General features: G+C 38.9%; 1 protein-coding gene across 1 annotated transcript; it reads left to right on the top strand.

The window, feature by feature from the left end:
* Positions 1-28234: 28234 nt before the first annotated feature.
* Positions 28235-64568, top strand: LOC138171697 (zinc finger protein 569-like). Its single transcript, XM_069101341.1, has 6 exons — positions 28235-28380; positions 48911-49029; positions 49457-49603; positions 53564-53690; positions 54766-54861; positions 60322-64568. The coding sequence occupies exons 3-6, from the start codon at positions 49571-49573 to the stop codon at positions 61824-61826; spliced, it is 1761 nt and encodes a 586-aa protein (XP_068957442.1). The 5' UTR covers positions 28235-28380; positions 48911-49029; positions 49457-49570; the 3' UTR covers positions 61827-64568.
* The last annotated feature ends 7521 nt before the right edge of the window (positions 64569-72089 follow it).

The raw sequence follows: 72089 nt of genomic DNA, 5'->3' as shown, positions 1-72089 counted from the left end.
TTTTTTCTTCAGTGTCAATTCTCTAATGTTCTTCAAGACTGGCCTTTTGTGTGAAAATCTTTCCACACTGGTTACATTCTTAAGGTTTCTCTTCCTTGTGCATTCACTGATGTACAGTAAGGAATGAGTGTTCTCTAAAAATTTTACCACATTCATGACATTTCTTGCCAGTATGAATTTTCTGATGGTAAATAAGGGATAACTGTCATTTAAAGGCTTTACTGCATTCATTACATCCATAAAGTTTCCTTCCAGTATGACTTTTCTGATAGTCAATGAATTTTGAGTTCTGGCTTAAGACATTCCCACCTTTGTTTCATATATAAAGCATCTCTACAGCATGACTTTTCTGATGTCTGATAACATCGGGACATAAGCTGAAGGCCATCTCCCATTGATGTTGGTTACATTGACATATTTACACTGCAGGAGAAGTGTTCATGGCACTAACAAATGGTTCAGTAAAATATTTACCTGTTTAGTGAAGCATTCCATATATTCCCCCTCAACTGAGAAGAGTCATTCCCTGGGGTCATTTTCTTACAGTTAATTAGGACTGAATATTGTCTAAAACTCTTTCCACCTTCATCAATTCATTAATTACAATTCATAGTGACTCTTTATTTTTATCTACCTTGATATCAGTCACAGATCTCTCTAAAATAGAAGTCACAGAGATAATTCATTATGCCCGAATATCTGTTGGTGAGATTTTTCTACCAAAATGTTCAGCTTTGCAGTAGTCACTAAGCCTACTCTCCCCTTCTGAAGGAAACAAACAAGGAAAAATACACATACATGCATTTAAATATATCCTCTTTCCTCCAGGGGCAGAAAGTAAACTGATTTACATTTTATCTCCCTAGTGAAAAAGAAGAGCCTTCAAACTTAAGTGGGTCGAATCAACAATTTGAAAATGACTTTAGCTCACATCTGCAGGATGATTTAATTTACAAAGAGCTTCACAAACAATAACTTTGGATGTTCACAATAACCCTGTGAGGCAGACAGGGAGGGATTCTCATTACACTTTATAAGTCAAACCATGAACTCCTAATAGCTATGTCACATGACCAAAATCACTTCACTTGCAACTAAAGTGGAAAGGCTCTGATTGAGCATGATCTTTCTTCAGCACTAGATAGCCTTTCTCTATTTCACTTTCTATCCTTCATCCAAATGCCTTTTGTTGATTATTCTTTTTATTCAGTTGGCTTAGGTGATCTTCCTGCATTTCTATATTGACCAGTTTTTAATATACTGTGAAAGGATCATTCTTTGTAAATTTCACATGCTAAGCTGGGAAATCTTTACTCTTTTCAGTTGTTCTGTAGCAATTTTTGGTGTTATTTCCAAATTTTCCTATATTTTATTCAGATCCATAGATATGATACCATTTGCTGCAGTATGCTAAATATTCATGTTATTTAATGATCTATTATATCTTTAAGCATAATGTAACTTTCCTAGTAACTCCTTTTAATCTTGTGGGTTTGTTTTTTTGCTGCCATGTTTGAGATCACATCATGACTGCCAACCCTGTTTTTTGCATTCACTCGAGGCATTATAGATTGTTATGTTTCATTATTTTTTAGGATACCCATATCTATTTTTTAAATTTAAATTTATTTTTTGTTACATTTTGAGTTATGAGTTGTCTCTTCTCCTTCCCGCCCAACCCCAAATTAGATTAGGCCAACATTTAATATAGATCCTTTATCTGTTTAAATTTCTTTTTTTTTACTTTGTATGGATCAACTCCATAAATTAAAAAAAGGAAAATCAAATCCTTATAATAAACACATAAATGCAAATTCATGCATTTCTTGTGTCCAGAAATATATGCTTCATACTTGATACCATTCTCATTCTGTCAGGAAATGAACAGGAATATTCACTATTAGTCCTTTAGCAGCACTTTCCTCTAGTGGTTCATGAACCCCTTTGAGTTTTACAATGGTCTAAGGGGTTGGAGCTAAAAATTTAAAGAAACCTTAAGTAGTAAATAACTGCCCTACTTGTTACAAATCTAATAGCATAATAGATTTTTTTTCCCTACAGTGATTCAAAACTGTCATGGCATACATACATACAGTGATTATATCAAATTTTGAGCACTTCTAAATGCAATATATTCTTTCAGCTTCTCAACTTGTTATCAAATTGTTTGCAAACTTCCAGAAAGGTCATCACGTGCAAACTAATTCCCAATGAATTGTCATAGGCTCTCTCTATACATACATACATATATATTATATATATACAAATTATATATATATATGTGTGTGTGTACATATATACATATAATTTGTTTTCTCTACATTTCACTAGCATAGCTTCCTCATTTGTGACACCTTGTAATAGCAACTCATCAGTGAAGTAATCACAAGATCAAGATATAAATGTATGCATTGTTGTAGCACAGATGGCAGGTTCTATGATTGCTATTCTAATTGCTAATCTATTCTAGATTCTATTACATGATTGCTAGATATGCATATTATAAGTCACCTGGAAATTGTAACTGACCATCGCAATCATTTTACAAAAACATATCCTATATTGTCTCCTTTTGATATTTTTAGTGTTAAGGCTATGTTCCAATTTTAACTTTTCAAAAACATATGTTCATACTATTAATATATGTATGCACATCTATGTATGTATGCATGCATGCATGCATGTATGTATGTATGTGTGTGTAATCTGAAGGTTTACAGCAATTGGCCAGTGTTGTTTTTCTAGGGGTTGAGTGAGCTATCACATATTCACTGTGTGAGATTCTAGAATGTAATTCTTTTCTTAATTTCTAGTGATATATTTTATAGTAGGATGAATTGATGCTCTATGGGAAGAAAAAAGAAAGAAAAGGATATTGAGTAAATTTTTCAAGGCCTGGCAAACTTTGTTATTGTGATAAGGCTAATTTAATTGGGTATACTTTTTGCATTGGTTCACTTAGAAAAACTGAATCTCCTCCCCATTGCAAACACCTTTTATGGAAAATTTCTTTAATCATGTTGGGTGATCAATATAAACACAATATTAGATCTTTATCTTTTAGGTTAATGCTGAAGTACATTTGAGTTACTATAATAAGATGCAGGTATAAGATTTGAGCTATTTGGCCTAGAATTTTAGTTCTTCCTATATTCTAAACAACTAAGTAAATAGATATTTAGCCTTTTCATCTGGCGGTTACTGGTATACATATACCCACATATATATATATATATATGTACATATAGGTACATATACACACATGCATGTATTATAGATTAAGGTCCTTTAATTTCTCACAATGATAAGGGGATAATTAGGCAAATGATGCAAAAATCTATGGAACCTAGATATAATTGTTATTTAGTGAGGTTAATACCATAACTGTCTCAATTATATGTTAATAAAAAGAATATCAGCACAATTAATTATCTCAAATGAAGAACTGCTTGTGGTATATCTTGTAAATGCCTTAAAGAGACATCTACTAAAAGAGCACCCACTTTTACTAGGTATTATGCATTTGTACATGGCTAGAAGTTGAAAAATTTCATTATAAACAACTTATTTGATATACTGTTTTGAAATTGGTTATTCAATGTATTTATACATCCCATCTCAACATCTTTTGTTATAATTTTAGTTCATATGGCATCATTTATGGGAATTCATTCAGTCCATTTTCTTATAAAAAGTGTTCTGTTGTTAACTGCTTAGCAGAATCTCATCCTTCTAATGGGTAAATGAACAACACCAAGTATAAAAATTGGGTCCTAATTTTTGGTTTGTATTTGAGCTTTTTGGATATATTGATATGACAACTAACCTAAAAATGTAAATTCCTAGTCTAAAAGGTTCCAAATTTGATTTTTCAACAGTAGAGACATAAAGTTTGAGCTAACTCTCACTGTTTCACCTGGTTGCTGGCAAAGTAAATTTAAAATTGTGGTAAGACCGATTTTGTAAGAGATTTTTTGGCAGAGAAGGGATATATACAGGTGACCTGAATAAGAGAAACCAGTCAGCTGGAAACTGCTCTTAGAGGACATGGAAACCAGAGGGCTACATCAGATATTTCCAGAGAAGCAGCACCTTTATGATAAGACACATCTATGAAATAGATTTTTTTTACAGTTTACTTTTTTCCTTTGCACCTTTTATTTATAAGATCTACTTATTAAAGGAGAATCCCCCTTTGTTTTTGTCAGTGTGCTGATCAATCTTTCTCTCTTCACACTGTTTCCTTTCATAAACCCCATAGTTAGAAACCCTTGATGAAGTGTTTGTCTTATCAGTTAATGATTCATTAAAGAGACTACATTTCTCAATACAATCAAACGGAGGAATGAGAGAAATGATTATTAAATAACCAAATATTGGGGAGATCCAGGATTTTTTCCCCTTCCTCATTTGGAGATTAGGTCAAAGTTTAGTTCTCTGAAGGTCAGGGTTGATGGAGAGATGAAATGTTAGAGCTGTTACCGTACACAACTAGAGAACCTTACAAAGAATTTAATCTTGGGTGAATTCTGGCACATTTCCACTCAGTAGGTCTGAGTAGAAGTGGACACCCTTTTGTCTAGATTGTCCTAACTGGGGATAGCCTGGTTAAGAGATAAGTCTCTTTGTCTAAGACTGAGTAAATAGTTACTTACCCTAGTCCATCATTAGAATAAACCCACCTCTCATTATAATATTTATTCTTCTCATTAATTATTAACCAGAGTTGATTGCTATCCCCAGGAATATCCACTTTTCTAAGGGCATATAAACATTGAGTGGGTTCCATGAGGGGTCTTTGGTATTCAAGAGTACCACTGATACCTTTTATTAATTATTGCTAGTATGATTAATTACCCAGAAACTATGTATTTCAAACTTTTTATATGTCACAGCAGGAGTGAGCACATGCTTGCTACTATGGGAGAACAGAGGCAGATAGTACATTTTTGGGACTTTTCTCAGTGACAGTGTTTGCTGTGGCAGCATTGTGAGGGTGTGCAAGGGGTTGGTCCTAGCTAAGGAGTACCCGAGCTCACTCATAAAGGCACAAGCTGGAGGGGCAGCAACCACTTGGATCACAGCATGATGGAAGAACCAAAAAGCCAAAGACCCCCAGGTAGAGCTCTGAGAATAACAACATGAAAAACCTGTATCCTGAGACACTGTTCCTCACAACTTGGGAAGAGAGCCCAATCCAAATATAGGGTAAAAAAAACAAGAAATAGGCCATTTTTTAAAATGAGTTGACAACAGAAATGAAACCTGATCACAGATAAGTTACTATGGCATTCAAGAACCTCAGTGAACACACTCAGGAGACAATGAAGTCAAAAAAGCTACTTTCAAAGCTTCAAAGAAAAATGTAAAATGGTCACAAGTCCCCAGAAATTATTAGAAGAGCTTAAAAAGGACTTTAAAAATCACATAAGAGAGGTATAGGAAAAATTGGGAAAATAAAGAGTAAGGCAAGAAAATTATGAACAACTGTTCATAAAAAGGTCCAAAATTCTCAAAAAGAGGTCCAAAAACTTATTAAAGAAAATAACTCCTTAAAAATTACAATTAGGCAAGGGGAATCTAATGACTTCATAAGGCTCAAGAAATAAAACTAAAAGAACAAAAAATAAAAGAGAACATGAAATATCTCACTGAAAACAACTGACATGAAAAACAGACTGATAAGAGATAACACAAAAATTGTTAGAATATCTGAAAGTTAGGATTAAAAATAAGTCTAGACAATGTACTATAAGAAATTATTAAGGAAAACTGCCCTGACATTTTAGAACTAGAGAGTAAAATAGAAATGGAAAACAATCCACCAATCACTTCCTAAAATGAAAACTCATGGCAACATTTTAGTTAAGTTTCAAAGCTCCTTGTTCAAAGAGAAAATACTAACAAGCAACTGAAAAGAATCAATTCAAATATTGTGAGCTACAGTCAGGATAACACAAGATTTAGTGGCTTCTACATTAAAAGACCAAATGCTATAGAATATGATATTCCAAAAGGCAAAGGATTGGGGTTTGCAACCAAAAATGACCTATGCTGCAAAGTTAAAGGTAATTCTGCATGGCAAAAATGGATAATTAATGAATTAAAAGACTTTTAGACATTCTTTAGGAAAAGACCAAAACTGAACAGAAAATTTGACTTTCAATACAAGAATCAGAAGAACCATAAGAAGGTAAGCATGAAAGACTAATCACAAGGGATTTAATAAAGTTAATCTATTTACTATCTTATATGAGAAAATGATATCTGTAACTCTTTTTATGTATTCTTATGCCCATATAACCTCATATATAGACATATATATATATATTTATATTTATATTTCCTTCAACTACTGAGAAAATAAGTTACAATTATTGTTTTTCCATGTAGGAATGCTAATAGTTCAACTTTGATAAGTTCCTTATGATTTCTTTTCCCTGTTTACCTTCTCATGCTTCTCTTGCTTCTTGTATCTGAATGTCAAGTTTTCTATTCAACTCTGTTTTTTTCAGCAAGAATGTTTGAAAGTCCTCTCTTCCACTGAATGACCATATTTTCCCCTGAAATATGATACTCAGTTTTGCTGGGTAGGTGACTCTTGGTTTTAATCCCAGCTCCTTTGCCCTCCAGAATATCATATTCCAAGCCCTTCGATCCCTCAGTGTAGAAGGTGCCAGATCCTGGGTTATCCTGATTGTGTTTCCACAATATTCAAATTGTTTCTTCCTGGCTTCTTGTAATATTTTCTCCTTAATCTGGGAATTCCGGAACCTGGCTATAATATTACTCAGAGTTTTCTTTTTGGGATCTTTTTCAGGAGGTGATCGGTGGATTCTTTCAACCTCTATTTTGCCCTCTGGTTCTAAAACATCAGGGCAGTTTTCTTTGAGAACTTCCTGCAGGATGATTTCTAGGTTCTTACTTCGATCATGGCTTTCAGATAGTCCAATAATTTTTTAAATTATCTGTCCTGGATCTATTTTCCAGGTCAGTGGTTTTTCCCATGAGATATTTCACATTGCCTTCTATTCTTTCATTTGTTTGGATCTGTTTGACAGCATCTTGATTTCTCATAAAATCATTAGCTTCCATTTGCTCCAATCTAATTCTGAAGCAATGATTCTCCTCATTGAGCTTTTGAGATTCTTTTTCCATCTGGCAAATTTGGCTTTTTAAGGCATTCTTCTTCTCATTGCCTTTTTGAGCCTCTTTTGCCATTTGAGTTAGTCTATTTTATAAGGTATGATTTTCCTCAGTCAGGCTGTTGACTCTCATTTCATAATTTTCTTGCATTGTTCTCATTTCTCTTCCCAATTTTTCCTCCACTTCTCTTATCTGCTTCTTAAGGTCCTCTATGGCCTGTAACCAGCTTGTATTTTCCTTTGAAGCTTTTGGTGCAGGAGTTCTGACTTCACTGTCTTCCTCCTGTTCCATGTTTTGCTCCTTTTTGTGTCCAAAATAGGAGTCTAATGTTGGAATCTTCTGTCTGCTTTGTTTCCTTTCCCTGGTCATGTCGCCCCTCAGTCACTTGACCCCTGGGCTTTTTGCCACAGTAGGACTCTGCCACCAGACAGGGGAGCTTTCATCCCAAATGCTGGGATTTTCTCAACTGCTGGAGGTATTAGATGGATGCCCTCTCTGAGGTTTCCACACACTCTGGCAAGCTGGACACACACCCCAGGACCTCCACCCTAGACTGCAATCCAGATCCAAGAAGGTTAAATTAAGAGCGATTACCCCTCAGACTGGTGCTTAGTCCCCCTACAGTCTGCAGGCCAGGAGCTGAAGCTGCAATGTGGCACTGGCTGGCTGTGCCAGTGTCTCAGCAGCTTCTCGCCCCAGGGGCAGAAGCCACACACTCCCATTTACTGGGTTCCAAAGTCCAGACTGCACTGACCTCTCACTTTGTCCTTTGCATCTACGTGTTGATAAATCTGGAAACGGCCATGGCTGCTGATGATCTGGAGTCCCTCCAGCTGGGAGCTGGCCAGGCCCACCCTGGGGGTGGGGCTAAAGCCTCGGTGTGGGGCTGGGCTCGGTTCCCAGAGCCCTGCTGCGCTGGCTGATTCCTGCCGGCCTGCCGGGCTGTTCTCAGCAGGAGGTTAGCTTCTCTGTGTCATTTTGTGGGTTCTGCAGCTCCAAAGTTTGTTTAGAGTCCCCTTTTTACATGGATTGGGGGAGGTGGAAGCTGGAGCAGCGGGAGGTCCTGCTTCTACTCTGCCATTTGGACTCCACCCCATTCCCCATATATTTGTTTATTACTATTTTTTAATATTTGTGACTCTAAAGGATATTATTATTAGGATAATCAGAAAGAGGATACATAGAGAGCTTGGGTTTGAGTTGCTTGTTATGGGATCATCCTAAAAAATCTCAGTAGGCAAGGAGAGGTAAAATGGAGTAAATTCTCTCATGCAAAAGAGGTTTGAATGGAAAACCTTTTACAGTGGAGGGAAGGGCAGAATGGAGGGCGGATAGTGCAGGAAATTTAGTCTCATCAGAACTGCACAAAAGAGGGAATAACATAAATATTGGGCATAAAAGTCTACTTGCAGAACGAGGAAGGCACGGAGATAGGAGAGGAGAGGAAGTCTTAAGAGGGTGTGCAGCTTAGGGAAAGACTTCTAAGGAGGGACAAGGTAAAAAGAGAGAGAGATAAACAGTGGGGGGAAATCGAATGGAGGGACATGGACAATTAGATACTATAACTTTAAATGTGAATGAGATGAACTTACTCATAAAACAGAAATGGATAGGAGAAGAGGTCAAAAACCAGAACCTGACAATATGGTGCATAAAAGAAACATACTTAAAAATGAGACACATATAGAATAAAAATAAAGGGCTAGAATAGAATTTTTATGCTTTAACTGATGTAAAAAAAAGCAGAGGTAGCAATCATGATATCAGAGAAAGTTAAAGCTAAAATAGATGTAATTAAAAGAGATAAGCAGGGAAATTCCATTATGTTAAAAGGTACCATAGAAAATGAAATAATATCACTACTGAACATATATTCACCTAATGCTATAGCATCCAAGTTTATAAAGATGAAAGTAAATGAATTGCAGGTAGAAATAGATAGAAAACCATAATAGTGGGAGGACTTCCACTTTCCCTTCTCAGAACTAGATAAATCTAATAAAAAAACAACTAAGTCAAGGAAATGAATAGAATTTTAGATAAAATAGACATCTGGAGAGAACTGAATGCGAATAGAAAGAAATACCTTTTCCTTTGCAGTACATGGCACCTCTACAAAAACTGACCATATATACAGAGCATAAAAACCTTATAGTCAAAAGCAGAAAAATAAAATGCATCATTTTTAGATCACAATGCAATAAAAATTACATTTAATAAACGACCATGGAAACATTAAAAAATTAACTAGAAACTAAATAACCTAATCTTAGAGAATGAGTGGGTAAAACAACAAATCATAGAAACAATAAATCATGTTATTAAGGAGAATAACTAGACAAAATATGAAAACTTATGGGATGCAACAAAAGTGGTAATCAGAAGAAAATTTATGTCTTTAAATGCTTACATTAATAGAGAACGAGTAGATTAATGACTTATGTTAGAAAAAAGAACACACTAAAAATTCTCAATTAAACACCAAATTGGAAATCCTGATAATTAAGGTGAGATAAATAATGTAAGTACACCACTGAATTAAAGAAGAGATAGGGTCTTATTGGATATAAAATGGATAATTTTTATTACATTAAATTAAATTATTACAATGTAGCCAAGATGAGAAGGAAAGCAGAAAACAAGGGAAAAAAGTTTTTAGCCAGTTTCTCAGATAAAAAGCCTCATATTTCAAATATATAGAGAGCTGACAAATTTTTAAGACTAGGGGTCATTCCCCAACTGATAAATGGTAAAAAGGAATTGAACAGTTCTGGGAAGAAAGTAAAGTCATATATAGTCATACAAATTTGTCATCATTGATTAGAGAAATGCAAATAAAAATAACTCTGAGGTACTATCTCATGCTTATCAGATTGGCTAAAATAATAGAAAAGGAAAATGATAAATGCTGGAGAAGATGTAGAAAAATTGAGACACTAATGCTGTTGGTGAAATTCTGAACGGATACAACCATTTTCAAGAACAATTTGGAATTATGTCCCCAAAATTATAAACGTGTATACCCTATGAAGCAACAATACTGTTTCCCAAGGTGATCGGGGAAAACGGAAATGAACTTTTATGTTCTAAAATGATTTATAGCCACTGTCTTTGTGGTGGCAAAGAATTGGAAATTGAGAGTATGCCTATCAATTAGGAATGACTGAATAAGTTGTGGTATTTGATTGTGATGGAATATTATTGTTATAAGAAATTATGAGCAGATTGGATTCAGAAAAACGTGAAAGACATATTAAATAATACAGGGAAATGAAAATGCCAGGGCAGCATAGAAACTGAAATTCAGACACTGGAGTCAAAAGAAATATAAAAAGGAAATACAGAACGAAAATTATTGACTAAACAAGGAGGAACTTCTTACATTTTAATATGGGAAGATGAGGCATATATCCCCTCCGAACACTATCATTAGGGATAATAAGAATAATTATACAAAAGGTCTTGTGATTGCCTTCAAAATAGGTGAAAATAACAAAAGAGAAACCATTAATACTTGATTGTTTTTTGTCTTTATTAATTTGTTTACTTTTAGTTTACAAGATTCAATTCCACAATTCCTTGAGTTTCAAATTTTCTCTCCCTCCCCCTGTCATGATGGTATACAATCAAGTATAGGATCTGCAAATACTTTCACATTAGACATTAGTCAGGTTATAAGGACAGATTGTATCAGATGGAATGAAAAATGATAAAGAGGAAACAAAACCAAACAAGAAAAAGAAAAAAGATCAGGTTGCTTGCTTCAATCTGGATTCATACTCAGTTCTTTCTAGTTCTTTCTCAGAATGTAGACATCTCTCTCCATCATGAGTCTTTTGGGATTGTCTTATATCACTGCATTGTTGAGAAGAGTCCAGTCTATCAAAGTTGGTCATCACGCATACGTTGTGTCTGTAATTGTGTACAAATTTCTCCTGGCTCTACTCTTCTCATTCAGCATCAGTTTGTATAAGCCTCTCCAGGTAAATATGAAGTCCATCTGCTCCTCGTTTCTTATAGCACAATAGTATTCCATTACATGCATATACCACAACTTGTTCAGCCATTCCCCAATTGATGGGCCTCCCCCTTAATTTCCAATTCTTAGCCACCACAAAAAGAGCTGCTATAAATATTTTTGTACATATGCATCTTCCTTCCACTTCTATGATTTTTTTGGGATATAACGCTAGAAGTGGTATTGCTGGGTCAAAGGGCATGAAATTATTTATAACCCTTTGGGCATTATTCCAGATTGCTCTCCAGAAAGGTTGGTTCAGTTCACAACTCTACCAGCAATACATCAGTGTTCCAATTTTCCCATATCCTCTCCAGCATGTGTCATTTTCCTGTTTTGTCATCTTAGCCAATCTGACTGGTGAGATGTGGTACCTCAGAACTGTTTTGATTTGCCTTTCTCTAATCAATAGTGATTTAGAGCATTTCTTCATATGCTTATAGATATCTTTAATTTCTTCCTCTGAAAACTGCCTGTTCATATCCTTTGACCACATCAATTGGGAAATGACTTGTATTCTTATAGATTTGCCTCAATTCTCTGTATATTTTAGAAATGAGTCCTTTATCAGAGACATAGGTTGTAAAAATTCTTTCCCAATTTCCCACTTCCCTCTTAATCTTGGTTACATTGGCTTTGTTTGTACAGAATCTCTTCAATTTAATGTAATCAACATTATCCGTTTTGCATTTTATAATGCTCTCTAATTCTTGTTTGATCATAAAGTCTTCCCCTCTCCACAAATCTGACAGGTAAACTATTCCTTGCTTTCCGAGGTTGCTTACAGTATCCACCTTTATACCTAGATCATGCACCCATTTAGACTTGATTTTGGGATATGGTGTTAGATAATGGTCTATGCCCAGTTTCTGCCATACTATATTCCAGTTTTCCCAGCAGTTTTTGTCAAATAGTGAGTTCTTATGCCAAAAACTGGGGTCTAGATTACTATAGTCATTGACTGCTGAATTTGATTGTTTTTAATTTTGAAATTCACAAACATGAAATAGAATAAGATTTTTATATATCTGTAATGGGAATGGGAATGTGAAGATCTTCCCTGCTCCTTAATAGACCTATGGGGAGTTCGAAGACCTCCCTTGTTTTTAAAGTAAACTCTGCCCCCTAAAATTTAGATGCAATCACATGGAGCCTGTGATGGAGGGCATTTGCTAAAGGGTGGAGCAGAACCCACAGGAAGCTTCTCTGCTGTGAAGATAAACTCTGCCCCCTATTAGGCTGAGTGTGTCACATGGAGCCTGAGAGCTTCATGAAGGGAAGCAGAGCCCAGAGGAAGCTGGTAGTCAACAGTCAGAGAGATGGTGGAAAAGAGAGGTGCTCAGATGAGAGAGGTTTGTGAGTAAATAGTGATCTTGTATTTGTGTGAAGGCTGAAGGATGCTGTGCCTTTCAGTATTATTATGGCTTCTGAATATCTTTGGTACTATAATGGAATTGGCTTACTGGTTTTGGGATTTGGTTTTCTGGTGTCTAAATAAATGTTTCAGTTCTGTCCTCTACCTGGAGAATCTGGTACATTTTGCAATCAACCATCATGTGGTATTTATAGTCACTGTCTTTATTATGATCGTAGGCATTGTAAATATTGCATTGGTGCTACACGGATCTTATTCAGAAAGCCTTTCCACATGATTACATCCATAAGTTTTCTCACCACCGTGGATTTTCTAATATTTAGCAAGACTACAGCTGGATATGAAAGCCTTTTGACATTAATTATATTCACCTCCAGTGTGAATTCTTTGATGCACATAAAGACTGGATCTCATTCTAAATCTCTTCCCATATTGATTACTTTCATATGGTTTCTGTTTATTGTGGATCATCTGATGTTAAGTAAGAATGATGTTCTGTGTGGAAGCCTTTCTATATTGATCACATGCATAAGATTTCTCTCCAGTGTGGATTCTTTTATGTACAGTAAAAGTGCACTTTTCTGTAAAAGACTTTCCATATTTATTACATTCATAAGGCTCCTCATCAGTGTGGTTTCTCCGTTGTGCCAAAAGTTTGATGTTCTGTATGAAAGCCTTTCCATATTGATTACACTTATAAGGATTCTCTCCCCTGTGGATTCTCTGATGTATAGCAAGACTAGGTTTTGTGAAAGTCATTCCACACTGATTACATTCAATAGTTTTCTTTGCAGTGTGGATTCTCTGATGTTTAGAAAGAATGGGAATCTGTCTGAAAGTCTTTCCACAATGACTACATTTATTAAGTTTCTCCCCAGTGTGAATTCTTTGATGTTTGTGAAAAATCAATAACCTTCTGAAAATCTTTCCACATCGATTACATTCGTAAGATTTTTCTCCAGCATGAATTCTCTGATGCATCAAAATTTGGGAATTCTGTGTGGAAAAATCTTTCCCACATTGATTACATTTGTAAAGTTTCTCTCCAGTATGAATTCTCTGATGTGTCAAAAGTTTGGTGTTCTATGTCAAAACCTTTCTATAACGCTTATAAGGTTTCTCTCCACTGTGCATTCTCTGATATATAGTAAGACTGGACCTTTTCATGAAAGTCATTCCACATTGATTACATTCATAAGATTTCTGTACAGTGTGGATTTTCTGATAAGTAGAGAGACTGAAGCTCTGTCTGAAAGTCTTTCCACATTGATTACATTCATAAGGTTTCTCTTCCGTGTGGATTCTCAGATGGTTATCAAGATTGGCCCTTTCTGGGGAAAGCTTCTCCACAATGATTACAGTCATAAATTTTCTTTCCAGTGTGGACTATGATGTATAGTAAGAGTGGACCTTTTTGTGAAAGCCTTTCCACATTGATGACATTCATAAAGTTTTTCAGCAGTGTAAATTTTATGAGGGTCGACATACTTTGACTTCTGGCTGAAGGCCTTCCCACCTTCATTTGTTATATAAACTATTTCTTCAGTAAAACTTTTCTGATGTCCAATGGTGTCTGAACTCAAACTGATGTCCATTTTCCATTGAATACCTTCATATGAGGAGACTTCTCATAAGACTGAATAAAGCCAATCTTTTCGTTAATATATTCCCTATCTTCACTATACTGAAAAGTCATTCTTTGAGGTAATTTTCTTAAATAGAATTAGAAAAGAATATTGTCTGAAACACTTTGCATCTTTATCAAATTCAGTGACTAATTTGTCTATCTTGATATCTGAGTCACAGATTTTCATCATCCACCATAGTTCTGACCATTATGTGATTTTCCTTTTAATTCTTTTTAGTTGTTTTTTTTTTCCAATTGCCAGATCTGATATTGTATCTTAATTGCTAAATCTTTTTTTTTCTCTTTAATTCATCAGAGGCATAAAACTCTGCTATGGCCCATGACTACTAATTTTTTTTAAGGATAGCTATTATTAATTCATTTTAAAAAATCATCCTTGAATGCTTATGTTCCCTAAATTAAAAAGAAAACCTGGAGTCCTTGTAATAAGCACAATAAAAAAATCCATGCATTTTCCACATTCAGAAATACTATTTCTCTTTCTATATCTTCCCATCTTCCTTCTTTCAGGAAGTGAACAACATGCACTTTCCATTTAGTGGTTCATGAACACACTGAGGATTCATGAGTATGGTCTAAGGGATTTGAGCTAACAAAACAAAACACCTAATGGCACAAAAAGTAGTAAATAATTGCCCAATTCTGTTACAATATATTTTTCCTCTGGGACAATAAGCATGTACATGTTTGAAACATAATAGGTTTCTTTACTGAGTGATTCCAAATAGTCATGATCAGATATAAATGATTTTCATATTCATGCAGTGATCACATCAACCTCTGACCTCTTTAAACATAATCTGTTTCTCAATCCATCAGCAAATTTTTTTCCAAACTTCCAGAAAGGTCTGACATTTGTGTGGAAGTCAGTTTCCAGTGAGTGTACAAAGGTATGCACAGACCCTCATTTGCTTTGTGTAGTATACTGCTCCAGAGAAGTTCCCTCATACCAGGGTTACCTTGGAGCTGCATCTCATCAGTACTGTAATCATCAGATCAAAATGGCACTAACGTTTGTGTTCCTACAGTGCAGATGGCAGCTCTTTGAAAAATATGCTCACTAGGTATGGGCACTTGAAACTATCAGGGACCATCACAACCATTCTACAAAGAAACACCTTATATTGCCACTTAGTGCAGAGTCCAGGTTGTTTTTTTTAAATTTGAACTTATCTTCTGCTTATGTTATTATTCTTCTATCAAGCAGATTTTCAAAGGATCTGCTTGGTAACATAGGTCATTATTCTGCAGAGTTTCTGTGAAGGTGAAAACAGTGTGCCAGTGGTAGAAAGAAGAAACATATATTTGAAGATTTCTTTCCTTTAAAATGTTTTATATAAAAACACTTAAAAATTAAAATAATCACTTAATATAGTACTTGTCATTAGCAAACAGTAAAATGAATCTTTTATATATTAACTAATGATTTATTTCGATGAGTGGGTTTGTGGACTAAAAAGAAAAAAAGTGAACTTTTATCCCTCAGAAAGAGAGGTTATAAAATTCTCCTACATTTTCCACCTCATCCATGTGTGAGTGAGCATTTTTATTGTATTCTCATTATAAATTAAAAAAAAAAAACATTGGAGACAGAGCTGGATCAGGAATCAGGAAGATAGGAGTTCAAATCCCACCTCAGATTCTTATTAATACTGTGACCCTGAACAAGTCACCTAAACTTTCTAGACTCAGTTTCCTCAACTGTACGATAGGGGCAATAACAGTATCTACCTCACAGCATTGTGAGGATCAAATGAGATAATGTCTATAAAGCACATTGCAGGCACTATATAAATGCTATTTATTATCATTTTTGTTGGTTTTCTTATTATTAAATTAACTGGATGCAGAACTGCATTGAAGACTGAGTTTAGTGGCTCTTGGACCAAGTATTTCAAACCTTCATTCAAGGGGAAAAAAACTAATTTTTAAATGAATTACATATATTACATTATGTTTAATACCTTCCAAGTAATAACTTTTTGATGAAAAAATGCTATTCATATTCATCAAAATCTATAAAGAAATTTAAATTGAAGTCTTACAGATAATAAGCAAGAAGTCCTACTATATTTTTATTTAATATTTTATTTTTCCCAGTTACATTTAAAAACAATTTTCAACATTCATTTTTAAAAATCTTGAGTTGCAAATTCTCTTCCTTCCCCCCTCTTCACCCCCAACCTCATCATTGAGAAGGCAAGCAATTCAATATAGGTTATACATGTGTAGTCATGAGAAACATTTCCATTTCAATTATAGTCATGTTATGGGGTGAAAAACAGATTTAAAAAACCCTCAATAAAAATAAAGTTAAAAGAAATTATGTTTCAATCTGTATTCAGACACTATCAGTTTTTTCTCTGGGGATGGATATAGCACTTTGCATCATAAGTCTGTCAGAGTGATCTTGGGTCGTTGTATTACTTAAAATAGCTAAGTTGTTCACAGCTGATCGTCTTACAATAACTTTGTACACAGTACATTTCACTTCGCATCAGCTCACGTAAATCTTTCCAGATTTTTCTGAGAGCATCCTGCTCATCATTTCTTATAGCACAACAGTATTCCATCACAATCATATGCCACAATTTGTTCAGCCATTCCCCAATTGATGGGTATCCCCTCAATTTGTAATTCTTTACCATCAGAAAACAGCTGCTATAAATATTTCTGTACATATAGGTCCTTTTACTTTTTTGTTTTTTTATCTCTTTTCGAATAGTAACCTAGTCTAGTATTGCTAGGGTATACATGGTTTTATAATAAGCTCTTTGCGCAGAGTTCCAAATTGTTCTACAGAATGGATGATTAGGTTTACAAGTTCACCAACAGTACAGTAATATCTCATTTTCCCCACATCTCCTCCAACATTTGTCATTTTCCTTTTCTGTCCTATTAGAAAATCTAATGAGTATGAGTTAGTACCTCAATTAAATTTTTTTTTTTTGCTTTTTTTTGGGGGGAGGGCAGTTGGGGTTAAGTGACTTGCCCAAGTGTAATGCGAATGTAAATTTTAAAGATCTTCCCTGCCCCTAGGCTAAAGTGCATCAGAAGCCTGGGGAGGGAGGCTTGTTTTTCAGTAGATACTTCTTGATTGGCCAGTGAGTCAATAAGGTTGTTACATTCTCTGAGCCAGGAGAAGGCTATATAAGCCCTGATGTGTGGCTTTGTTTTTGGGACTCACTTTGAGAAGTGTTCTGTGATTTGATCTGAATTCTGGGAAGCCGTTGTTGAGAGTCCCCCGGCTTTGAAAAACCCAGAATGTGGAAACCCAGATGTTGACTGGGTATGGATGTAATGGATGTAATGGTTGGACAGTTTGGAAATCTGTCTACTTGATGTTTCTGTCTTGATAATTATGCCTGTATACTTTGAGGTTCAGGGTGCTGACCTTTTCTCCTGAACAAGGTAAACGATATATGTCTGACTGATTAAAGTAAACTTGTTAATCCATTTTGAGTTGCTTTCCTTTAACAAAGCAGATCCAAGTACCTGTGGTAGCTGCAAACCCTGAGGACGCTTGGGGTGCTTGCTGCTACACCAAGGTCACACGGCTAGTTTTTGTGTTAAATGTCTGGGGCCACATTTGAACTCAGGTCCTCCTGATTCCAGGGCCAATGCTCTCTTCACTGTGCCAACTAGTTGCCCCTACCTCAATTCTTTTAATTTGCATTCCTCCAATCAACAGTGATGTAGAGCAGTTTTTCATAAGGCTTTGATAGATAGCTTTGATTACTTCATTTGAAAACTTCATAGCTTTTGATCATTTATCAATTTGGGAATGGCTCTTATTTTTATAAAACGGACTTCGTTCTGTAAAAGTTTGAGAAATGAGGCCTTGATCAGAGAAACATGTTTCAAAATTGTTTCCAGTTATTATTGCTAACTATATTTCCCTCCACTGTATTTCCCCCCCAATTTGGTCTATTATTTTTCTCCTTTCACCCTGTCCTTCCTCAAAAGTGTTTTGCTTCTGACTACCCACACCCTCAATCTTCCCTCCCTTTTATCACTCCCCATTCTCTTACTCCTTTCCCCTCCAACTTTCCTGTAGGGTAAGATAGATTTCTATACCCAATTGAGTATGTTATTCCCTCTTTGCGTCAATTCTGATGAGAGTAAGTAAATTCACTCCCTCATCCCTCACCTCCCCACTCTTCCCCTCCACTGTAAAAGCCTTTTCTTCCCCCTTTTATGTGAGATAATTTGCCACTTTCTACCTCTTACTTTCCCTTTCTCTCAGTACATTTCTATCTCACCCCTTAATTTTATTTTTTTAGATATCTTCCCTTAATATTCAACTCATACCTGTACCCTCTGTCTACATATACTTCTAATTGCCCTAATGATGAAAAAGTTCTTAGGAGTTACAAGTATCATCTTCCCATGTAGGAACGTAAATAGTTTAACCTTATTAAGTCCCTTATGATTTTTCCCTTTCCTGTTTACTTTTTCATACTTCTTTTGAGTCTTTTATTTGAAAGTCAAATTTTCTATTCAGTTCTGGTCTTTTCATAAAAAATGCTTGAAAGTCCTCTATTTCACTGAATATTCATTTCTGCCCCTGAAGGAGTATGCTCAATTTTGCTAGACAGGTGATTCTTGGTTGTAATCCTAGGGTCCTTTACTCTCCAGAGTTTTCTATATTCCATGCCCTCTTATCCTTTAGAGTAGAAGCTGTTAAATCTTGTGTTATCCAGACTGTGGTTCTAGGATACTTGAATTGTTTCTTTCTGGTTACTTGAAATATTTTCTCCCATTGGAGCTCTGGTATTTGGCTATAACATTCTTGGGAGTTTTAATTTTAGGATCTCTTTCAGGAGGTGATTGGTGGATTCTTTTAATTTCTATTTTACCTTTTGGTTAATAGAATATCAGGGTATTTTTCCTGGATAATTTCTTGAAAGATGATATCTAGGCTGTTTTTCTGGTCATGGATTTCAGGCAGTACAATAATTTTTTAATTCTCTCTCCTGGATCTATTTTCCAGATTAGTTGTTTTTCCAAAGAGATATTTCACATTGCCTTCTATTTTTTTCATTCTTTTGGTTTTATTTTATTGTTTCTTCATTTTCTTATAAAGTCATTACCTTCCATTTGCTTAATTCTAATTTTCAAGGAATTATTTTCTTCACTGAGCTTGTGTACCTTCTCTTTCACTTGGCCAGTTCTGATTTTTAAGGTATTTTTCTCCTCATTGGCTTTTTGTACTTTGTTTACCATTTGGCCTACTCTGTTTTCTAAGGTGTTATTTTCTTCAGTATTTTTTTTTTTTTGTGTCTCCTTTACCAAGCCTTGACTTGTTTTTCATGATTTTCTTCCCATTTTTTCCTCTACCTCTCTTACCTGATTTTCAAAATCTCTTTTGAGCTCTTCCTTGGCCTAAGACCAATTCATATTTTTCTTGGAGGCTTTGGATGCAGGAGCTCTAACTTTATCTTCTTCAGAGTGTGTCTTTTGATCTTCCTTGTCACCATAGCAACTTTCTACAGTCAGAATTTTTTTCTATCATTTGCTTATTGCCCCAGTCTATTACTTGACTTTTAACTCTATTAAAGAAGAGTTCTGCTTCCAGGGCAGACAGTGCACTATCCGAAGCTTCAAGGGTTTTAAACAACTGTTTTCAGAGATATTTCTAGGGACCTATAAGTTTTCAGTTCTTCCAAGGTGGTATGAACTAAGGAAGAAGTGTTTGCTACTCTCCTGGCCTGTGCTCTGGTCTCTGAGTTACCACAAGCACTCTTTTCCACCTTAGAACCATGATTAGGGTTCATGCTCCACTGTGGCCACAATCTCTGGTGTACTAGTGCCCCTCCTCACCCTGGGACTGCCACCCAGGACTGGGACCCGGATCCAAGTATGGGCAAAGCAACAAATTCCTGGCTCAGTGCTAGCAGACACCCCATTATAGGGTGACCACTTGTTTGACCCCCTTACCATCTGTGAGCTGAGAGCTCTGGAAGCAGCTGCTCCCACTGCTGATTCAATGCCTCCTAAAGTTTGCTTCTGGTTTCCTGGGTCTGGGAATATGTTGGAACAGCCTGAGCTCCACTCTCCCCTTGGTACAACAGACCTTTCCTGCTGACCTTCTAGGTTGTCTTTGCGTCTGTGGGCTGAGAAGTCTGGAAACGGCCACTGCTGTCACTGATTCCATCATCCTGAGGCCTGCTCCTAGTTTTCTGGCGTCTGGTCTGCAGACACTGCTAAATACCTAGACATGGCCATCTACAATTGGTGTCTCCCCAACTCCTTTCATTTCACTCTCTTTGAAACTCTCTGCAGTTTGGCTTCCAACTTCCTCATTCCACTAAAACAGTTCTCTGTTTTATGAAGCTATGAATCATCTCCAAATGGTGAAATCCAATGGCGTTTTCTCAATCCTCATCTTTCTTGGCCTCTCTGTTACCTCTGATTAATCACCCCCTTTTCATGGATGCTCTCTTCTCTAGGTTATAAGGATCTCTCATGTCCAAAGTGGAACTCCTTATCCTTTGACCATCCTCCTATCTTCTTATTTGACTACAGCTGTCCAGGGCACCACCCTGCCAATCATCCAGGCCCTTAACCTACGTAATCGTCCCTCCTCATCCATATCACATACTCACAATACATAGCTCAACTTTTTGGAGAGTCCTGCTGACACTGCTTTTGTAACTTTTCTCCCATATGCCCCATCTCTCCCAGCATGCCACTTTCTTGGGTCAGGCCTATATAACTCACGCCTGCGGTATTGTAAGAGCTTGCTGCTTGGTCTCACTGCCTCAGTTCTCTCTCCACTCCAGTCGCTCCTCCACAGAGCTATCAAGTCCATCTTCCTAAACAAAGCACCCTTCTGACCAAGGCACTACCTCCTGAACAAGCTCCCCTGGCTCCCTATCACCGGGATCAAATACAAAATGCTCTGGCTGCTGACATCCTTCATCATCTCCCCCTCCTCCTTTCCAGTCTCCTTTCACCTTACTGCCCCTCCACATGTGATGATCCAGTGGTACAGGCCTCCCTTCTTTTCCTTAACCAGGATCCTCCATCTCCTGACTCCAGATGTTCTTCTTGGCTGCTCCTCATGACTAGAATGCTCAGCCAGACTTTGCTGAAGTCTCACCTAAAACCCCACCTTCTACAATGAGCCTTCTGCAGTGTTGCTTGCCCTTTGTGCCTTTCCTCTCTTGATTAGCTCTAACTGATCCTGGACACAGCAGGTCTCCATATAACAGTCTGCATGCTGTCCTCCCCACTAGTCTGTGACCTCTCTGAAAACAGGGGTTGTCCCTTGCCTTTCTTTGTCTCTATGGCACTTAGCACAGTGTCTGGCACACAGTAGGTGCTGAATACATGGTTTTTTGACTTGAAGAACATCTAGGAGAGAGCTCTTACAGGACAGCCTCAGCCCTTCTGGGATGTTTTCAGGAAATTTCCATGTCCTAAAGTTCTAAACAATGACTTCTGAAAGGATCACAGATTTATCAGTAGAAGGAAGAAGGCCATGATGTCCAAACTCCTAACTTCACAGATGGAAAAACTGAAGTTCAGAGGTTTAGTGATTTCCCCAAGATCATACAGCTCAAAAGCATCTAAAAAAGAATTCCAAGTCAGGTCTTCCTGCCCCCAAGCCTAGCATTCTCTTCACTACAACACAGATGCTTCTTGTGATAAAAGTCCTCATATACCTACTTTCATCTCACTCACCTGGACAGGAGTTCCTCAGGTCAGTTTGAACCAGGATCCATGATGCTTCCCTCTCTTCAAAATGGAAGATGCTATCTTTCCTGAGAACTGAAATCCTTTGGCATGGGGGAGGGAATAAGGAAGAAAAATGATGATGGAGATCAAATTATACCCTATTCCTCTTTAGGGAAGGGGGATGTGCAAGCAAGGATGACAGAATGGTTCCTAGGACTCCTCCAGAATAGCTGAAATGGTATTTGTTGTTTTGAGCTTGGGTGTAGGTAGATCACACAGCCAATTTAGAAACAGAAAATTCTGTCTTTTTCTCCTTCCTAGAAAGATGATCACATTCCATGGCTTCTATCATCTATCATTCTATCATTGAGTGCTAAGAGCCTTGGGTCTGGAGTCATGAAGAAGTGAGTTAAAATCATCCTTAGACAGTAACTAGTTGTGTCACTTAACCCCTGTTTGCCTTAGTTTCTTCAACTCTCAAATGCACATAATAATAGCACCAAACTCACAGAGTTTTATCAGACTCAGATGAGATAATTCTACCAAAGTACTTACTTAGCACAGTGCCTGGGACATAGCAGGCCTATATAAATGCTTATTCTTTCTGACCATCTGTGCTGGAACTTGGGAGAAGAAAGAAGGAAGAACAGAGACAGACTTGCTATGCAAGGCAAGACTAAGATTGATGAGCTACAACTTTACAACCCACAGAGGAAGGGTGTTCCCTTCACTGTCCATCTTCAAGATAAATCTGCATGAACAGTTTTCAGAAATTTTGCAGATAAAATTCACATCTAGGCAGGGGCTAGGCTAGATAATCTTTGAGATTAGGTGAAAGTCTGAAATTCTATAAACTTTGTTAGTTTTTGAACCTGAAGCTACTTAAAATGGGATAAAGACAGTTTTAGGTGCTGTCACAAAATGCAAAGTCCTATTATCAGGAAAATCAGGGAACAGGAGGACTCTATTGAGAGAGTACCACTTTTGTAGATTCGGAATTACCAGGGAAGTTGTGCATACCCATAGAATTCGGGTTCTGGGAATTTTCCCACATGACTACCTTGTATAGCTCTTTCTGAGAATGGTCAAAGAGGCACCAGTCCTCCTGGGTGAAGTCCCCAGTCATGTCCTTGACCATCAGTACTCCTAACCATCAAAAATTCGTAAGACTTAGAGCTGAGACTTCAGAATTCATACACTAGAACCCTCATAAATGTACAGTAGGAAACTGAAGCACAGAGAAGAGATTTCCTAAAGGTTATCTCATTTATGAAGTGTTGGTACCAATATTTAAAACTGTAATTATTAAAAATCAAATGGAATTAGAAGAGCATTTTATATTTGCCGTTGGAATTAAGTTGAATAATATCTTATCATGAAATGTTTCTCCCTATGGAATCAAGACAATATATGTTCTGTCAGCAAGGTATGAGAATCTGTAGAGGAGAAACAGAGGTGATATGAAATGTTTCCTCATCAGAACTCTCCTAGTGATAATGTTAAGAAAATTCTAGGAAGAGTTTGTGAAAAACTGTTAAGTTCTGTGTCTTCTAGGAGTAAAGACATTATCTTTGATCACTGAAAAGACAACAAAGAAAAAGAAATAATCTAGTTAGTTTTCTAAAATCTAAAATAAAGTCTTATCTACAAGAAAATATGAAGAGATTCATGAGAGAGTAATAACAATCTGGACTGTACTTAGTAGTATGGGATTTTAATGAGTCAAGTGAAGAGTTATTTATGGTTATATTGAGGGCTTGAGGTGACCAGAGATAAGACTTATCAGAGGGGCAAAATATCTCACGTCTTTGCTTTATGATGGCTTTCATTTGTTAATGGTATATATTCATTAATTTTCATATTTCATAACCTGGAAACTCTTATATGAACTGATGCAAAGTGAAGTGAGCATACCAGGAAAACATTGTACATAGTCAACAGCAACATTGTGCAAGGATCAGCCATGAATAAGTGAGCTTTTCTCAGCAATACAATGATCCAAGACAATTCCAAAGGACTCAAGATGGAAAAACCTATCCATATCCAGAGAAAGAATAGGTATAGTCTGAATGCAGACCGAAGCATGCTATTTTTACTTTCTTTTTTTTCCTTTTGGTCTGTTTCTTCTTTCACAACATGACTAATATGGAAATATGTTTTATGTGATTGGACATATATAACCTATATAAAGTTGCTTACCTTTTTAGGGAGGGGGAAGGTAAGGGTAGGAGGGAGAAAATTTGGTACTTAAAATTAAAAAAAAATAATTGTTAAAAATTGTCTATGTAGGGGTGGCCAGGTAGCACAGCGAGTAAGAGCACCAGCCCCAGTGTCGGGATGACCTGGGGGATTGAATCTGGGCTCAGACACTTAGCATCCATCCAGAAACACCTGGCCGTGTAACCATGAGCAAGTTACTTAACCCCAATTGCTTAGGGGCGACCAGGTGGTTCAGCAAGTAAGAGCACCGGCCCCAGTGTTGGGATGACTTGGGGATCAAATCCGGGCTCAGATACTTAGCACCACACTCAGAAATAACTGACCGTGTAACCGTGAGCAAGTTACTTAACCCCGATTGCTTTTAAAAAAAATTGTCTGTGTAATTGACAAAAATAAAATATTAAAAAATAAAAATAAACTATTAATAAAAATCTATTTTTAAAACTTTTCATATTTCATTATATAGAAATAAGAGTAACTATGATGGGAAAAGGAGGGTTCCTTTATTTATTAAAAATGTAATATTTCATTACTTGGGGTTGGAGACTGAGCTAATTTATGAAAAAAGATAGTGCCAGTTTATAAGAATTAAGTTATCTAAAAATATCCCCAAAACTCTAAGACATTGGAGGTAGTCAGGATAATGAGTTAAAAGGTAGACTGACAGAAGAACTACAAGAGATTGGACAGATACGGAAATGCCTTGATACTTGAGAGGGGGTTATCTATTTTTCCAAACCTCCTAGATGAAGAACATGTGTTTGGCCAATGCCTTCTTATTTAATGTTCTCTCATTTCATTATCTGTCATTTCCATTAGTGTTACAATTCACTTTTTCAGACATTCTATTACTTAGGAACAATTCTCAATAATGTGGATAATACTGTCTTTTCACTTTCATTATTCTTATTTCTACTTTAACACATCTGATTTTTTGAAATCCATATTTCTCCTTTAACTTCCTTTTATTTCTTAGTTATTTAACTTCTGAGCAATTAAGGCATTTATTAATCTTTTCCCACTTTTGAGATTCTGAAGAATTTACAAACCTTTCCTTTCCACTAGGATCTCTTGAATCACAAGTCTTCATTGCATGGTATCTAGCCATAGTATGGACTCTTACTAGAGGAAGGCAGTACCTTTGCTGATTGATAATTCTTGTCCAATTGATTCTCTATCTTGCAAAAGAAGCTACTGCAGACCTTTTCAAACTTCCCACATGCATCCTTTACCACCATGGAATGAGACCATGAACTCCAAACTCCATTTAAAGAGAAAGCTTAACTCACATACCTTAATTCTCATTCTGAATGCCATCTGCACTATTCCCTAGGAAGCTATTGTTGGGACATCTTTCCATAACATCTTACTACCTTTAGTAGTCTACCTCATCACTACCTTTGGCCTCTCTGATTAGAGGGTGGGGAATGAACTGCAAACCTATATTTAAGGAGAATGTTGAGATATTTCATTTCTCACCTGGCTGTACTACTTTAGGACTTCTAACTTCTCTACCATGGCCCAGTGTTCTCCCCTATTTCCCTGTGGGCTTCTTTTCATATGTTATCTTCCCCTTTGAAATTCTAAGTTCCATCAGGTAAGGGACTGTCTTTTTTGGTATTTGAATCCTCAGAATATTGTAAACAATAAATATTTATTGACTATTGACCAACAGTCTCATCTGAATATCTTGCCTCTTATTTTCCTTTAAAAACTGAGGCAACTCAACATTGGTCACCTTTGATCACTGCTTTCTTACAGACATCTCTAACTGCATGTCCAGTAGATACCTTAAAATCAATGGGCCCATAATGGAACACATTATCTTGCCCCCCCTAAAGGTTCCCTCTCCCAACTACCTTCCCTATTACTGTTAAGGGTAACAATAACCTTCAAGTTCCTGGAGTTCAAAACTTAAGTGTCACCCTCGACTCCTATCTCTTATCCCCCTTAGCCAGTGTCTTGCCAATATCTCTTCATTTTACTTTTGCAACATTTCCCAAATAAAGTACCTTCTCTGATGCTGCAATCACCTTGATACAGAACCTCATCCTTGGACACTAGCAATAGCTTCCTGGTGGATTGGCCTTCCTTAAGATGACCCCCACTCCAACACATCCTCTTTTAAGCCAGCAAAGTGATTTTCCTACGCCAAAGGTCCAACCATATCATTTCCCTACTCAATAAATTACAGTGTAACTGTCTGGCTATAACCTGTGCTGACTCATCTGACTATGGCTAGCAAGCATCCTGAAAATTCTTATAACAGAATCAAATATGGTATTATTTATAATGCACTTGGAATACAGAAGGCGCCACATAACTAGGTCCAAGTAAATTTGCACTCTGCTTACATCTTACTCCCTGCTCCAAGTTCTACTCTGACTCACTGCCACTGCCCTCCCGGCTGATACTTGGTTAAGACCCTCCATGCCCTGAGTCTGTGCCTCTCTCTACAGACTGGCTCTCATGCTTGGAATGCTCTCCCTCCTCACCTCCAGGCTTCCTTCAAGTCTCAGCTCAAATCTCACCTTCTAAAAAGAGTTTTCCTGGCCCTGGGAAATCTAGATCCTTCCTCTTCCACCTAGATTGTCTAGCGCTTTTACGGACACAGGTGCTTCAGCGGAGTCTCCTACATTAGATTACGAGCTCCTTAAAGGCAGGGACCTATTCCTCCTTCCTTTGTATCCACACAAGGTTTGAACAGTGCCTGGCACAGAGGAGCCACTTTCTAAATGCTTTTTGACTTGAACTAAGAAATGGCAAATTAGAGGGATTCATTCAGACACCTAGTAGATTTGTATGAAGTAATACAGGGTAGATGGATCAGGGGGACGATTTCTACTCTGACTACAACCTGGCAAAGGAAAACAGCTGGGGAGACGTCAGGGCTCCTTTCAGTTGTTATAAGAGAGAACTTTGGAAAAAGAGATAGAGGACGGGGAAGAAGAGGTGTGTGCACGCAAGGAATGCAAGAAGAGAGCAAAGAAATGATGTCTGTTGGGGCGGCTAGGTGGCGCAGTGAATAGAACCCCGGCCCTGGAGGCAGGAGGACCTGAGTTCAAAATCCGACCTCAGACACTTAACACTTACTAGCCGTGTGACCTTGGGCAAGTCACTTAAGTCCAATTGCCCTGCCTTCCCCCTTCAAAAAAACAAAAAGAAAAATAAATAAATTTAAAGAAATGATGTCTGTGTAAGAGACTAATGAATTAAGTCAGCTGTCACCACAAACAGGAGCAAGTTGGGGGGGGGGGGGGTTGTGGCCGGACATGAAAAGGAGCTGATCCAACAGATCCAGGTACACAGGGCGGAGCGCTGCAGTTACCGCCGCATCCCGCACTCACCTGCCAGGGCCGCCTCCGAGCTCCAGGGGCCATCCCTCTCCTCTTCGGGCGGAGCAGCGGAGGAGGACGCGCCTCTGCGCTAGCCCCGAGGCAGGGTGAGACCCCTCGGGCTCACGAAGCCCCCGGCGCCGCCCTCGGGACAAGGTCCGGCCTGAGGAGGAGGCGGTGCGGGCCGAGGCTGGGATAGGACCCTACGGGACCGCTCCTGGGAGGGGGCGGGGCTCAGCCCCAAGAGCTCAGCTCAGGGCTGGTCTCTGGGCGGCCCCTCCCAGCCCTAGAGCCCCGCCCCACCGGGGAGCCCTGCAAGCCTCCAATGGCGCTCAGGGCCATAACCGGAAGCCCCGGCCCGCCTCCGGGCCAGAGGCCCCGCCCCCATCCCTGGCCTACCCTCAGGTATCCAAGCTCCGCCCCATCAGGCGGCTCTCCTGGGAGAGAGGAGGGATATGAGCCCTCTGATTGGTGAAGGATAGCGTGTCCTCTGATTGGTGAAGGGTAGCGTGCCCTCTGATTGGTGGCAGCTATCACACCCTCTGATAGGCGGGAGGGTAACATTTTTCTGATGACGAGAAGGTACCGTGCCTTCTGATTGGCGGTCAAGCGATCTCCGTGAGCTTCTGCTCCGCCCTTCCTGGCCAAGTGCTAGGAAAGAGTTAAGCCGTTCCCGGTCCAGATCGCCTTTGCCCCGGTTTACCATCTTGTTTACAATCGGGAATTTCTGGGGCAGCCACATTCTCTCTAACCTGTTACAAATTGGGTCATAAAGTGAAGGGGGCGGGGATTTAAAGCGACTTTGTGAGAATTCTGGGAAACGTAGGTCTGGGCGCATGCGTCGTCGCTCGGCCTGGGGGGAGGGGTGCGCCCGAGTCTTCGGAGCTGGAAGAGGTTCCTGAGCCGTTGAGTTCGTGCGTGTTCGTGCGGTGCCGCCCACGCCCCGCGTGATCAGGTCCGGGGGAGCAGCCCCTGCTAGCGTAGGAGGGCAGATAGGGAGGGACGGGGGGGGGGGGGCGTGGAAGCAGGAGGGGCCGAGGGGCTGCTGCCGTCTAGGGGGAAGGGGCCCCGAGGGGAAGGGTGTGACCACTGTGTGGTGGGGGAGAAGCCTTTTAAAAAATATTCACAATTACATGTAAACATTTAACAATTATTTTAAAAAATAAATTTGATTTCGAAATGTAAATTTTCCCAGATTTTTCTCAGCCCATCCTTCTTGTCATTTCTTACAGCACAATAGTATGTAATCACAATCACATACCACAGCTTGTTCAGCCATTCCCCAATTGATGGTCATCACCTCAGTTTCCAGTTCTTTGCCACAACAAAGAGCTGCTATAAATAATTTTAAACAAATAAGTCTGTCTGGGGGCAGCAGGGCCTTGGAGTCAGCGGGACCTGAGTTCAAATTAGGCCTCACACACTTAGCACTTACTAGCTTTGTGACCTTGGGCAAGTCACTTAACTCCAATTGCTCTGCCTTCCCCCCTCCAAAAAACACAAACAACAACAAATAGGTCTGTCACTTCCACCCCCACCTCCATTTTAAAAATGTCCTTGGGTTTAAGACAGTAGTAGTATTGCTGGGTCAAAGGATATATGAACTTTTATAGGTTGGGGGCCATAGTTTCAAATGATTCTTCAGCATGATTGGATTAGTTTACAATTGCACCAACAATGCATTAGAGTTCCAATTTTTCCACATCCCTTCCAGCATTTCTCATTTTCTTTTTCTGTCATGTTAACCAGTTGGTAACTCAGTTACATTAATTTGTTTTTCTCTAATCAGCAGTGATTTAGGGCAGTTTTTCATGTGATTATTGATAGTTTTGAATTGCTCTGAAAACAACCTGTTCACATCCATTGCTCATTTATCAGTTGAGGGCTGTTATTTTTATACATTTGGATCAGTTGTGTAGATGAGACCTTTATCAGAAAAACTTATTGTAAAATCCCCCTTCCTCCAGTTTCCTGTTTTCCTTCTAATTTTGACTGCATTGTTTTTGTTTCTGCAAAAGCCTTTTAATTTCATGTAATCAAAATCCATTTTACTACTTCTAATCCTCTCTATCTTTAGTTTGATCAGACTCTTCCCTCATCCAGAGATACATTTTTCCATATTCCCCTAATTTACTTATCTCACCACCTTCTATGTGTACATCATTTATCCAATTTGACTGTACTTGGTATATGGTGTGAGATGTTGGTCTGTGTTTAGTTTCTGCCAAACTGCTTACAATTTTACCAGCAATTTTGTTAAATGTTGAGTTTTTACTCGAAAAGCTTGGGTTTTGATTTATCAAATGCTATATAACTATGGTTATTTACTACTGTATATTGGTTACCTAATCTATTCCACTTATCCTTAATGTTATTTCTTAGCCAGTACCAGATTGTCCTGACGATTATTGCTCTGTAATATAGTTTGAAATCTGGAAATCCTAGGCTGCCATACTTCAAATTTTTTTCTTATTCTCTTGATATTTTTAACCTTTTGTTTTTCCAGATGAATGCTGTTGCTATTTTTCTAGCTCTATAGAATAATTTTTTTGATAATTTGATTGGTATGGCACTGAATAAAAAAATTCACTTAGGTAGAAATGTCATTATTATTATTATACCAGCTTGGCCTACTCATGGGCAATTGATATTTTTCCGATTGCTTAAATCTGTCTTAATTTGTGTGAAAAGTGTTTTGTAGTTGTGTTCATATGACCATGGGTTTCTCTTGGCAGAAAGACTCCCAAATAGTTTATATTGTCTACAGTTATTTTAAGTGGAGCTTCTCTATCTCCTGCTGCTGGATTTTGTTGATAGTATATAGAAATGCCAGTGATCTGTATGGGTTTATTTTATATACTGTAACTTTGTGGAAGTTGTTTCACATAGTTTTTTAGTTGATTCTCTAGGGTTCTCTAAGTATACCATCATATCATTTGCAAAGAGTGATAGTTTTGATTCCTCATTTGCCCTTTTTTCTCTTCAGTTTCTTTTTCTTGTCTTTCACTATGGCTAGCATTTCTAATATAATATTGAATAATACTGGTGATAAGTGCTTCAGTACTAATCTTATTGGGAAGGCATCAAATTTATCCCCATTACAGGTAATGCGCTAGGTTTAAGATAGACACTACTTATCATTTCAAGAAAGGTTCCATTGATTCCTATGCTTTTTAGTGTTCTGATAGGAATAGGTGGTATGTGTTGTCAAACCCTTTTTTTGCATCTATTGATATAATTATATCGTTTTTGTTATTGATATGGTCGGTTAGGCTAATAGCTTTCTTAATACTGAAGTAACTCCGTGTTCCTGTTATAAATCCCACCTGGTGTTAGTGTTGCAAATGGAATTTAACAAAGGACAGAGCAGTTCTCTGAGCAAGATATCCTTTATTAGCAGTTGAATGCAGCCTAGTAACAAAGCCAAACTCCATTTGTGCCAAAGACTTGGAGGGAGGGCCCACAGCACCTTTTAAACCTAGGTGTGGCTACCTTCTGATTGGTGAGTATTTTAATAAGGAGGTGGGTTCACTGTTTTCAACTCCTCCCTAGTACTTCCTTGTTAGGGGGCAAGACTAATCCTCAGAATTGATCTCTTCCTATGGAAAGTGAGCTGGCCTTCAGATGTGATTGATAATGCCCCTAAAACTCAAGGAATGCTAGATGCCCCTTTGACCCAGTTACCTCTAGTAATCTTGGCTAGAAAAACCTAAGCCATCCCTATCAGTTTTTCACTGACTTAGTGTCTCTGTTGCAGAACAGGTCATCCTAACCATTGATTAGAATGACGGGAATCATCCCCTGGAGGTGGGCCTTAGTTCAAACTGGCTTTTGGGTATGGGGTTAACAGATGCAAGGGTCGCTGCCCAGGTAGTAATTACCTTATTCACTTAAGCCCTTCTGAAACTGCCTGACTTTCAGAAGCTGGGTTTGAGGAAATGGATGGATTCACAGATGGTTATTAAATAATATAATCACATATTGATTTTCCTTAATAGTGCATATGATTTTTGTGATATATTGCTACAATCTCCTTAATAGTATTTTATTAAAATTTTTTGCATTAGTAATTATTAAGTTATTAAGTTTTATTTTTCCATTTTAGCTCTCAATGGTATCCAAATTTTATTTGTGTCAGGAAAGAATTTGGCAGAACTCCTCTTAACCTAGTTTTTCAAATTGTTTATATAGGTATTGATATTAATTGTTCCTTAAATATTTGGTAGAATTCACTTTGTGAATCTATCTGGTCCTGGGGATTTTTTGGGGGGTAGCTCATTGATGACTTGTTCCATTTCCTTTTCTAAGGTTATTTAAATATTCTGTTTCCTTTCCTATTAATCTGAGTAGTTTATATTTTTTGTAAATTTTCATGCATTTCACTTAGATCGTCAGTTTTACTGGTATATAATTGGGCAAAATAACTCCTAATAATTGCTTTAATTTCATCTTCATTTTTTCATTTTACTAATTTATTTATTTTTTTTAATTTAAAATTTTCCTTAATTAGATTCTGTGCAATAGAATCTCAGGACAGGAAATGCTTTACAATTCTAGAGCATGCTCTTTATAGCATGAAGGAAAGGCAACAGCTAATCCAAGCTTCACTGTGGATGACCTGCCTGCTAAGAGTCTTGTGTGTTACTTGAAGTAAACTCATAATTTTGTTGCAGTGATTTGGAACTTTGTTTTAGAGATATCAAAGGAACTAATAAAGTTCAGCTGCCCACAGTATAAGTCTACTGCTCTGTATTGTTTCCCTTAACAACAAAGCTTTTCTCCTTTATTTAAATCAAATTAACCAATGGTTTATATATTTTATTGGGTTTTTTTTTTTGGTGTGGTTTTATTTATTAGTTCAGTGGATTTTTTTTTCTTTCAGTTTTATTACTCTCCTTTAATTTTCAGGATTTCTATTGTTGGTGTTTAATTGGGAATTTTTAATTTGTTCTTTTTCTAGTTTTTTTAGTGGCATGCCAAATTCTTTTATCTGTTCTTTCTCTCTTTTATTGATGTAGACATGTAGGGATATAAATTTTCCCCTGAGTATTTCTTTGGCTTCATCCTGAAGTTTTGGAATATTGTCTCATTGTTATTATTCTTTTTAGTGAAATTATCGATTGTTTCTATCATTTGTTCTTTAACTCACTCATTTTTTAGGATTAGATTATTTATTTTCCAGTGAACTTTTAACCATACTTCCATGGCCCTTTATTAAACTGAATTTTTATTGCATTATGTTCTGAAAGGATATATTTAACATTTCTACTTTTTTGCCTTTGGTTGTGAGGTTTCTGTGCCCTAATGGTCATTTTTTTCTGAAGTACCATGTACAGCTGTGAAAAAGGTAAACTCCTTTTTATTCCCATTCACTTTTCTTAACGGTCTCTTAATATTTAGCTTTTCTAAGATTCTATTCATCTCCTTGACTTTTTTTCTTATTTATTTTATGGTAAGATTTATCTACCTCTGAGAGGAGAAGTTTGAGGTCCCTCATTAGCATAGTTATATTCTCTATTTTCTCTTATAATTCATTTAACATTTCTTTTAAGAATTTGGGTGCTATGCCATTTGGTACAGTATGTTTTGTGGTGATGTTACTTCATTGTCTATGGTGCCTTTTAACAAGATGTAATTTCCCTCTTTATCCCCTTTTTTTTTTTTTTTTAAAGCAATCGGGGTTAAGTAACTTGCTCAAGGTTACATGGCCAGTTATGTCTGGGTGTGGTGCTGAGTACCTGAGGCCGGATTTGATCCAGGTCATGCCGACACTGGAGCCGGTGCTCTTACTCGCTGAGCCACCTGGCCGCCCCTAAGCAATTGGGGTCAAGTAACTTGCTCAAGGTTACACGGCCAGGTGTTTCTGGGTGGGTGCTAAGTGTCTGAGCCCGGGATTTGATCTCCAGGTCTTCTCAACACTGAAGCCGGTGCTCTTACTCGCTGTGCTACCTGGCCGCCCCTCTTTATCCCTTTTAATTAGATCTATTTTTACTTTTGCTTTATTGGAAGTTGTGATTGCTAACTTTTTTTTTAACCTTCAGCTGAAGCATAATAGATTCTGCTTTAGTCCCTTATTTTAACTCTGTGTGTGTGTGTGTGTGTGTGTGTGTGTGTGTGTGTGTTCCTGTTGCAGGTGTGTTTCTTGTAAAGAATGTGTTGTTGGATTCCGGTTTTTAATTCATTCTGCTGTTTGCTTCCATTTTATGGGTGAATTCATCCATTCATTTTCACAGTTATGATCACTAACTATGCATTTCCCTCCATCTTATTTTCTTCTGTTTATTTCTCTCCCTCTCTCTCTATCCTCTTTTATCTTGTCCCTCCTGTAAAGTCTGCTTTGCTTCTAACCACTGCCTTCTTTTATTCCCCTTCCTTTTTGTGATCCCCACCTCATTTTTCTCTTGTTCCTTTTCCTTCTTCTTCCCTGTTGGATAATATAGACTTCTATTACCAATTAAGTTTGTGTATATTTTTTTCTCTCTTTGAACCAATTTAGATGTGAATGAGGGTCAAGTCGCCCTCCCCTCCAAAGCTTTTCTTTGTGTCACTCTTTTATGTAAGACAATTTTCCCATTCTTTCTCTTCTTTCCCCTTCTCTCCTGCCTATTCTTTTTTTCTTTACATTATCCCAATATAATCATCTCATTCCCACATTCTCTTTCTATGTAAAATATTGCTAACTTTTGTAATAATGATAAAGGTCTTAGATGATACATGTATCATCTTCCCTACAGAAAGGAAATGACTTACCTTTATTGAGTTCCTTTTGATTGCTCTTTCACATTTACCTTTTTGTGCTTCTCTTTATTTTTGTCTTTCTAAGTCAGATTTTCTATTCAATTCTGGTCTTTTTATCGTGAATGCTTGCAAGTCCTCTATTTCATTTAATTTAAATTTTTCCCCTTTATGGATTATTCTCAGTTTTCCTGGGTAGGTTATTCTTGGTTGTAATCCCAATTCTTATTCCTTCCAAAATATCATATTTCAGGACCGCTACTTCTTTAATGTTGTAGCTGCCAAATCTTATGTGACCTTGACTATGCTTCCACAGTATTTAAATGATGTATTTTTTCCTGCTTTTATTATTTTCTTTTTGATCTGGGATCTCTGGAATTTGACTATAATATTCCTTGGAGTTTTCATTTTGGGATCTCTTTCAAGAGATAATTTATGGATTCTTTCCGTTTCTAGTTTATCTTTTTGGTTCTAGGATATCAGGGCAATTTTCCTTGATAATTTCTTAATATGTTCTTTAGTCTCTCTTTTGGTCATGACTTTCAGGTACTCCATTAATTCTTATATTAGATCTCTTTATTTTCCAGGTCAGTTCTTCTGGTGAGATATTTCATGTTTTCTTCATTTTTTTTTCATTCTTCTGACTTTCTTTCATTGTTTTTTGATTCTCATGGAGTCATTAGCTTCTGTTTGCTGATTCTTATTTTTAATGAATGTTTTTTAGTGAGTTTTTGTACTGCTTTATCCATTTAGCCAATTTTTTAAAGGAATTCTCTTTCTTCAGTGAATTTTTTGTGTTTGTTTTTAACCATTTGACCTATTCTGGTTTTTAAGTTGTTATTTTCTTTAGTATTTTTGAACATCTTTTACCAAGTTGTTAATTGTCTTTTCGTAATTTTCTTCCTTTGCTTTCATTTCTTTACCTCATTTTTTTTACTACCACTGATTTTGAAAATCATTTTTTAGTTCTTCTAAGAGTTCTTTTTTAAACTCCTGTCCAATTCACAGTTTTCTTTGAAGCTTTGCTTATAGGAATTTTGACTTCATTGTCTTCTTCTGAGTATGTATCATGTTCTTCCCTGTAGCTTTTTGTGACCAGGTTCTTTTTTGGTTTTTGCTCATTTTTCCATCCTGTTTCTTGATTTGGAACTTTATGTTAATGTCATGATCTATTCCTGGGTGTGGAGTTGGGGATGGAGAAACACTGTCTCAAGCTTCAGGGTTTTTTGTAGCACCATTTTCAGAGATAATTCTGGGGGATTCTAAATTTTTGGTGTTTCCAAGGTGGTATGATCTGGGGAGAGGTGTGGTTACTGCTTTCTTTGTCTGTACTCTGGTCCTTAACCAGTAAGAACAGTACTATTCTTCCCTGATCCTTTGGGGGTTGGGAGGGATATTGCCTTTCAGGTCTCCCACTCCCTCTTTACTGTAAGTGCTCCTCTTCATCCTTGAACTATGATCCAGAAACAAGTATAGGCAATGGAGTTGCCAGAAAGCATCTGGATCTGCATCTAGTGCTAGCACCACAGTCTCCTTTAATCTCTTTTTGAGTAGTTGTAAATACCAGTGTACCTTTAGACCGGGGAATCACAGCCCATGTTCCAAGGGAAAAAGGAACACATGTGGTCACATAGACTTATTAATGGACAGGAAAGATCTTATATTCCATTAACCCTACAAGGGGCACACTCTGTACTGTAGGTATCTCACAGGGTTCTTCTGTCCTAGGCTCTCTTTTCTTCTCACTCTACATTACTTCATGTAGTCATGTCATCAGCTCCCATGGACTTAATTACTACCTCTATGGTGATTTTCAAATATACCTATCTTGCCCTGACCTCCAATCTGACATCTCCAGCTGCCTTTTAGACATCTTTAGTTGGATGTCCAGTAGATGTCTTAAACTTAGCATGTCCAAAACTAAATAAATGACAATAGGGGCAATTGAACAAGGGTGGGGGGGAGAGGAGCAGGGCAGGGAGCCAGTGGGAATAAGATCACCTTAAAGAAAGATTATAGTAAAGTAACTGGATGTGACTTCTAAAAGTAAAACTGTTCAGGAGCAGCTAAAAAGAGTAATTATCTTATACAAATGAGGTTTGAGAGTAAGAACCTGACACAGAGGAATTAGATGGGGGAGGAAGGCTGATAGGTCTGGAAACCTACTTTCATTGGGAATAGGTTCAAGAGAGAACAATACTTATACATATAGAAGAGTACAAAAGTCTTCTAAATATAGAAAGAAATAAAAGACTAAGGGAATAGGGAAGGGGGAGAGGATGAGAGAGGGATCTTTAGAGGGGAGGGTGAGGGAATAGGTTAAAGGGGGGATATAGAGAGGGACTTAGATTAATGGGAAGATAAGGGAGGGATCTTTGGAGGGGGGTAGGTTAACTAATAGGAGGGCCAGGGAACTGGTAGAAGTAAAGTAGAGGAGATAGGAAATAAGAGGTATGTACAAACATAAAAACAAAGATTAGGAGTAGAATCTGTTAGGGAAAGCATATGTTTATATATGTATTATGTGTATATATACTATATATATTATGTGTATATCTATACATAAATATATCCAGACTTAATTGTAGCTTTCTGGTGGGGTAGGGAGAAGTAAGGAGAAAGAGAATAAAGTAAAAAGTGTACAACAGGGAACAAAAGAAAGCTTAGAGGGAAGCAAAGAAAAGATGGGCAGCTCTCTCAACATAATACATAGTATTTATTATATAGGCTTTCTTGAAATAGAAATTTATTGCTATATATTTTGAATCCTTGCATTCTGCTGTGCACATGATGTGTTTTTTTTTTCTTTTCTTATTTTATATTTAAGTTTATAGTATGTTGTTTTTTTCTTATTATGTATTTAAGTTTTAACATTTAGGTCTAAAAAAGATAAAAGAAATAAATGAAGCAGCATTAATACCCTGTTTTACAAATGCTGTTTTTATAACAGAAGAGGGAAAACAATCATAACTGGAAAAAATTTCAGAGACAGATGGGAGCAAATATAACCCCAGCTTATATCTTTAAATATGAATAGATAGGCGAATAACTAAGCAAATTGTGGTGTACGAATACTAATGTGCTGTAAGAAATTATATGTGTGACGATACAGAAGCATGGAATAATCTCTGTGAACTGATGGAGAGTGAAATAAGCACAAGCCAAGAAGACAAGATATGCAAGAACTGCAACAATATTTAATGGAAAAAAATGATCTACCAAGAAATAAAAATTAAATGTAATAAAATAATAAAGATAGTGCAATTCTAATGAACAGAAATGAGAATTCATTCCCCAACCTACCTCTTCTTCAAGAGGGAAGGTCAACAAGTATTATATATTTCATATTTTTGGACTTTTTCAATGTATTGATTTGGTATTCTCACATTTTTTTCCTCTACAAAAATGCAGGGCGGCCGGGTGGCACAGTGAATAGAACACCTGTCCTGGAGTCAGGATGGACCTGAGTTCAATTCTGGCCTCAGACACTTGACACACTTTCTAGCCATTTGACTTTGGGCAAGTCACTTAACCCCAATTGCCCTCCAAAAAAAAAATGCTATTTGTGATATGAGATGGTTCTTGGGAAAAGGAATAGGGAAGAATACATGGGATACTGTGGTGATGTAAGGAACAGAAAATATCAATAAAAACTTACTAAAAATTTAAAAATGCGAATGGATTACACAAGCCAATAAAATGAAAAAGTGACAGGTTGAATAAGAAAACAAAACCCTGCAATCTGTTGCTTAAAAGAAACAATATGTGAAAAAAAAAGACATTCACAAAATAAAACTGAGAAAATGGGAGAAAATTTTATTATGCATCAAGTGAATTAAAAGAAACAGCAGTTGCCATCATGGTATCTGACAAAGCAAAAATAAATATTCAAAAAATAAAAAAGGATAAACCAGCTAGGTGGCAAAGTGGACAAAGCATGGTTTAAAATCAGGAAGACATTTTGATGAGTTCAAATATGGCCTCAGTAACTTATTAGCCATGTGACCTTGGGCAAGTCACTTAACCCTGTTTGCCTCAGTTGCTTATCTGTAAAATGAGCTGGATAAGGAAACAGCAAACCACTCCAGTATCTTTGCAAAGAAGATGCCAAATGAGATCATAAAGAGACAGATCTGAGTGAAACAACTGCACAGGAGCAAAAACAAGGACATAATAGTATGCTGAATGGTACCAGACAACAAAGTCAGTGTCAGTAATAAGTATATACTCCAAATGCCTTCATATCCAGATTTGTAAAGGAAACACCTGATCATCAGGGAAACAGATATCGGTACAATATTGACAGGAGTCTTCAGTATTCCTCTGTCAGTTTTAGATAAATCTAACAGAAAGATAGATTCTAGAGAAAATAGAATTTAAAATCTTATGGCATCTTCTAAGTGGGACAGCAAAGAATAAATTTATTTCTTTGCACCGCATAGGACTGTTACAGAACTGCCTATGTTCTAGAGCAGAGATATTGCAAATAAAGGCAAAAAGGCTTAAGAAATTAATGTATCGGGGTGGCTAGGTGGCACAGTGAGGAAAGTGCTGGCCCCGGAGTCAGAAGGAACCAAATTCGGTTCCAGCCTCAGACACACAAAAAACTAGCCGTGTGACCTTGGGCAAGTCACTTAACCCCAATTGCCCTCCAAAAGGCAAAAAAAAAGAAAGAAATTACTATATCAGGCTTGGCTAGGTGGCGCAGTGAATAGAGCACTGGCCCTGGAGTCAGGAGGACCTGAGTTTAAATCTGGCCTCAGACACTTAACACAAAAACTAGCTGTATGACCTTGGGCAAGTCACTTAACCCCAATTGCCCTCCAAAAAAAAAGAAATTAATATATCCCTTACAGACCATAATGTAATACATATAAATTAGTTCAGGAACCACAATTAAAAGATACAGAACCAAATTAATACTAAATCATGAAATCTTATAATGAATGAGTCAAGGAAGAGACCCTAAATATAATAATTATGTAAAAATAAAATCATTATTAAACAACAAACCAGAATTTCAGAAATGCAACTAAAGCAGGACTCAGAGGGAAAATCATACAAACATGCATTAGCAAAATTATAAAAGAATGAATTAATAAACCAAATTTACAACTTTAAAAATTAGAAAATGAACAAATTAACAAGCCTAAGTTAAGCACAAAAGAGGAAATATTAAAATTAAATGGGAAGTAGACAAATTAAAAATGAAAAACCTTAGAAATGATTAATAAAACTAAAAGCTGGTTCTTTGAAAAGACTAATAAAATTGGTAATTTTACCTATTCTGATAAAAAAAAAAAAGAAGAGAGCAGAAAGTCAGATCAAGAAAAAGCAAATGAGTGAAGGGGGTGAATTCATGGAAGTATTCCAAGTGTTCTGAGTTTTCTTCTCTAATAGGGAGAAGGAGGTACTGAAGGAGGCATTGAGTACCTATAAAAGAGGTACTAGGTTTAAGACGAAGTATAATAATAGGAAAAGTGGAGTCAGTTATTTTTCCCAGACATCCACTTTTGACAGTCCTTATGACAATCCTATGAGGTGGATGCTTTTTATTTAACAGCTGAAGACACTGAGGTAGACAGTGGTTAAGTGACTTGCTCAGGGTCACACAACTAGTAAGTGTCTCAAGCCAGATTAGAACTCAGATCTTTGAGACTCCAGGCTAAAGATTCTAACTATCGAGTCACTAGCTTCCTCTAATTAAGGGTAATTCTGCCCCAATGTTTATACTTCTACCAATCCTCATACACACACACACACACACACACACACACACACAAATAAAAAGGAAAAAGTCATTGAAGTATTTTCTCCACACATCCAGAAGGGAAAAGAAGGACTTTCAGAAAGATACATAGACCAGCTGAACAGTTTTAAAAAGAAATGTTGAAATAATCATATGGTTTTAAGAAACTATTAAGCAGCTGGGGTATAGGGCTCACCTAACTTACCTGTGGCTCCAAGAAGCTGTACCATGTGTAGCAGCCACACCCTGGTAAACCGTTTTAGTAGACAGGCTGAACCAGATTGAGGGTAACAGGGATCTCACCCATTGGTGAGTTAGGGGGGTGTCTACCCCAAGCATGTGAAGATATCTCCTGCTGGAATGGGCAGAGGAGAACAGTGGAGCACTTAGGGCTGGTTAGACATTGAAGATGCCAGGATCATCCTCTGCATCTCAAGCCATCACTAGTCATTTTGACTGTCCTGCCACTGGACCATGACTGAAGGAGAGAGTGACACCTGTGACTTTGTGCAACTCTGCCGCACTTAAATCCAGTTTGTGCATAAATCAAAAGACATCACCCATACTATTGTACCATTTTTACCTATCTCAAAGTACTGTGGTGACAGGAAATTGACGAAGCAGCAGGTGCAGATACACTGGGAGCTGTAGTCACAACTGTGAATGCAGGCAGCCTGGGCCATAGGGATGTCATCTTGCTGGAAGAAGCAGTGGGGTTTGGCAGCCCCACGGATGTCTAAGAAGTCTTTTAAGGATCATACTGCTTACCCAACCCTGGCCTGATTAGCATGTCAGGCAGGGATCCCACCCTGCATTTGAAATTTTTAAAATGTACAAACACTTTAAAGCTAATTCCACTCACCATTGGTACATGGAACGTGTGCATATGTATAGACAATACAAAATCCAAGTAGACCTGAAAGACAAACAGCTCTTGTTGTAAGAGAACTCAGCAGGTAGCCACATCCCGATAACAGCCCTGAGTGAAACAAGACTGGCAAATGAAGACCAGCTTACTGAAACTGGAACAGAATATATGTCCTGGAGTGGCTGCAGTGAAGGGGAGTGCTGTGAAACTGGTGTGGGTTTTGCAATCAAAACTAATCTAGTCAGCAAGCTTGTATGCCTACCAAAAGAAGTGAACAACAGGCTCTTGACAGCTGATCGGCACTTGCAGGAAAATGCCACACCACCATCATCAGTGCCTATGTTCCCAACATGACAAACCCTGATGAGGGCAAAGTAAAATTTTATGAAGATCTAGAGACCCTAATCATCAATGTACCAAAAGAGGATAAGTTTATAATTCTCAGAGACTTTAATGCTAGAGTAGACTCATTACCAGACATGGTAGGGAGTCCTCAGGAGCAGTGGAGTTCGAACCAGCAACAGCAATAGTCACTTGCCACTGAGGACTTGTGCATCTCATGATCTCATCACCAACACTGTTTTCCATTTACCTTAATGCAATAAAACTTCATGGATGTACCCTTGCTTCAAGTATTGGCCTTTAATAGACTATGTGATTATAAAGAGAAGAGATGGGCAGAATGCGAGAGTTATAAAGGCAGTGTTGGCACAGAGTGCTGTATTGATCATAGACTTATCCTCTTCAGGCTAAATGTTCCAATTCAATGAAAGTGGTGGCCCCCAAGGCAAAATGACTATCAGAATAATTAATGTTGACAAATTAGAGTGCTTCTCTGGAAATGAACAGTCTGTTGCTAACTTGGAGGGAAAGCTGAGCCAAAACACAGTTGGCAACAGTGGAGCAGAAAAGGAATGGGCAGTTTTCAGAGATTTGTTGTGCAGCATTGCATTTGCTCATCTTGTCAAAACACTTGGAAACATCAACACTGGTTTGACAGAAATGATGGGGAAACTCAAAAACCGCTAAATGAAAATGAGAATTCCATCGGGTTTGCCAGCAGGATAATTCATCCATCTCTAACAAGGCAGCGTTTAACTCCCGTCAAAAGTAAAGTACAGGAGTAGAAGCACGACCTTCCCGCAGCTCCAGCTTCCACCCTCCCCAATCCATGTAAAAAGGGGACTCTAAACAAACTTTGGAGCTGCAGAACCCACAAAATGACACAGAGAAGTTAACGTCCGGCTGAGGACAGCCTGGCAGGCTGGCAGGAATCCAGCACAGCGCTCTGGGAGCTGAGCCCAGACCCACGCCCCCAGGGCAGGCCTGACTAGCCGTGCCAGAGGGACTACAGATCAGCAGCAGCTGTGGCCATTTCCAGATTTATCAACACATAGACCAAAGGACAAAGTGAGCGGTCAGTACAGTCTGGACTTTGGGACCAGTAAGTGGGAGTGCGTGGCTTTTACCTCCAGGGCGAAAAGCCGCTGAGACGCCGGCACAACCAGCCAGTGCCACGTGGTGGCTTCAGCTCTTGGCCTGCAGAGTGTAGGGGGACCAAGCACCAGTCTGAGGGGTAATCGCTCTTGCTTTAACCTGCTTGGATCTGGATTGCAGTCTAGGGTGGAGGTTCTGGGGTATGTGTCCAGCTTGCCAGAGCGTGTGGAGACCTCAGAGAGGGCACCCATCTAATACCTGCGGTAGCTGAGAAAACCTCAGCGTTTGGGACGAAAGCTCCCCTATCTGGTGGCAGAGTCCTACTGTGGCAAAAAGCCCATAAGTCAAGTAATTGAGTGGCAAAATGAGCAGGCAAAGGAAACAAAGCAAACAGAAGATTCCAACAACACTCCTATTTTGGGGACAAAAAGGAGCAAAGCATGGAACAGGAGGAAAGCAGTGAAGTCAGAACTCCTGCACCAAAAGCTTCAAAGGAAAATACAAGCTGGTTACAGGCCATAGAGGACCTTAAGAAAGATTTTGAAAACCAAATAAGAGAAGTGGAGGAAAAATTGGGAAGAGAAATGAGAACAATGCAAGAAAATTATGAAGTGAGAGTCAACAGCCTGACTGAGGAAAATAATACCTTAAAAAACAGACTGACTCAAATGGCAAAGGAGGCCCAAAAACGCAATGAGGAGAAGAATGCCTTAAAAAGCCGAATTTGCCTGATGGAAAAAGAATCTCAAAAACTCAATGAGGAAAATCATTGCTTCAGAATTATATTGGAGCAAATGGAAGCTAATGACTTTATGAGAAATCAAGATGCTGTTAAACAGATCCAAACAAATGAAAGAATAGAAGGCAATGTGAAATATCTCATGGGAAAAACCACTGACCTGGAAAATAGATCCAGGAGAGATAATTTAAAAATTATTGGACTGCCTGAAAGCCATGACCAAAGTAAGAACCTAGAAATCATCCTCCAGGAAGTTCTCAAAGAAAACTGCCCTGATGTTTTAGTACCAGAGGGCAAAATAGAGGTTGAAAGAATCCACCGATCACCTCCTGAAAAAGATCCCAAAAAGAAAACTCTTAAGAATATTATAGCCAGGTTCTGGAATTCCCAGATTAAGGAGAGAATATTACAAGCAGCCAGGAAGAAACAATTTGAATATTGTGGAAACACAATCAGGATAACCCAGGATCTGGCAGCTTCTACACTGAGGGATCGAAGGGCTTGGAATATAATATTCCAGAGGGCAAAGGAGCTGGGATTAAAACCAAGAGTCACCTACCCAGAAAAACTGAGTATCATGTTTCAGGGGAAAATATGGTCATTCAGTGGAATACAGGACTTTCAAGCATTCTTGCTGAAAAAACCAGAGTTGAATAGAAAATTTGACATTCAGATACAAGAAGCAAGAGAAGCATGAGAAGGTAAACAGGGAAAAGGAATCATAAGGAACTTATCAAAGTTGAACTATTAACATTCCTACATGGAAAAACAATAATTGTAACTAATGAAACTTTTCTCAGTAGTTGAAGGGATTAGAAATATATATATTTGTCCATATATGAGGGTATATGGGCATATGAATACATATGTCAATGTGTATATATATATATATATATATATGTTTACAGGTATACATAGATAGAGGGCACAGGAACAATTTAACAGGAAGGAATGATACTTAAAAGGTGAAATTAAGAGGTGAGAGGAATATAATGAGAGGAGATGGGGAGAGACAGATTGGGGTAAACTATCTCATACAGAAGAGGCAAGGGAAAATGGTTACAATGGAGGGGAAGAATAGGAAGGCAAAAGGGAATGGGTCAACCTTATTCCCATTGAATTTGGCTTGAGGAGGGAGTGAAATACACACTAAATAGGGTATCTCACCCTCCAAGAGAATAGGGGGAGGAGGGGATAAGAGGGGGGATGAAAGAAGGGAAGGTAGGCTGGGGGGGAAGGAGGTTGGAAGCACTCACTTTTGAAAATAGATGGGATCAAAGTGGAGAGTAGAGTGGGATGGGAGGGAGGGAAGTGTAATCAGTCTTTTACAATGTATCTACTATGTTATTGTTTTACATTAGCCACACATGTGCAACCTATACTGAACTGCGTATCTTCCCAGTAGGGGTGGGTGACGGGGAAGGAGGGGAATGAATCTGGAATTGAAAGTTTTGAAATCAAATATTCAAATATGTGTATATATATATATATATGTATACGTGTGTGTATATATATGTATACTATTATTAATACCATCTTACATGTAATTGGGAAATGGGATGTGCAGGCACTGAGGCATAGAGATCCACTGGAAAAGTGGAAAGGGGTATGGGGGAAAATGTGGGAGAGAGCAGATTGGAGGAGGGGATATCCTGTGGGACTGCTATTTTGGGGTGGTGGGTGGGGGAGAAATGGGGAGAAAATTTGTAACTCAAAATCTGGTGGAAACGGATGATGTAAATCAGAAGTTAATAAAGCATTAAAAAAAAGTACAGGCAAAGCTTAGAGAAATGCAGGATTCTTGGCTCAGTAAGAAGGTAGTTAAAATTCAGTTTTATGCCAATAATAATCCAAAGTGCTTTTATGATGCCCTGAGCCTATTTATGGACCAAAAACTTGTGGTACATCTCAACTACTCAGTGTTGATGGAGCCACATTGATTAGTGATAAGGATGTGATCTTGGAGATGTGAGCTGAACACTTACAAAGTGTTCTCAACAGACTATCATCAATGCTGAAGCAATTGACTATTTACTTCAGGTTGAAATCAATCCCTCTCTAGATCAATTTCCAACTGAAGAAGAGGTGTTGAATACCATTAGGCTCCTCATGTGTTAAAGTGCCTGCTGCTATTTCTGTTCCAGCTGAGATGTGCACCAGGCAGAGAATTCACTGCTCATACAAAAGCTGACTAATATTTTCTGGGTTATATGGCAAGAGAAGGGTTATCCCCCAGGAGTTCAAGTACGCCTTCATTGTCCATTTCTGTAAAGCTAAAGGAGTGTCCTGTGATAGTGTGGGGGGAAGGCAAGGGTTGTCTCTCTCTTAGTCATTACCCAGCATGATTCTTGCTAAAGTCCTTCTTAATAGACTGACCCTTCACCTGGAAGGTGGTCATCTACCCGAGAGCCAGTGTGGCTTCAGAAAGGGCCAAGGAACAGTCAATGTGGTGTTTGCTGCTCAAGAACTCCAGGAGAAATGCCAGGAGCAGAACAGAGGTCTGTACACAGCATATGCAGATCTGACCAAGGCTTTTGATACTATCAGTTGTGAAGGCTTATGTAAAATTATGTTAAAATTTGGTTGCCCAGGGAAATTCATCAGTATCGTGTATCAATTTCATGATGGCAGGCTTGCCTGGTTTCTGGATAATGCACTATATTCTCATGCTTTCTCAGTCACCAATGGGAAACAATGCTTTGTGCCTACTCCCATGCTTTTTAGCATGATGTTTTCAGCCACATTGTCAAACACAGCAACAAGGTCAGCTCCTCTAATGGTAAAGTTCTTCAGCTGGAAAAGGCTACAAGCCAAGACCAAAGTGGAGGTATGTTGGTGCATGGTTTTCTGTTTGCAGATGCTTGTGTACTCGGTGCAGCCTCTGCAGCTGAGATGCAAAGTATGGATCAGTTCTCTGCTGCTTGTACTAACGTCAGCCTAACAGTTAACACCGAGAAAACACAGGTATTCCATCAGCCACCACCACACCATCCATATGTGGAACCATCAGTTACAGAAAATGCAGAAGTTTTGAATACTTTGAATACGTTTGCTTACCTTGGCAGTATACTTTGTAGGATGTACACGTTGACACATGCATTGCCAGAGCTAGCCCAGTGTTTGGGAGTCTCTGAAGGAAAGAATGGGAGAGAACAGCTGTTTGACTGCCCAACTGATGGTCTACAGAGCCCTGTGCTGACCTCATCGTTGTATGCCTGTGAAACCTGGACAGTCTGCCAGTGCCATGCCAGGAAACTTCGTTGCTTCCGTTTGAATTGTCTTAGGAAGATTCTAAAAATCACCTGGCAGGATAAGATACCAGACACTGAGGTTGTTGTTCAACTGCATAATGTACACTTGCCAAAAGGCTATTCTATGGAGTATTCACACAGGGCAAGTGCTCACATGGCGGTCAGAAAAAGGGATACGAGAACACTCTCAAGATCTCTCTTAAGGACTTTGGAATTGATTGTGTGACATGGGAAACACTGGCCTGGGACCACTCAGCATGGAGTGTCCACGTCACAGAAGATTCTGTGCTGTGTGAGCAAAGCAGAATTGAAACAACTCAAAGGAAATGCAAGATGCTCAGATTTAGAGAATCCACCTCAAATTGTTCATGTGGATTATTTCTGCCTGACCTGTGGTGCAGCATTCTGAGCCCACATTGGTCTGATCAGTCACAGGAGGACACATCGTAATTGACTCTAACTTAATGAAATCCTTTTGGTGCTTTTCAAGAATGAAGGACAACCCTATAATAGCAACTGATATTCACCTATGATCAGTCCTGGTTCTCTTCTGCTATGTTTATGGAAATGTTTTTTCTTTTGGTGGCATTCATTAAATTCATCATAAATTTTAAAAATAAAAATTCTTGACTTCTTTCAAGATTCAGCTCAAAAGACACCTTTTTCAGGGACCTTTTCTGACCCCTTAGCTGCTAGTGTAAGATTGTTGTTGTTGAATCGGTTCAATCCTTTCCAACTCTTTATGACTTCATTTGGGGTTTTCTTGGCAAAGATACTGGAATGGTTTGCCATTCCCTTCTCCAGCTCATTTTGCAGATGAGGGACTGAGGCATACAGGGTTAAGTGACTTGCCCAGGGTTACACAGTCAGATTTGAACTCAGGAAGATGAATCTTTTTTACTTCAGGCCTGGCCCTCTATCCACCGTGCCAACTGGCTAACTGTCCTCTCTGGGATTACCTTCTGTCTACTCTTTAGGTCTCTTTATGGTAGCCCTGTGGATAGAGAGCTGGATCTACAGTAATGAACATCTGAGTTCAAATGCTACCTCAGACCCTTACTATGTGTATAGCTCTGGGCAAGTCATTTAACCTCTTTCCCAGTTTCCTTATCTCTAAGAATGGGGATGATGATAGTAGGTTGTTTTGAGGATGTCAGTCAATAAAAGGGCAGTTAGGTGGTGCAGTGGATAGAATGGGGAGCCTCGAATCAGGAAGGCTTAAGTTAAATGTGACATCAGACACTTACTAGCTGTGTTATTCAGGCAAATAACTTAACCCTGTTTGTCTCAGTTTCCTCATGTGTAAAATGAGCTGGAGAAGGAAATGATAAAACATTCTACTATCGTTGCCAAGAAAATCCTATAAGTTGAACTTGATTGAAATGACTCAACTACAACAATAAACATTTACTAAGGGCAGAGTACTGGGCACTGTGCTAAGCCCTGGGGATAAAAAAAAAAAAAAGCAAAAGACAACTCTTGCCCTCAGGGAACTTAACAGTCTAACAGGGTTGACAGCATGTAAACAAATTTATACAAATTTAAGTTTAAAAATACAAGGTTAAGGAAAAATGCTCCAAAATGCTAACAATTAGGTAAATTAGGTGTCTTGCCAGTCTTGGTATATCCTGAGCAAATGCTGAAGTTGCTAGGGGAAACTTGACTGCCTCTGAAACCAGTGTTCTGTGAGCTGCATGGCCTGAGGTGCTTTGCTAGGAGGGTGTGGGCAGTCTCCCTGGGAAGTGTTTGATTAGGACAGGTTCTGCTCCCAGGACTGCTGAATCTCTTAAAAGGGGCTGGAGACAAGGGCACATGGAGCTGACTATGCAGGAGTGCTGCAGGGCTGAGCGATTCAAGTGCCAGCAACCTCTCCCTTGGTTTTCAGAGGGTGGGCAAGGTAGAGAACTTTACAGCTGTGTAGTATACAGGACAGCATTCTCATGCTGCAAAATCTGACACAGTGGAAGGTAAAATTCCCATTAAAAAATGTTTGCTTTAAGAATTTTATTTGCTTTACCGTATTTATGATAAGTGAATACTGTCTGAATTTTTTTTAATTGAGATGTTAGCACAAAAGTTACACAATTCTAAGGAATTACTAGGAAGAGAAAATGTTTTGCGTGTTACCAGTTTTATTTTGGGTACTGAATTTTATGGGTTATTTCATGGTTACTGGGTTAGGAAAAGTGTAGATTATCATAATTAATATTTTGTTATCAAGAATTCTCTGCAGAAAAGTATATATATATATTTTAAAGCAATCGGGGTTAACACGACCAGTTATTATATAACATGGCCAGTTATTATTTAACAGTTACATAATAACAGCCAGTTATTTCTGGGTGTGGTGCTGAGTATCTGAGCCTGGATTTGATCCAGGTCATCCAGACACTGGAGCCAGTGCTCTTACTTGCTGAGCCACCTGGCTGCCCCTAAGCAATTGGGGTTAAGTAACTTGCTCAAGGTTACATGGCCAGGTGTTTCTGGGTGGGTGCTAGGTGTCTGAGCCCGGGATTCGATCTCCAGGTCTTCTCAACACTCGAGCCAGTGCTCTTACTCGCTGTGCTACCTGACTGCCCCAGAAATGTGTATTTTCAGCAATCTCTAGTGAAAGATCCTGGTTTTGGGTGGCTGCAGGAGCCTAACCTGTTTCCAGTAAGGTCACTGTATCAGCATTCTTGTTTTTTACTTTCATGCTGTTTGTAGGAATGTTACCCTATCAGAGTTGAGGATTGACTGTAGGTCTGAGTCAGGACCCCAACTGGTACCCTGCTTCTGTTGGATGCCCCTTCTCTTTGGCCTCATCCTTGCCTTCTGACCTCTTGGTGAGTATCTTATGGGGATACCAGGATCATAATTCCCTCCCAGGCCTGGCTCCTGGGCTGGTTTCCAGCCCATTCTTCTTATTCAGGCTTCCCAATCACATCCCAAATGTACTGGGGCACCATCTCCTGCTTTACCAATGGGTCACATAGCCTGACCTTCAGACCTAGTCCAGACCATCAGTGGGAGGAAGAGCTCTGATTCAGGAACCATTGAGACTGATTGCTTTCCACCATCTGGGACATGAAGCCCCTTCCTGCCTCTTGAGTCTCTATGGGACAATGAAGGAGGGGAGGGGGACAGAAGAGAAGGAATAAGAGAGGGTGTCCATCCTGCTGCTGCCCTCTTCTTCTCATTGGACTTTCTCCCCTGAGGGCAATGCCAGGGGCTTTGTAACTCCTGAGTCTCACCTTCTGTAAATCTTTGTAGGCCAACCCCCTGCCTTAGGAGTGAAGGGAAAGACATCTCCCCTCTGGGATCCTTCTCTCTCCCCTGCTCAGCCTGAAGAGGACCCAAACCTGGCCCAAGCAGGGAGCCCAAGGGATGGCCCCTGGACCCCAAAGACCCCCCTGGCAGGTGAGTATAGTGCCACCATAGGTTGACCAACATCAGCAGATGTGGGCATTTCCATAGATACAGAAAATATGAAATAGAGTACAGTGGTAACAACATTGCCCTGCCCTCTTATATGTTTTGAAGTGTTTCATTAGCTCTTTTTCATCTCTAGCCATAACTGTCCCCCCCCCCAACTTGCTGCCTTCATGGTTTTGATTTTTAAGTTCTGCCTCATTACAACTGACTGTCAAAACCACTTCATTTATTGATCTGTATTACATATGACTCATTTCTTTGCTCTCTTTTTGCATTCCTAACACACACACACACTCACACACTTCCCTTTCCTCTGTGTTTCTTTTCTCAAAGCTCTCTTGTACTAATTGAAGGTCAAGGAAGAGCCCTTCCTGCCCACCTCCTGTCTGCACAGAGCAGAGCCCTGATGTCTCACCAGCTGTTTCCTTTGCAATATTGGAGTCAGAGCAGAGACTGTCTCCCTGGTCCATTTACTCTGCCTAGTTCACATAGGTCTTCTCAGGGGTCTCTGGATCCCTCCCGTTTGCCATTTCTTAGGTCAGGTCACTAAGCCTTTAGAAAGTGGCTCCTCTGTGCCCGCCCTGTGCAGACCTCCTGTGGATACAAAGGAAGGAGGAATCAGCCCCTGCCATCCAGGAGCTCACAGTCTAATGGGGAGACGTGAGCAGCTGTATCTGTGAAAGCTCTAGCCAGTGTAGGTGGGAAGGGAAGGAGCCGGCAGTTTCAGGACCAGGTGTGGTGATCAAAAAGTTCTGGGTAATTTAATCATTTTAGGCCAGCACATTTATTACTGAGAGGATGGTCATTTGGCTGTCCCTCTTAGACCAAAGACAGTCACGGCACTGAGCTTAGGGCTGTGGCTACCAGAAATGGCAAACAAAAACTTCTCTCCTCAAGGAGCTTACCGTCTGATGGGGGAGCCAACAAGCAGACAGGCATGTGTAGGCCGCCGTAGGCAGGATAAATAAGATATAACTAAAAGAAGGGTAGCACTAGAGTTAAGAGGGGCTGGGAAGGATTCCTGTAGAAGGTAGGGGGTGGTGGCTGTTCCTCCTTTGTTCTCCAAGAGGGCCAATGACATCAGCAGGGTCACGTGTTGACTTGCAAGTGAATTGGATTTAAGTGAGGCGGAGCTGTGTTGTCATCAGCCTCATGCTCTCCCTCCAGTGGCAAGACCCAGGTCTAGATGACTGGTGATGGCACCGGATGCAGTGGGAGACCTTGGTCTTTTTAACCCAAGGCCTTTCCCAGGTCTCAGCTTGTCTGAAGCAGTGCCCATTCACTAGTTAAAGGTAGGTGGGACTGTAGTTGGAACCTGAAAGAAGCCAGGAGGCTGAAATGAAAAGGTAGAGAATTCTAGCCATTTAGGGCAGCCTAAGAAAATGTGTGGAGCCTAGAGATGGAGCGTCTTCTTTATGAAATACCAAGGAGACCAGTATCATTGGGTCACTGAGTAGGTGATGGAGAATAAAGAACAGGAAGACAGTAGAGGCAGGTGGTTTTTAAGTCATAAAGGGCTTTGAATGCAAGGAGATCACATTGGTATTTGATCCTGGAGGTAATAGGGAGCCACTGGAGTTTATTGATTAGGGGATGACACGGTTCTACCTGCAGGGTAAGAATATCACTTAATTGGACAAATGTCAGAGGTATTGGAGTGGGGAGAGTCTTGAGGCAGGCCAGCCCAGCAGCTAGCTATTGTGGTACTCCAAGGATGAAGTGATAACATCTGAGGAGAGAAGGTGGTTTATTTGGGAAATATTACAAAAGAGAAATGAATAGGTATTGGCAACAGACGGGAAATGAGGCAATGAAAGATGGGGATTGGGAGGTTGCTGTTGCCCTTCACAGTAATAGGGAAGGTAGGAGGCTGGGGGAACCTTAAGGGAACAAGATAATTCCATTTTGATTATGTTGACTTTAAGATATCTGTGGATATCTAGATTGAGAAGTAGGAAAGGAAGTTGTGATTGGAGGTGACTCACATTGAATGGCCTTGATTTTTAAGTTAAAATAAGAGGCATGATATTCAAATGAGATTGTTGGGGTGGTCAGTAGTCAATAAACATTTATTGTGTTTATGACATGCCAGTCATTGGGCTGAAGACTGAGGATTCAGATACCAAAAAAGAAAAGCAGTCCCTGACCTCATGGAGTTTACAATCTCAAAGGGAAAGACAACACACAAAAAGAAGCCCCCAAGGGGACAAGGGTCAGCACAGCAGACACTGGGGCATGGTGGAGAAGTCAGTGAGAAGTCCCAAAGTAGTGCAGCCAGGTGAGAAAAGAAACATATGAGCTCAGCCCTCTCGTCCAATGGAAGTTTGGTGTTCATGGCCCCACCTCTAATCAGAGGGGCCAAAGGCAGTGATGAGGGGGAGTACTGAAGCTGCTAAGATGTCACAGGATGCATGTTATCCCAGCAATAAGCTTCCTGAAGAGTGGTGGAGATGGCCTTCAGAGAAGTCCAAAGGGAGTGGCATCAGGTGAGGATTGAGGAATTGTCGGAGCTGAGCTCCCTCCTTAAAAGGAAGCTTGGAGTTCATGGCCTCACCCCATGGTGGTGAAGGATGTATGAGGGAGGTTGGAGAAGGGAGAGGTTTGCAGTAGCTTCTGTCGTGAGTGAGAGAATCAACTGGACATGAATTGTCAATCAATAAAAGTACTGCCTTCCTCTGTCGAGATCCCATATGATAAATAAATACCATACAATGAAGAATTGTGATTCAAGAAACCCTTGTGAAAAGGAAAGGTTTGTAAATTCTGGGGAAAGACCCACAAATGCCTTAATTCCTCAGAAATTAAATAATTTAGAAATAAAGGAAGTTAGCAGAGAAATGGATTTCAAAAATTATAAATCAGATGTGTTAAGGAAGCAGTCAAGATGATGAAAGATGGAATGATGAAAAGACAATTTTATCCACATGATTGAGAATTGTTCCTAAGTAATTTGTTGTTCATTTGTTTTAGTCATGTCTGATTCTTCACGACCCCATTTGGGATTCTCTTGACAGAGCTACTGGGGTGGTTTGCCATTTCCTTTTCTAGTTCATTTTACAGATGAGGAAACTGAGGTAAACGGGGTTGAGTAACTTGATTCAGATCACACAGCTAGTCAGTGATGGAGACCAGATTTGAACTGAGGTCTTCATGACTCCATGCTCAGTACTCTGTCCACTGGGCCACCTTGATAACCAATAAATAGTAGAACCTCTAAATAAATCCATCATAACACTAATGGAAATGGCAGATGAATGAAATGAGAGAGCATCAAATAAGAAGGCACTGGCCAAATGTGTTCCACATGTAGCAGGTTGGAAACATAGATGACCCTTCTCAAGTATCAAGGCATTCTCACATTTGGCCACTCTCTTGCATCTTATCCATCAGCCTGCCTCTTAACCCATTATCCTGACTCCTGCTGTCCAGTGCTCGAGAGTTTTAGGGGTGTATTTACATAACCTATTTCTCAAAAGCTGGTAATATCTTTCTCAAGAATTAGCTCAACCTCCAACCCCAAGTAATGAAATATTATATTTAGAATAAATGAAGAAAACCTCCTTTCCCCATCATAATTACTCTCATTCTATATAATTTGAGAATATTAATGAATATATGCCATTAACAAGTGAAAACAATCATAAAGCAAAAGCCTAAGATATTTTACAAAGCACATATCTTCTCCATGATTCCATAGGAAGAAACGTTTCATAGTAAGATATTTGTCAACTTTTTTCCAACTGCAAATATAAAATCCTTTTTTCTCAGTATTCCATTGGGCTCTTAATGTCTATGGTTTTAAGTGTTGTTGACAATCATAAATCATAGGATGTTTAGGAAATCCCTTCTCTGTACTCCAGTTCACTCCTGTACATTGATGAGGGTTGGACTGGATGGATTCTTCAGTCCCTTTCAGCTCTAAGCCTTATGAATTTTCTTGGTTAGGAGGCACTGACATTCAAGGATGTGGCTGTGTACTTCACCCAGGAGGAGTGGTGCCTCTTGGACCATTCTTGGAAGGAGCTGTATAAGGAGGTGATGCTGGAAAACTCCCAGAACCTGCTGTCCCTGGGTAAGCCCAGCTTCCCCTAGGAAGTCTGAATCTGCCATCAAAGACGTGTCTTCTTTCCTTCCCTAGTTTGCAGGGTTTGAGTGTTTATCACTTATTAGAAAATCAAAAGTGATGGTCTCTCCACAGGGTCCTCCTGCTGCCTGGTTTTCCTGACAAAGGTCTTTGCATTTTGTGTTAGGAAGCTAGGATCTTTCCTTGGTGTTCCTGTGGTTGTCTGTTTTGTATTTTAAGTAACTTCAGCTTACAAAACAAGCAAGAGTTATGGACTCGGATTTGGAACTAATGTCAGAGATTATCTGGCCTATGCCCTGCCAGTAAACTGAATTTTTTTTTCTGCAAAATCTCTGAAAACTACTCATGTGTCTTTTCCTTGAAGAAAGGAAGTGAAGGGAAGACCCTAGTCAACAAGGCCACCCTTTCCTCGTTGGGATGGGACTAATCTCAAAGCTGTTCTTGTTAACAAGCATAAATTTATGGCTAATGACTCCTAGTCCTGCTTTGTATAACTTTGTTCTTCTTTCATTCTTCCCCCAAATTCTAGCACAGATGGTGGGAAAGGAAGGGAAAGGAATAAGCATTTCTATAGACCTACTGTATGCCAGGCATCATGCTAAGTACTTTATAAATTTTTTCTCATCTGATCCTCACAAAGTGAGTTTGGTACAATTATTATCCCCATTTTACAGTTGAGGAACCTAAGGCAAATAGGTTAATTGACTTGCCCGGGGGTACACAGCTAGTAAGGGCCCAAGGCTAAATTTAAACTCCAATCCTCCTTACTTCATGCCCAGGTCCATGAACTAGGAGCGGGCTCTAATTTCTAGATAAGCTATAGAATGTGACCATGGTTCTATGAAGGAGACAGACAAAGACAGAATGTTCTTGTTCCAATTTGGCTGTCTGATCTCCCCCTACCTCCAAGCTCTCAACAATAAATACCATGTCAACCATCCTTGAGGAGTCCTGGGAACCATCCTGTGTTGTTGCTAGCATGTCTGCATGTCCCCTTTGACTAAAGAGGAATAAAGTGTAAGTTTCTCTCCTTCATCACTCCTTCCTTATTCTCCATGCCAAGGAATTCCAGTTCTCAAAGAAGATTTAATCTCCCATTTTGAGGGAAAGGAAGCATCATGGATCCTGGATCAAACTGACCTGAGGAACTCCTGTCCAGGTGAGTGAGATGAAAGCAGGTATATGAGGGCTTTTATCACAAGAAGCATCTGTGTTGTAGTGAAGAGAATGCTAGGCTTGGGGGCAAGAAGACCTGACTTGGAATTCTTTTTTAGATGCTTTTGAGCTGTATGATCTTGGGGAAATCACTAAACCTCTGAATCTCAGTTTTTCCATCTATGAAATTAGGAATTTGGGCACCATGGCCTTTGATTTCCCTTGTACTGATAAATCTGTGATCCTTTCTTGCTTCAGAACTTTTTCACAGTTACTATTGCTAGCTAGATTTCCCTCCATCCTATTCCCCCATTTATTCTATTCTCTCCTTTCACCTGGACCTTCCTCAAAAGTGCTTTCCTTCTAACTACCCCAGTCAATACTTTAATTACCAGCATGATGGTGAGATAAGAGGTGACCAGCTTAACCTGGGAGGGTCTAAATGCGATGGATTGGGGCCATTTATCCAAGTAAAAGGGTTTGCCTTGGCAAGCAGAAGGGCCACATCTTAATGGGGGACTAGGGTAAAGGAGGAAAAGGAGAACTTTTTGCAAATGTCTGATTTTTCAGTGAAACGTGAGGTCAAGTTCTCAGCTGAGAGAGGTTGGAGCGGAGTACATGACAAAGGATGGTTGGGGAAGGATGAAAAGATTTGAAAAAGACATTGTGAGGGAAAAGTGTGGAAAAGTCAGGGGGGATATAAAAGGATTGCCCGCTGCGATGAATAGTTAACAAAGTTTATGTAACCCTAAATTTGTAGTGGACCCAGCCAGTTGTTTTCCTGATTTCCATTCAGTAGCATGTGAGTGGTAAGGAAGGCCATTGCCTTACTTGGAAGTAATCATCCAAGGCTGAGGCTTGCAAAAGTCATTAATGTAGAGCTCTTTCCTGATCTCTATGATCCATGCTTTGTTTCCATTTTCAGAAAAAACCTTCATTGAGGTGATGACCTCCTTAACACTAGGGAGATGAAAGGTATCCCATAGCACCAGGCTGCCCAGCAACTTAGAAATCTTTGTGATTCAGATTTAAGTGAAAGGTAATTCCTTGTAGGTGATAAGATATAAGAAATAGAAAGAAATAGGATTGAGGCCACAACCCGCATTTGATAATTAAGCAAGAGATAGAAATCCAGAGAATAAGGGAGAGGATGGATCCTGGTATCAGCCTTGAGCCCAGTCACTCAGTAAACATTGATCTAACACCCATTATGTTCCGGGCACTGTGCTAAGCCCTGGGGACACAAAGAAAGATAAAAGACAGTCCCTGCTGTCCAGGAGCTCACAATCTGGCATGCAAACATAGAGGTGGTTTGAAAAGAAACCTCACTCTTAGCTGCTCTGAGCAAAGGAGGGTGGTATTTTGTTTGTTTGTTTGTTCTTTCCTTTTTTGGAGGGGGAAGGCAAGGCAATTGGGGCTAAGTGACTTGCCCAAGGTCACTCAACTAATAATTGTGTCATGTGTCTGAGGTCACATTTTAACTCAGGTCCTCCTGACTCCAGGGCCGGTGCTCTATTCACTGTGCCACCTAGCTGCCCCAAGGAGTATGTCTTGCTATAGAAATACATTAAGTTCAACAGGGAAATAACTGAATAGCATATGAGAGGACAGAGCAGTTTAAGGAGAGCAGAGTTAGTATGGAAATAATCAAAATCAAAATATTGAAGATAAAAGGTAACATTTATAATAGAACCTCCTATGTGTCAAGTGATTTATAAATATCTCAGTTGATCCTCACAACAACCCTGGGAAACTGGTCACTATTATCTCCTTTTTACACATAAGAAAACTGGGCACACAGAGGTGCTGTGACTTGCCCCGTGTCGCACATTTAGCAAGTATCAGAGTCTGTATTTGAACGCAGGTCTTCTTGACTCCAGGCCCAGGGCTCTATACATTGTGCCATCCAGCTGCCTCAAGATGGAAAACGTTTCCACCATAGAAGATGATTTATTTAGGGCAGACTTTTAGGTAGTGTTACAGTCAGTCATCTGGGACTGTGATAGATGCATGAAGAGGTGGGTGAGGAGTGAGGAGCATGCCATCTCTATTCTAAATAACCAGTGTTGATCCCGTTCCCCTTCCCCATCTATTTTTTGTTTTTAAAGATTGAGGCAGGGAAAGAGGATCAGAGTATGCGATACAGAAAACTTAATTGTCATAACGAAATGTGCATGGGGTGAATTCACCCACGACAATGGAAGAGGGCAGCAGAATACATTCGGAAGCAGACCCCTCCTACATGCTGTGTATAGAAAACACCTTGAAACAAAGATTCACCCAGCATTAAAATGAAGGGATTTCATTGTGTAATACAGTTCTGAATTCTGCTCCCACACTCATTCACCCGGATGTCCTTTGACCCATAACCACTAGGAGACCTATCCACTAAAGGGATTAAAGAGAAAAGACATGACACAAATTTGTAGCTGCTTTTTTTTTTGTTGGTGAAAAGAACTAGAAAAAAAAGATGGTACCCATATATTAGTAAATGACTGAATAAATGTTGGTCTAAGAATATAATGGCAGATTGTTGAGTCTTAAGAATTTATAAAAGGCAAAGTTTCAGAGAAACCTGTGAAGAGTTATCTGAACAAATATAGAGGTAAATGAACAGAAGCAGTGGAATAGTTTATACTGTAGAAGCATTGATCAGTACAATGAACAGCCAGCTCCAGAGTAGCGGTTCCCAATATCTATTGTTCTTAGAACCTCTTTCACCAGTAGCAAGAAGTATGTTGTGAAACTCCCCAGTCATTTAAACTACTATTCATATAATTCATATTAATTTTACATTTAATTCCTATGATAATGACCTGAAAACTTTTACCTCTCAATGCTCCAAATCTATGATTTCATTACAGGGTATTATTATAAAATGTAAAATCCTATTCTACTTAAATTATGAAAATAAAATATAAATGATAATATTATAAAAATAATTATGAAAATTTAGTATAGGGCTTTCTGCAAGAATTTTTTAGAAATACAGTAAGATTTCTTGCTTATTACCTATAAGACTTCAATTTAAATTTCTTTGTTTTACAGATTATGTTGAATACAAATAGCATTTTTTCATCATATAAGTTATAACTTGGAAGTTGTTAAACATAATGTGAGATATGAAATTCACAGTTGGACTTTTTTCTCTGAACAAAAATTTGCACTCTTTATTTCAACAGCTGCCAAGTTCAGTCTTCAGTGTGTTTCTCCTAATCTATTTAATAAGAAAAACAACAATCATAATAATAAATGGCATTTATGTAGTATCTGTGCTGTGCTAGTCACTGGGCAAAGTGTTTCACAGACATTATCTTATTTGATCCCCCAAATGCTGTGAGGTAAATGATGTTATTATCCCCATTTTACAATTGAGGAAACAGAGGCAAGAAGAAGCTAAGTGACTTGCCCACAGTCACAGGGCTAATAAGTGTCTGAGGTGGGATTTGAACTCAGGTCTTCTTGACTGCTAGGCCCAGTTCTCTATTCCATTTGAATTTTGGTTTGTAATGGAGAATACAGTGAAAATGTTTTCTCACACAGGGATGACATAGAAAATGATAGGAGAATTTTACAGGGATGGAAATTCTTGCTAAGGGATGGAAATTCATTTTTTATTTCTAGCCCAAAAAACCGTCACCAAAATGAATCACTAATTAATATATAAAAGATTTATTTTTTATTTGCAGTGACAAGTAGTGTATTGAATGATAAATTCCCTTGAAATTCATTTGCCTATCTTGCTTTGTAGTTTTTAAAACAGTGCTTTAAAATAAAACAATGTTTGTAAGGAAAGGACTCTTCAGACATAAGTTTCTTCTTTCTACTATTGGCACATTGTCTACACTCTTAGAAACTCTGCCACATGACTCACCTATGTTGCCAACCAGATGCTTTGAGAATCTGTGCGATAGAAGAAGAAAAGTTCAAAGTTTAAAAATAGCCTTAACTCTACAATGAGAGGCAGCATTAGGTGTTTTTTTGTAGAATGGTTGCAATGTTCCCTGATGGTTTCAGGATGTCTTAGAATGCCCATGCCTAGTGAGCATGTTTTTCGAAGAAGCTGCCCTCTTCACTGCAAGAACACAGATATTTGTGCCATCTTGATCAATGATTACAGCGCTGATGAGATGCAGCTCCATGGCACCCTTGGAATGAGGGAACCACGCTGGTGCTGTATACTGTAGATGCCGAATGAGGATATTGCATACTTGTGACTATATGATGGGCATTGATTTGTGCTTAAATGTCAGACCTTTCTGATAGTTTAGAAACAATTTGATGACAGGTTGAGAAACAGAATATATTTTACTTAGTCAAAACTGGTCAAAGTTTGATGTAAATACCAAAATCATCGTATGCCTGATCACGTGACTGTTTGCATAAAAAAGCCTTTTATGGTTCAAACATGCACATACTTATTATCCCAGAGGAAAAATACATTTGTAACAGAAGTGGGCCGTGATCTACTACTTGATGCACCACTAAAGAATTTCTAGCTCAACGATCTTAAACCACAATCATTAACGCCCAGTGTGTTCATGAGCCACTAATTCAATTGAAAAGGATCACTAGAGACATTACATTATGTCCAAAGATATGATAGATAATGACATAATATCAGTTTTTAGTATATGTGCAGCAAATATCTATGCATATATAAATAAATAAAATTTATATAAATATTATTTATATAAACAAATAATATCTTTGCATCTGAATAGAATATAAGAAAAGTTGATCATAATATTGAAAATACGACGGGAGAAAAAGATAAACCTATCTCTTAGCTTAACATATGAAATTTACAAAAGATGAGAAAGTGATGATGCTTTAAAACTGGTCAATATGGAAGAACAGAAAGCTTTCCTGAGTACAACAAAATTAAAAGAAAAATCAGCAAAAGGAATTTCAGTGAAGGATTGCAAGTGAAGTGGAGTAAGGCAGTCTAGTACTGGGGACTGATCATGGTCAGTCCTAGGGTTTGAGTTCTAACCTTGCTTGCAGGAATGTTGGTCATGTGACTTGGCTGTTCTGAGCTCATGGTTTCAATTATAAAGTGTGATGAGAATCCTACCCTGTTTGTTGTGAGGATGTTAGTGTTGGTGAAGTTCTTCATAAATTAAATCATCCTATAGATATGAGTTAATAACATTTTGAATTGATTGATTTTGCCCATTAAGTTTGAAAACTTTTTTTTTTTTGGAGGGCAGTTGGGGTTGAGTAACTTGCCCAAGGTTACAGGACTAGTAGTTTTGTGTGGGTGTTAAGTGTCTGAGACCGAAACTGAACTCGGGTTCTCCTGACTCTGGGCCGGTGCTTTACTCACTGCGCCACCTAGCCGCCCCTGAAAACTCTTCTTTTTGACTGGGGGATAGAATATGTCAGTTTACTTTCTTCCAATGGAGGAAAGAAGATTTATTTATATGCATGTGTATCTATAAATATGTTTGTTTTCCTTTAGATGCACAAACAAGGTCTGAAGTGAATGAGACTACTGCAAAGCTAAGCATCTCTGTGGAAGAATCTCTTCAGCAAAGATTCATGAGTGATAGTCCCTGTGACTTGAATTTGAGAGAAATCTGTGACTTGGATATCAAGACAGAGAAAAATCTAAATAATCACTGTGAATTTGATAAAGATAGAAAAGGTTTCGGACAGTATTCAGTCCTAATTCAGTGTAAGAAAATGACTTCAGGAAATGAGTGTTTTCAGTATAGTGAAGATAGGGAATCCTTTACTGAAAAGGTTGGCCTTATGCAGTCTTTTGAGAAGCCTCCTGAAATGCAAATGTATCAGGGTAATCAACAGGAAATGGTCTTTGGCTTGAGTTCAGACTTCATTAGGCATCAGAAAGGTTATACTGGAAAAATGGTTTATATATTTAATGAAGATGGGAAGACCTTCAGCCAGAACTCAAAGCTCATTGGCCAACATAAAATTCATACTGCAGGGAAACCTTATGAATGTAATCAATGTGGAAAGGCTTTCACAAATAGGTCCAGTCTTGCTATACATGAGAGAATCCACACTGGAGAGAAACCTTATGAATGTACTCAATGTGGAAAGACTTTCAGAACGAGATCTAGTCTTAGTGAACATCAAAGAATCCACACTGGAGAAAAACCTTATAAATGTACTCAATGTGGGAAGACTTTCAGACAGAGTTCAAGTCTTTATCTTCATCAAAGAATCCACACAGGAGAGAAAACTTATGAATGTAATCAATGTGGAAAGACCTTCACTAAAAGGTCCACTCTTGCTAACCATTTGAGAATCCACACTGGAGAGAAACCTTATGAATGTACTCAATGTGGAAAGACTTTCAGAACAAGATCTAGTCTTAGTGAACATCAGAGAATTCACACTGGAGAAAAACCTTATAAATGTAATCAGTGTGGAAAGACTTTTAGACAGAGCTCCAGTCTCTATCTTCATCAAAGAATCCACACTGGAGAAAAAATTTATGAATGTAATCAATGTAGAAAAACTTTCACAAAAAGGTCCACTCTTGCTATACATCAGAGAATCCATTCTGGAGAGAAAATTTATGATTGTAATCAGTGTGGAAAGGCCTTCCCAGATAGGGCCAATCTTGCTAACCATGTAAGAATCCACACTGGAGAAAAACCTTATGAATGTAATCAGTGTGGAAAGGCTTTCACCCAGAACTCCAATCTTGCTAATCATCTGAGAATCCACACTGGAGAGAAACCTTATGAATGTAATCAATGTGGAAAAGCTTTCACACAGAACTCCAGTCTTGCTGTGCATCAGAGAATCCACACTGGAGAGAAACCTTATGAATGTAATCAATGTGGGAAGACTTTCAGACAGAACTCCAGTCTTGCCGTACATCGGAGAAGTCACACTGGAGAGAAACCTTATGAATGTAATCAGTGTGGAAAGACTTTCAGACAGAGGGCCTCGCTTGCTCAGCATCAGAAAATCCACACTGGAGAGAAATGATAGGAATATAATCACTGTGAGAAGGCTTTCAGATATAGCTCTAGTTTTCCTCTTCATCAGGGAATCCACACTGGAGAAACCTTATGCATATAACCCAGTGTGGCAAAGCTTTCAAGTAACAGTCATCCCCAATTTCCCAGTAGAAAATTCCTATAAGATAGAAATTTTATCACAATAATGAATGAGGAAAGATATTCAAATGGAGTATAGAGCTTGTTTAGCATCAGAGAATTTATTTTGGGAGGATGCCCTATATGGACTAAATGGGGGAAGGCCTTCACCCAGAGAGTATCTGTTACATCAGAGGATTCATAGTGGAGAAAATATGAATTTGCTCAATGGGGACATGATTTTCTCTAGAAGAAGGATCACTAGACATGAGAATATTTATACTGGAAAGAAGGCTTATAAAAGCAATGCCTCTTGTCAGTGTCAAGGCCTTTACATAGAGCTCATGCTCTATAAATTGGAGAAATCATTGGAGATAAAACTTATGGATCTAAATAACGAGGCGAGGCCTCAGCCCAACTTTCATACTGTCCATAAATCCCTAGAGATAGAAATCTTTCTTTGAAATCTTAGTGTTTGTCTTTACCCTTCAGTAATATTCCATAGCATTCATATACCAAAGTTTCTTCAGCTCGTCCCTGATAGTACTCACTTTGTTTCCTGTTCTTTGCTGGTACAAAAAGTCCTGATATAAATATTTTTGTATCCGTTGGACATTTATTTATAAATAAATAATTTCAGGGCAATTGGGGTTAAATGACTTGCCCAAGGTTACATGGCTAGTAAGTGTTAAGTGTCTGAGGGCAGATATGAACTCAGGTCCTCCTGAGTCCAGGGCCAGTGCTGTATTCACTGCACCACCTAGCCACCCCAAAAAGTCAGCTCTTGTTATTTATTTCATGGGTTATAAGTCTCACAGTAGAGGTAATAGGCTAAAATATTTAGACAGTTTAGTCTCTTAATTCAAATTGATATTCAGAACAGGGTAGAGGAAGACACTAATTATAACAGGGCACTGCATTTTGAATCAGGAAAACAGGTTCAAATCCTGCCACAAATGCTCTCTGGTTCTATGTTTCTGGGAAAGGAATGATGACTAATCTACAGTTGAGCGGTCCATTTGGAAGGTGTCACAGTTCTGATTATTGTAATGACCAACCTCTATTTCGAGGATTTATCAAGATCTTCACTTCCTATCCTGAACGAGAGGTGATGGATAAAAGATATAAATGAAAGTACATTGTGGGACATGGATAGTGTAGGAATTTATTTTGGTTGACTGCTTTCCTGATGATTTTTTCCATTTTGGGTAGGAGAAGATGGCACTGAGGGAGATTAGGAATAGGATTGATTGCCTTTTCCCCACTTTAAAAAGAAAAGGTAATTAATGGGGTTGTGTGTGTGTGTGTGTGTGTGTGTGTGTGTGTGTGTGTGTGTGTGTGGCCATCAGGGTTAAATGACTTTTCCAAGGGTTCCACTAGCTAGTAAGTATCGAGTGTCTAAAGCAGAATTTGAACTCAGGTCCTTCTAACTCCAGGGCCAGTGCTTGTGGCACTATGCCACCTACCTGCTTCTGATGGGTTTTTAAAATACATGCAGTAGAATAGGAAGAAGTTCAGAAGGGATGAAGATAACTTTGAAAGTGCCATGTTAAATTTTTAAATGATTAATTTTTTAAACATTTTTTTGTGGGGGAACATGTGCCTGACCCGTGGTAGAGTGTTCCGAGGTCATATTGGTCTGATCAGCCACAGTCAGATACACTGACACTTGACTTTAGCATAGTGATGTCATTTTGGTCCTCTTTGAGAATGAAGGACAACAACCAGCAACCAATCAACTAATTGCTCAAAAAGAAAATCTAGCTCTACATATTAGAACTTGTTTCTTGTGTTTTACTCTTTTCCTGTTTTATAGTATATATAAAGTGCTTCTGTTTGATGTTTGTGAATTCCAAAATTAAAAACAAGCAGATATTAATGGTTCCCTTATGTCATTTTCACCAATTTTGAAGGCATAACTGGAAGTTGCAAAATAATTTTAATGGGGGCAGCCAGGTAGCACAGTGAGTAAGAGCACCGGCTCCAGTGTCGGGATGACATGTGGATCGGATCGGGGCTCAGACACTTAGCACCCACCCAGAAACACCTGGCCGTGTAACCTTGAGCAAGTTATAACCCCAATTGCTTAGGGGTGACCAGGTGGCTCAGCAAGTAAGAGCACTGGCTCCAGTGTCGGGATGACCTGGGGATCAAATCCGGGCTCAGGTACTTAGGACCACACCCAGAAACACCTGGCTGTGTAACCTTGAGCAAGTTACTTAACCCCGATTGCTTAATAAAAAAAATAATAATAATTTTAATGTAACTTTCCCTTAATATTGGTGTTCTGGGATGTGTTTTCATGTGGTTATTTTATAGTTCTCAGTACTTTTGAAAACTTTATGTCCTTTCAACACATATCAGTTAGCAATGGCTCTTGGTACAAAATGGTGTCAGTCCTCTATATATTTTGGTTATAAATGAATTTTATTGGTCATTTTGATGTAGCATTTGATATATTCTCCACTTTACAGTTTTTTCTTATTTGATCTTCATTTATTTTAGCCAGACTTTTAAAATTTTATATATTAGAATTATCTTTTTAAAAACAAAATCTGTATCTTGGATTAAAAATTCAAGCCACAATTATGAATGATGCCTGAATATGTTTTCTTTTGTTTTTTTTTAAATAATTTAATCAGCAAAAATTCCACCTACCCCTTCCACCCAATGCAAATGAGCCAGAAAGGAAAACAAACCCCATACTAGAAACATGAGTGATCTAGGACAACATTCCTGCATCGTCCAAGTCCAAAAAAAAAATCTTTCATTCCGTACTCTGAGTCTCGCATCTTATCGGAAGGTGCTCAGCCTATTTCATCATTTGTCCTCTGGTGTCAGTTTGTAATTGTATTGATCAGAGTTCCTTGGTTTTTCAGTGTTCTTTTTCCTTACAGTATCTTGGTTACTGTATGAATTTTTCTCCTGGCTCTGTTCACTGAGCTTTGCTTCAACTCATAAAAGTCTCCTCAGGTTTCTCTGAAACCATCTTCCTCATATTTTCTTACAACACAGTTGTATATCATTGGATTCACATATCATCACTTGTTCAGCCATTCTCCAATTAATGGACAACCCCTCAGTTTCTAATTCTTAATCACTACAGAGAAAGACAAATATTTTCTACATCCTTTAATTTATTGTCATTAGGACTAATCCTTTCTATATCTACCTTTCCTCTTCCCTTCTGCCTTTTCCCCTTTCCTGTCTGTTTTGGTGTTTAGTAAAATATTTTTATGTACCCAAATCTGTGTGTGTGTGTGTGTGTGTGTGTGTGTATTTGAGTTCTTTCTTACTTTGTTCAGCTGAGATAAGAGTGAGGTTTAAATATCAGCGCCTCCTCCAGCTTTTGTGGTGTAGACTTCTACCTTTTTGTCTTAGTTATGTGAAATGATTTTCCGTAACTCTCCTCTTCCTTACCCCTCCACTGTCCAGTGGGTGTCTCTTCCCTTCCTTTTCCATTCTTTTAAGGTAATCAAGACATAATACACCCATTCCTAGATTTGATTCCTCTTATTCCTGATGATGCTTGGGTTCAGAGGGCACACATGTATCATCTCTCCATATTAGAATGTAAGAACTTTATCTTTGATTAGTGAATTATTTTTTTATTTTTATGTTTCTTGATTTCAGTCTTTGATCTTCAAAGCTTCTATTCTGCCCTGACTTTTTTTTTTTTAAGCAACTGGGGTTAAGTAACTTGCTCAAGGTTACACAGCCAGTTATTTCTGGGTGTGGTGCTAAGTATCTGAACCCGGATTCAATCCCCAGGTCATCCCGACACTGGGGACAGTACACTTACTCGCTGAGCCACCTGGCCGCCTTGGCTCTGACTTTTCATTAGCAATGGTCAGAAGCCCTCTATTTCATTAAAGAGAGATTTTTCTCCTTTGTTAGATTATACTTCTTTCTTGTGGATAAGTTATTCCTGGTTGTAAGCCAATATCCTTTGTCTTCTGGAAGTGGGTGTTAAATCTTAACTATGACTCCTCAGTGTTTGAATGTGTTCTTTCTGGATGCTCGAAGTATTTTTTCTTTGACCTTAAAATCCTGGGTGTGTGATGATCCTATGAGTTTTCATTGTGGAATTTCTTTCCAGGGGTGACTGATGAATTCTGTTTCTACTTTGACCTCAGGTTCTGAAAAGACCTGGGCAGTTTTTTTTTTTAATAGGATGTCTAGGCTCCTAAAGTTCATGGCTTTAAGATACAATAGCTAAACTTTATATGGCACTTACTTTGTTCCCAGTAGTGTGCTAAGTGATTTAGAATAATCTCATTTGACCTCCCAACAACTATCCTATTGCAAGAATTTTCAGAGTCCTTTTAACAATATCATGAGTAAGACAACTCAGGCTACAGAAAGACAAGCATATGCATACATGTATGTATATACAATGTATGTATATACAGTTACTTGTATCAGACTCCTTATGACCCCTTTTGGGGTTTTCTTGGTAAAGATACTGGAGCGGTTTGCAATTTCCTTCTCCAGCTTTGCTCATTTTACAGATGAGGAAACCGAGGCAAACAGAGTGAAGTGACTTATCCAGGGTCACATAGCTAGTGTCTGAGGACGGATTTGAACTCAGGAAGATTAGTCTTCCTGAAATCAGACCTGGCACTCTATCTACTATGCCACATAGCTGCCCACACAATTCTAGCATTGGGAAAGTATCTCCTCTTTTGATTGAAATAGCTGTCATTATTATGAAAACAAACTCAAATAGTTAATTGGGTAACTTTTACTTTGAAATGAGTAATAGTAATTACTGTTTGGGAAAGTATCCTAGACTTTGTAAATTTCTTTGGAGGTTTAACAAATTTTCAGTTGCCTGGATCTTCAGCTTGGCGAGGTCATAAAATCTTATCAACCCTGTGTGAGAAGCTATTGAGGGAATGATTCTAAGTTCTAAAATAATGAAGTTGTTTTATAAGAAACCAGGACCTCACAGCTGAAGTAAAAGGGGCTTACAAGTTTCTTTTTTAAATAGTGATTTGATTTTGTTGTCTTGCTTATGAAAATCACAGAAGTCCACCTGTATAGTATGCATTGAAGTAACATTTTAAGGCCAACTTTACATTAATAGATCCCATATTTAAAGATTTTATTTTTGTTTTGGGGGTTAACTTACAACTACCTTTAGATATGGATATTTGTCAAGCCTCAAGGCTCATAATAGTCAATGTTTTTCTGGGTTTGAGTATTAATAATAATTGATTTCTGTTCCAGGATGGATTTAAACTAAAAAGAATGAATAAGATAAGACCTTATATGTACCCATTGTTAATGGTTATTGCAAGAACATGGGGAAAAACATCTTTTAGAGCAGTAATTTGCTATTGTTCTGAGTTTTGATTTCAGGTATGATTGTCTGAATTATCATAAAGATAATAATCCACCTTTGAAAGGAAATGTCATGTGCTGCTCCAAGGGAGTATGATCTGAGAATAGGTAGATGTTCATCTGCTGCAGATAGATGGGAAAATTGAAAGGATAACCATGTAAATCGGATGAAAGTGAGGAAAATTAGTTTTAATGCTGTATTCTTTGATTATTAGTATTAATATGTAAAGTTCCAATTTCTGTCAAAACCTCCACCTTTCAGTTTTGCTCAGGTAGGGAAATCTCTCCCAGCCCAAACTGTCCAAGGAATGTGATCACATTGCAACCCCTCCCAAATCCTGGGCTGGACCTCTCTATTTATCCCATGAGCACCGAAGCCAGCCTAAGTTCATCACACTACCAAGTGTGACCCATGAATTCTTGATTTCTAATCAAAGTTGGGGGTGACCTGGTCTACAAAGGGGAAACAGAGAGATCCTGAGTAGGGTGGTTTTTTCCAGTCTAGATTGCTAACAACAGCTGAATCTCATGACCAGGCCACCTTCCCCAGCTGACAGTATTCCCTCCAATGATGAAATAATAGGGAGAAGTAGAGAACCCAGCCCACCTCCTCATTAAATGTTCACCAATCAGGATTGACTTTCACTGGGGTGGGGGGGGATCTCAATGATGTACTGTCAGAAGGAAGACACCTAGATATAAAAGGTCCCAGGATGCTCACTTGCCATCTTGGGTCACTTAGGGAAATCAATGACTTCAACTTATTGATGATTGTTAGCCTTGATTAAAAATTCATTAATCATACCTAGAACTTTGTCATTCACCACAGTAACATACTCTTGATTCAGTTTCCCCATTGTGCAATTTCCTTTATAAACAGGAAATTTGTCCACCTGGTTAATTCTAAGCTTGTTTATTGTGCCATGTTAATAACGTGGAACTTTCTGGTATGATTGGCTGTTCCACAGTAAAGGTAAAGTAATTCTTACCTGGAATCAAACAGAGGAGAGGAAGCTTTATGTTCGTTCGGTCTCTACCCTTGAAGGGATAGTCTTGATATCACTACAGACTGTCCCTCATTTTTCCTTTCCTAGAAACTTTATATAATAAAAGAAGAGAAGGGGAGAGAGGACAGGGAATGGGAGAGAATTAGAAGCCATTAGAATTTCATCACTCCTTCTACTCCAGGTTCTTTCTTCCTTGCCTGAATGACCCATGTTTCTGAATGGACTCCTCCCCACCCCCAAATTCATTATTTCCTTTAAAAATATCAAAATTTCTCAGGTCAACATGGGCAGCAATATGGAGGACCACAAAGTACTTCTGATCCTCATGCCCTCTGAAAGCTCCCTAAAAAAGAAATGCATCAAGTATAAAAATATGTAAACAGTCTCCTTGTCTGGGACACCAAATGCTCCAAGTAAAATCTCAAGGAGCCAATATTTAACTCATGTCACTTAGCTCTCCCTCTCCCATCCTGACAGTAAGGATGTGCAAGCCAACTTAACCCATGGGCTAGCAAAAGAATGCAGCCCCTGTAATGTTAATGGAATCTGAAGATCTTCCATGCCCCTATGTATGGCAAATAAGCTGGTACTTAGCAGCTTGTTTCAAGTTAACACCTAGTTTAAGCTATTTAATTAATACAGAGGTAGTTAACACTTTGGGAGGAAGTTGCTGATGTAACAGGAAGGGGCAGAACAGGGAAGAGCTAAGACATATATAAGGAAAAGCCCCAGCTGTGAATGGCAGGATTTCCTGGGGTAAGCATCTGGAGACTGGAGCTTCTGCTGAGACCTTTCTTCTGCTGAGCTCTTCCAAGAACCAGGCTGAGGAACTACCATAAGTGAGAGAGGAGGATCCCTGCTTGAGGGAGTCTGTTCTGTTGTGAAGGCTTGGGAATGTGGGTGTTAACTGCATTAACCATGTGTACCAACTTCATGGTTACTGTAATGACTTTGGCTTTCTGGTTCTGGGACTCAGTTTTCTGGTATTTGAATAAAGGCTTTAGTTCCGCCCTACATGTGGAGAGTCTGCTACATTTTGTGATTCACAACTATACCAGCATATTCATAACCACCGTAGGTGTTGTGAATATTGCATTATTGTTACAGCCCCACACCCTGATCCTTCTCCCTTTCTAGTGCCATGGAGATTCAGACTCCAAACTGTAGGAATTTACTGTGGCCAGGATAGCCAGCATAGTACAAGGGTTATATCCCCCAGAAAGTACCAGGCAGATTATAAGTCTAGGTTAGTCATAGAGCTCAGCTCCACACCCTGATCCACTTCCCCCTGCTCTCCCGACCCCTTCCTCCAGGGGGGGAAGAGATTTTCACAGAGATCCAAACTGCAAAGGTCAGAAATTAGCCCAGGCTGTGATAGCAGCAGGGTGGCAATGTTCTGTACTGCTCTGCCAGAGAAAAGAGGAGAAGAGGGGACAGGGTAGGACACTTTAAAAAGAGGTATATTTTCTACTTAAAAAGTTAATTTAACACAAATGCAGAAGGGCAAAACCAATGTAACAGATCAGGAGAACAAGAGTGACAGCGGAGAGACCAGTAAGAAACTTCTTTCTGAATGTGACAGGTGAAAGTGGAAGAGGGGTGGAGGGCATAGTGGTGATCTAGGCCTGGGGCATTATGTAAGGAACTCTAGGCACACCCCCTTCAGGTGCATCAAAGCTTTTGTGGGACTAAATTACAAAATGAGAGGTTGAATAGCAGGGGGAAGGGGAATGTGATATGCCCAGATCAAGCTGAGAGCTGGCAATGAGGGGAAAGAGATTACTGTGGTTTCTCAAGAAGTGGAAAGTTACAATTCGGGGTCAGAGAGGAGGCAGGGTCGGAACTGGAAAGAGCACAAGAAGAAAGAGGCTCTGTTTAGATAGTGGGAGGGGATGCCAATGATGAATGTTCCTAGATGTAAAGAGAGATGTTCTGTGAAGGGAAACAGGAGCTTTGTACTAGCCGTTATCTATGGGGATTTGCTGACTGGAGAGGATATTTGTACTACCTCAGGAGGGGGGCAGCTGGAGCTTCTGGGGGCTACCAGCACCTGGGAGAGGGTGAGCACATGAAGCCAGAGCAGTGCAGGAAGGGAGCCTATGAGGCAGTTGGATAAGGAAGGTGAAAAAGGGAAGGGAAAAAGCTCAGTAGTGTGCTGCAGAATCTGGGACATGGTAGGGGTCCTTTTGGGGGTCACTGCACTCCACCACATGGAAGAATTGGTATATCTATGGATGTAAAGCATGGTGGGAAAGGGCCACAGAGGGGGCAAAATCTACAGGTCACTGAAAGGAGCTTCTTCCAGTAGACTGACCACAATGGGTACATCACCGCCTCTCCCAACTTGGGGCATTTTCTCCGGATGTTCACCTTACAGAGAATTGTTTCCCTTCTCATTTCAGCCTTCTGGCTTTCCTGGATTCCTTCTAGTCACAGTCAATATCTCACCTTCCAAAGGAACCCTTTCTCAATCCCTTTCCTAGCGCTTTGTTGATTGTTTCCAGTTTATCCTGCATATAACCGGTTTATACATAGTGATTTGTGTGTTCTGTCCGCCATTAATCGCGTGTGAGCTCCCCGAAAGGCACTTTTTGCTTTTCTTTGTACTCCTAGAGATTAGCACAGTGCCTGGCACCTAGTCTGAAGAAGAGCTCACTGAGTGCCTGGCTCAATGCCCTGGTGATCATTAATGAACACAGGACTCCAAAGAATTGCAGGAGCAGGATCCCTGAGAGAGCTAGTCAATTCCAGTTCACTGCGGGATAACCAGAATTTTAGAGAACCTGGCCCTAACACAAAGCAAAATCTAGAAAGCAAGGTTAAAAGAATTCATCAGCAAAATAGGTACAGGGCTATTATAATGAATAGGATGCAAAAAAACCCAAATAAAACCCAGAAGGGGAAAATGAATAAAAAAAAATAACTAAAACTAGGGCCTCACTGCACTACAACTCTGAAGACAAGAGAATTTCTTATAGGACCTAATGAACCTGAATCTTTTGTAGGACCTAATGAAATTTGAATTGATTGGACTTGTAATACATCAAGTTTCAGCTTGATATGTGTGTTTGTGTGAAACATGATAAAAAGCAGAGCTTTTCAGAAGTAGTGTGTCTTGCCTTGAGATGAGGCTGTTTCGCTATCACTGAAAGCCTTTGGGTTAGAGGCCAGGTCACTATTTCTTGGTGAGGTGATTGGAAATAAACTTTAGAGTATGAATTGGACCAAACTGCTAAAAAGTTCCACTCTACTCTAAAGTTCTGCAAGTCTTCGATGTTAGGTGTTGCAAGAGGAATCAATGATCTTTGTCGTAATGAAATAATTTGCATGAATACTTATAGAAAGTTGACATAAAAAAGTGCGTTCATCAAAAACGAACATGGATGAATATTGAAATTTTACGCCCAAAGATTCTGTCAGTTAAAATATGAGCCATCCTTCAAGATGCAACTCAGTGTCTCTCAGGTTACAATGGTTAGCTAGAAATAAAGACCCACTCATTAACAATTTATACAGCATTTCCCATCTCTCCTGTGTTAGTCACACTCTATTCTGTATTCTGTTTACTGGGAGACAGGGCACTCTAATTAGCCTGAAAGTTCCATGACAAACTCTTAGGGCCTCGTAGTGTCTTACCAAAAATGTTTCAGTGTTCTTAAAACTGCTGTCATTACTAAAGTAGTTTGAAAGTTTGGGGATGAGTTGTGTATGATGGGGTGATTCAAAAAAACAAAATTGGAGGGGCAGCTAGGTGGCACAGTGATTAGAGCACTGGCCCTGGAGTTAGGAGGACCTGAGTT

Source organism: Petaurus breviceps, unplaced genomic scaffold (genome assembly GCF_028583685.1).
Source record: "Petaurus breviceps papuanus isolate PSGF00001 unplaced genomic scaffold, PetGlider_PUasm1.0 456, whole genome shotgun sequence".
Classification (NCBI taxonomy): domain Eukaryota; kingdom Metazoa; phylum Chordata; class Mammalia; order Diprotodontia; family Petauridae; genus Petaurus; species Petaurus breviceps.
Note: the sequence above shows the minus strand (reverse complement) of the source record. Positions and strands in the feature narration are given on the sequence as shown.

Coding starts and splice junctions, on each gene's coding strand:
- LOC138171697 (XM_069101341.1), top strand. CDS start 49,571: ATGGCCCCTGGACCCCAAAGACCCCCCTGGCAG. Junction 53,691..54,765: donor CCAGAACCTGCTGTCCCTGG/GTAAGCCCAGCT, acceptor CTCCATGCCAAG/GAATTCCAGTTCTCAAAGAA. Junction 54,862..60,321: donor CCTGAGGAACTCCTGTCCAG/GTGAGTGAGATG, acceptor GTTTTCCTTTAG/ATGCACAAACAAGGTCTGAA.